Here is a 72089-nt window from a genome sequence, read left to right on the forward strand (position 1 = left end):
CGGCCGATTAAGAATATGCAGTATCTCTTTACTGCAAATCATCTGCACTGTTTCAATCCAGATCAACTTTAAACACAAATCCCACTGACTCCTTGAATTCTTGAGGATTCTCAAAGTGAATCCCTATCAGAGGTGGGTTTCAGCAGGTTCTGACCAGTTCTGGAGAACCGGTAGTGGAAATTTTGACAAGTTCGTAGAACCTGTAAATACCTCTGGCTGGCCCCACCCCCATCTATTCTCTGCCTCCCGAGTCCCAGCTGATTGGGAGGAAATGGGGATTTTGCAGTAACCTTCCCCTGGAGTAGGGAAGGAATAGAGATTTTACAGTATCCTTCACCTGGAGCGGGGTGGGAATGGAGATTTTATAATATCCTTCCCCTGGAGTGAGGAGGGAATGAAGATTTTAGGCATCCCCACGCCCACCAAGCCACACCCACAGAACCAGTAGTAAACAAAATTGAAACCCACCACCGATCCCTAACACATTTAAATCCCTGCCTCTAACAAAGGCAATACTCCTGATTGCATGGTGGAGACTTCTAATAGGATGTTTGGATTAGCCAGGTGCAAAAGCAGGCCTCAGTCCTTTTATGTTTGGGACGGTTTGCTTAACTACTGCTTTTAGTCAAGTCGGGGTGCACTTGTCCAAATTGAAACGCAGGCGTCGGTTTCCTCCCCCCGTCTCCCCAAGGTTTTTCTTTTCCACCTTTGGCTTGTATTCTTCATGTACTTTCAAAATGTAATCAACCTGAGCAGGAAGATGATTGATGATCCTCCGCTCCCTTCCCCCATCTCACACATACACACACACACGCTCTCCTTAGCCAGAAGGGCAGTTTTGATAGGATTGGGAATAGCGGGACCGAAATAAGTCCTTTTCGTCTCTCCACATAAATCATATGTTCTCGGGTTGTACTTTCCCTCGGCCATTTCCTTGCTTTCTGCCAGGGAAAAGGCAAACGCAAACAATCCTCTCCATAAAGTCGTTTTAAAAAAAAAAAATCCTACATACACACACACCCCAGGAAGGGAACACTGGGAGGGGATCCCTTGCGTTGTCTCCGCAGCAGAGCAGCCCGCCCGAAAGTTTACACGGCTGGCCTTAACCAATGGCGGGTTGCGGCGGCGAGCCAGGCCTGTGGGGTGGTGTGTGTTTTTTTTTCCCCTCTTTTTTTTCTCCCTTTTTTGCCCCCGCCTTTGCCAGTGAACTCATGAGTGAAATATGACATTCCGGCCGTAAAGAAAAGAGGGCGAGGAGGAAAGAACGAGGGAGGAACGGAGGGGGAAAATTTAAACCTGCAGGCGACGAACTCCGGGCTTGAACCCTTCCCGGGCTCAGAAAGGGCGGGGTTGCGCCGAGCTTTTCTCAAGTTTTCGCCTACTGCAAAGAAGCCTTTGAGGAGCTCGGAGTCGGGGCCGATTGCGTTCCTGCCCTCGAGAAGACACCGCGAAAGATCGCAGCGGCCCAACGTTCTCTAGCCTCGCCGCGATGGGGGAGGACGGAGTGCAAGCGGAGAAGAGCAGCGCGTACGTTTCCCCCAACTCCGATGGGCCTCTGGATGCCAGCAATCCCAGCCCGGTGCCCTCGGGCAGCCGCAGCCCCAGCTTGCAGCCGCCAGCGCCGGGCGAGGCGATTCGGGACAGCTCGCAAGTCAACGCCATCACGGTGCTGACTCTCCTGGACAAGCTGGTGAACATGCTGGACTCGGTGCAGGAGAAGCAGCAGAAGATGGAGCAGCGGCAGATCGACCTGGAGGGCTCGGTCAAGGGCATCCAGAGCGACCTGAGCAAGCTGTGCAAGAACCACACGTCCACCAGCAACACGGTGGCCAAGCTGCTGGAGAAGTCGCGCAAGGTCAGCGCCAACACGCGCGAGGTGCGCGATCGCATGGACCGCCAGTGCGCCCAGGTGAAGCGCTTGGAGCACAACCACGCGCAGCTCTTGCGCCGCAACCACTTCAAGGTGCTCATCTTCCAGGTCGGTATGCGCGAGAAGCGGGGTGGGTGGGTCGGTTCGTGGAAGATTGAAGGTTTTGGGAGTGGTGGGTTTGGGACAGGCCCAAAGACATTCTCCTTCCTTTTGAAAAAGTAGACTTGTTGGGAATTAAATGCGGCGCAAAGTGGAGAAGGCGAGATATTCTCTTCTTCCTTGAAGGAAAAGTGGGCTATAAACTTAAGTACAAGTAGTCCTTGACTTAAATTTGAGCCCAAAATTTACTGTGAAACATTGGTTAAGTGAATTTTGCCCCATTTTACAACCTTTCTTGCCACAGTTAAGTGAATCACTACAGTTTCTAATTTAGTAACTTGGTTGTTAAGTGAATCTAGCTTTCCCATTGATTTTGCTTGCAAAAGGTGATTTACATGACCCCGGTCGTAAATATGAGTCAGTTGCCAAGTGTCTGAATTTTTATCAGGTGACCATGGGGATGCTGCAGTGGTCGTAAGTGTGAGAAATGGTGATAAGTCACTTTTTTCAGGGATGTTGTAACTTTGAACGGTCAGTAAGCAAATGTAAGTCAAGGATTACCTGTACTGCAATCAGTACAGCTCTCACATTCCCCCCTCATTGCATATTAATACTTCTTTCATTTTTAGTATGTTTTGAATATTATTTTCCCCTTGCTGACAACTTTACACATGGAACATGCACAAAATATCTAATAAATTGGTACAACTTGAAGCCTTGCTGAAATTCATTATCCCTAAACTGAAAAAAAATAATGAATCAACATAAATCTAGGCTCCCAAATTCCATCAAGAGCTGCATTTATAGGCTCTGGAAAAAATTATTAGTTACTGCAGCAGCCCCACCCAACCTAGTTGTTGGCAAATACTTCCGGCTGGATTCTCCCTTTAAAATGATTCCTTTTTCCACATCCAGCAACATCAACCGCAGGCAGCAACAACTGCCTGGTGTATTGAAGCCAAAGTATGTCTGTCTGGGCTCAGTGGAGTTTACTCCCAAGTTACTTTGCTGGGGATTGATATTTGACTAGCATCTTCTCAGTTGCATAAGAAAATGAATCACTGCCCCTGCATTTGTTTTCTAGTAAAAGTAAAATTATTATTATTATTATTATTATTATTATTATTACTACTACTACTACTACTACGACTACTACTACTACTACTACTTTGTATTTTTCCTCCATGGCAATGCAATCTGTATAGCTTTTCATCACATGGGTAACACAAAGTAAAGATAGATTTACTTCCTAAAGTACCTGCCCCACCTTCCATAGAAATAAGATCAATAATGAAATCCAAGCTTTCAAACTGTGCTAGGTTGCAGTTTTTACATGGAAAATAAGGCCCAATTTAAAAGATTGGCAATGTTTTCTTTCTCATTTTTTAAAGATTTTCTTCCTTAACTCATGATCGGAGTTTAAATTTCATGCCTCCTTGTTTAACTGTTGACATTAAATTGTACATTTGGGACTTAAAGCACACAGAAAGTTGTTCTTAGGAGAGAAATATTTGACGTCTTTGTTGTCCTGAGCAAACAATTCTAACACTTTCCGTTCTTCTAAATTGTTATTTTAAAAATGTTTTGCAATAGTATTTCTATGCATTATCCTTCGTTCTGCAACTTCTGTGTCTGTTGATGAAACCCAAAGTCTCCATCAAATATATCTGAAGTAAAACATCTTGGAGGTGTGTCTGCAATTTAATGTTGCTAATTATGTTAAGCAACATTGTTTGATTAATTGAACAGTAAATAAAGGCACTACAGGTGTGCCCTCTCCTTCTCCTTATGCCATCTTTCTTCTTATATTGTGATCCTGACCAGGGTGAAATTTTTAAGGAGTGTTTGATCCTTTGCATGTTAAAAATATCTACTAAATCTAAATATCTAAGGCAGAGTGGGCCTTATTCCCTTTTTTTAGCCATCGGAAACACAATTTCATAGGCCAAAGAAAATTGCTACTATTTAGGGCAATCCAATATATAAACCAGGATTGAGTGACTGGTGGGCTTTCAGGTAGGCATAAGTTACAATGCTCAGCATCCCTCAGTATTGGACTAAGGTATTGATTAGGGTTGCCTAGGGTGGCCAAAACACTATAAGTAAGGGAGGAAGGATACAGGTTTTATTATAATAATGGTGGGTGAGAGCAAAGCAGGCTGAGAAACATTTTTGAAAAGCTTGGGGACCTCATCTAAACTTTTGATGGGTTATAGATGGTGCCTCTTTTATTTAACTTAGAGAATGAAAATGCCCCAAAAGCTTTGTTCCCATCTCTTTACCTGCTTGATTATTCATCCTTGGACAAGAGCATCCTTAAATTTAAAAAAAAGGCAAATTATAATCTCATAATTAAGGAACACGTACAATGTGTTTATATTAAAATCTTCTGGGCAGAATGATATTGAGATCTGTGTAGCATCTCTACGTTTACACCAATGTCTTTTTCCATTCCATGTAAAGAAGCCAACTGATGTAACAAATTGCATGTTTCAGTCCCAATGAAGTAATAGGACAGCACTTGAGGGCAGCAGACAGGGGTTGTGGTTAGCCCTTATGACACCCATGATCTTCAGTTGCCAGTCATCAAGCAATCTGCCTGATCCTTGCTCACTACTTGTTTCAATTCATTTGGTGATTTGTGTTGCATAAACAGAGCAGTGCTTTTTCATCTACTGTATATACTGGAGTCAAACTCTATGAGAGACGCCTCTTTTCCTGGCAAGGGCTTTCTCTCTCCCAGCATCTGGCATGTTTAATAAAGCAAGTTAGACAAAATGTAGTCAGGAGACAACAAGCAAATGTGGTATGAAGAACAGCTGCAGGGATGGGATTGGCCAGGTGAGATCTCGGGCAGAACAGCTGGAACAAGGCCAATATCATTCCAGTGTCCATCACTCCCACTTGCCTCCAGAGGTTGCAGGTGCTCCAGCGCTGTGGAGATTTTTAAGAACGTGAATTGTAGGGTGGTGCATGCATTCAAAATGTTTCAGTTGAGTACTTCACAGAAGAATGAGCAGAGCACAGTACCACTGCTATCTATTCAAGAGGTCCCATGTTTTCCCAGGTTCTGCAAGAGGTTCTGAAAAAACTGCAGTTGTTTTTGAGACCTTCAAGTACCTGCAACTTGTTTTTTCAGAGCCACATGAAAGCCTGAAAAAGTGGGGCTGGTTGGATGAAGAGAGCAATTACAGGGTCCAGAGCAATTCTTCTCGATGCCTTTGGAAGTGAGGACAAATAAGCATCTATATGCCAGCCCCAGCTCTTCTTTAGAATAGGATAGAAAGTTCAATATATTTCGCTCCTTCTGTCAGAAGTCATGCTGGAAATTGTAAATCAATCCAAATGGTTGATTATGGATTTTCAAGCCAAGAAACTTTTTTTTAATTGTTTGGAAAGTAGCCAACTGCTTGAAACAAAGCAATTAATTAATTGAAGTCATTAAAATGGGAAGACAAGCCATTTTACAGCTGTTCTTTTGTGTAATCTTTCCAGAAAAAGCAGGGATGGTAATTTCCAAATCTAGTTATATGGTACTTAAATGATAAGCAGCTTTCCTTCAACTCATGCATGGGGCACCAATTCTCATTTCAACCCAAAAAGGAGGGTGACTCACACTTTCTTTTCTGATTATCCAGCACCAACACTCCAAGCAGGTTGCCAGAGAGATTGCAATGGGTGTCTTGCTCTTAGTATGTTGGAGGGGCATGCTTAGGATTCTTGACATTCTCCTAGCAGTGAGAAGTACCAGAGGGAAAATACTATCAAGAGTATACTTGGAACATATTGACCTGAAGTCAATGGGCTTACTTCCAAAGAAGAATGCATATGGTTTGGTGATTACATCCAGCATTACACATTTAAGAAACAGAATAAACCACAAAGGTCATTTTCATGGATGAAGAGCAATTTTGTCCCAAAGCATAATATACGCCACTATCTGTTCTATGTATACCCCAATGAATTATAAATTTGAAAAGCTACACAGTTTATAGGAATTATCTTTGAAATAGTCAAGATTAGTAGTCCTTCAGATAATATGTTTGTGGGTGTCCTTCTGTCATAAGATTATTTAAACAGAACTTTATCCAACTAGCACTAAGACGTTACCTAATTGGGTAATGAAATGTTTGCAAGAAAACAACCAAACTCAGACAGCACAAATAATTTCACAGTACTTTATTCAATTTGGCACTCTCCAACAATTTGGTGTTAAAACTACAGCTCTCAAAATTTCTAGCTTGTGGTTCTTCATTGACCAAGAACATAAGAGTTGTATTTTTAATGCATCTGAAGGACATCAGGTATAGGATTCAAAAGAGAGGACAGCAGTCCCTTAATGTCTCTATTTTGGGACAGTTGTTTCATTAGTCACCAAAATAATCTATTACTGTCTATGTGTTGATCCCCTCCAGCATCTCAAACTATCAAACTATTGCTGAAGAAACTACAGTACAGTGGAATATGTCAGATGCCCATTTTACAGAATCAATAAACCATGTGTTGAGTTCCCATTTCTTATGTTGGTATCTATGCTTTATTTGTTCATTCAGTGTATTTTTATCCCACTCTAAAAAACCAAAGAGAAGGAAAGAACGGAGGAAAAAAGCAAACATAGGAATGAGCGTATAAAGTTAAATCATAATCATTTTAATAACTAGCTAGATAGAATTAACTCAATCACAGGGATAACACTTGAATGAGTTTGCCTACCAGAGATTAGATACAATTATTTTATTTTTCCAGGTTTATCTGCTGCAACCTAATGGAATGCTAACTTTTCTGTGTACATTTTTACCACTGTATACATTAGGTAGCCTATCCAACTCCAGCTGTTTTGAAGGGGAAAAAAACTAAGCAGAATGATCATACATGGATAAATTATACGTGGTCACTGAGAGTCTATAAACTTGGTTTAACAAGATTTTACTACATTGCTAATCTCCAATAGTAGTTTTGAAGTTACCTGTAATGTTTGTTGTTATATTTATATAGTATTTTAAAATTGGTATAATTATTTATTTTTTCCATGGTCTTTACCATACCCATTAATTTTTAAGATGTTAAGAAGCATTCCAGATAAAACTAAAGCAGTGGTTTTCAAACATTTTTGTCTCAGGACATCTTTACATTTTTAAAAATATGGAGGACTTCAGAGAGCTGTGATTGGTGTGGGTTATACATATTGATATTTGCTATGTTAGAAATTAAAAGTGATACATTTTAAAATACTTATTTAATTTTGCAGACCCCCAAAAAAAGGTCTCAAGGACCCCCAAGGGTCCCAAATCACACTTTGAGAACCACCGAACGAAAAGATAAGAAGATCCAATGTTCTATTCTGACAAAAAGTCTATTAGATACACATAGGAATCCCAGAAGCAGGTCCTTAATGCACAAATACCGTCCTGCTCATATTTGCCAGCAATCAGAATTGAGAAAGCTGACTGTTCTTGAAATTGAAGGTTTCATGCCAGTACTAAAGCTGCCAAAAGAAAGGTGTCCATGTATACCTTTTCCATGCCAGGTATAATTTTATGCAGATCTGTTTGATCTTCCTTATTCTCCCCACCTCCCCAAAAGGTAAACAACCTGTTCATTGCAATGCGTCCTCATATAGGTAGTTCTTGCTGAACAATGATAATTGGGACTAGAGATTCTGTAAAGCACAATGACACACTGGTCATGCTGCATAACAACTGTAATTCCAGTAGTCCCAAATTACCATCATTAGGCAAACCACAGCAGATTGTTAAGTCTCATATGACCACAGATTCTGACTTCCTGCTGGCTTCCCCATTGACTTTGCTTGTGGGAAGCTGGGAGGGAAGATCTCAAAAAGCAATTACATGACCATGGGGCACCACAACAACCAGAACTTCAAGGAATGGTCATAAATAACATCAGTGCCATTGCAAGTTCTGACAGCCACTGAACTTGTGGGCATTAATCAAGGACCACTAAGAGAATTGCTCCAGCCCTCTGGATTTGGTTGCCCTTTTGTGTGATTTCTTGGCCACATATCAGGAAATGGGAAGAATAACTTCATTGTCCACAATTACTTAATAAGTCTACTGGATTCACTTTTTTTTCTGGAAAACAACATTCTCACCATGTGAGAATTAGTCAGCAAGGAAATGTATAAACAATCACTTTTCACCTCCATCCTATATCAGAATTTTACCAGGCTTCCATAAAAATAAAACTCCACGTGCAACTCCTGATCAGTCCAATTGTACCAACAGCATGAACATTGAAAGACATGTTTGTGCTGAAAACGCTTCTTCCTCTACCCGGTGGATGTTGTTCAGTTTCTACATGGCTGCTCACACACAACAGCCACTCAACACAGTTTGTGTTAGAATGTAATCACATGGATACACATTTTCTAGCTCAGAGCTATGTCAGAATCTGAATTTGTTTCCTCGTATGGCATTTTCTTCTAGAATGCCTAGCTTTTAGAGGAAGTGCCTATGCCAAGTTGCTTTATTGAACATGCAGAGTATAACTTCATCAGATAAACAGCGTTTTGTTTTATCTGCCCCTGTGGGCAGAAAAGAGAGAGTATGCTGGGAGATTCCTTTGAGCTGTTTTAAATTCATTTAATTCTGGAGTAGGATTTAGTACACGGGGAATATCTTGCTTTAGTTTTAAAAAGATTGTGCCTTTTTCTCTAAAAGGCTTTCCGGAAGCATGTACTCCATAACTCTAGAAGATGGGAGGGGTTGGGAGATTTTGAAAAGGCTCTTTTCCTGCCATCACATAGCTACCTTCCGCTGCAACATAGAAGGTAGCTATGTGATGCTTAAAGGAGTTTAAAGGCATTGAGGAAGTTGCTACAGGTGCATTCAGGTATGGCCCACAGCACCTTTACTCATAATAATAATAATAACAACAACAGAGTTGGAAGGGACCTTGGAGATCTTCTAGTCCAACCCCCTGCAACAACAACAACAAAAACAACAACAGAGTTGGAAAGGACCTTGGAGGTCTTCTAGTCCAACCCCCTGCAACAACAACAACAACAACAACAGAGTTGGAAAGGACCTTGGAGGTCTTCTAGTCCAACCCCCTGCCCAGGCAGGAAACCCTACACCACGTCAGACAAATGGTTATCCAACATTTTCTAAAAAATTTCCAGTGTTGGAGCATTCACAACTTCTGCAGACAAGTTGTTCCACTTATTAATTGTTCTAACTGTCAGGAAATTTCTCCTTAGTTCTAAGTTGCTTCTCTCCTTGATTAATTTCTACCCGTTGCTTCTTGACCTACCCTCAGGTGCTTTGGAGACTTGCTTGACTCCCTCTTCTTTGTGGCAACCCCTGAGATATTGGAACACTGCTATCATGTCTCCTCTAGTCCTTCTTTTCATTAAACTAGACATATCCAGTTCCTGCAACCGTTCTTCATATGTTTTAGCCTCCAGTCCCCTTCAAATACAAACTTTTGTGTGGCCTTAATATCTTGGCATATTGTGCAAGTGGATGGGTGGGTGGCAGGCAAGAAACTTTAATGTAAAGCACTGTCCATCCGGTTTTACTTTAAAACATTGGCAATCTTGTTTCCCAAACACAATGAGAGGCACAGTGCTTTTGATCTCCAATAGGTGTGCAGCTTTACTGCACTTTTTGGGTGTGGCTAAAGGGCCACCTCGGTTCCTGAAAGTATTTCAGGGATAGCCACTTTAAAAGCAGTTTGAAAAGAGGATGGAAATTTAAAAATGAAGCCTTTTAATTAATTTTATTATTATAAATTAGTTCATCATAGTTTATATTATTTATAAACCATGATTAATTATTTTATATTTTTTAATTTGTTTATTAGATCAATTTGTATGGTGACCTGTCTCATAAATGTGGCTCTGGCCAGCTTGATCGATTACATCCCATCAAGTCTTAGCGACCAACCACATATTAAAAACGATACAAATATAATAATCGCAGAGGCATAAACATTCAAGTTAGTTAATAACTGACTAGGTTTATTTCATAATTTAACTAACTATCGCAACAGTTTGCTATTAGTTAATTTAATAAGTAATTATGATTTATTAATACTGATCCACACCATCTCACAATTGAGTTACAGCTTTAAAATCAATTTAGAAAATTACGATAAAAATAAAAATCCTTCCTGTATGTACTCTTTTGTGTAAATACTAGTGCTCATGGAAACACCTGAGACTCTTAGAGAAAGGAAGCAGCAGACAGAACTGTTGCCATGGCGATATCTTGATAATTGGCAACCGAAACTGGAAGGCTCTAGCAGGCTGAGGCTGACCCACAGTAGACTACTGGACCTCAGTTTACAAAGATGCTTTGTAGAATAAAGTTGAAGATCTGCAGCTCTAGAGTAGGACTAGAGGTAGATGAAAACCTTTAGTCTTTGCTGCCATCTAATGACTGTTTGGATTTTTGCAGCTTCACTCTGGTACCTATACTGAAATATATGTGGCCTGCAGAGTCATGGGTCTTTCAACCTAATTAGAAAAGTCCTAGAGTACATAGGCATTAAATTCAGAACTTTGATAACTTTGATCTATCCCTGGAAACATGGATCTGGTGTTGGAGAAGCAGAGGGGAAAAAGAAAGAGAAAAAGAGCAGCCCAACCAGCAGCTCAGAAAAAAAAAGAGTTTTCCCATTTCTGCTGTAAAGTAAACGAATGGACTTATGCCCAGGCAATTTTTTAGAAATCTTTTGAGAAACTCCGCTATGCTAAAAGATCTGCTTATAAAAGCCAACTTGGTTGGTTTTTTTTTAAATAGGATCAGCGGTTCGCATACCATCCCCTTTTTTAGCAGTAGTCTGGATTGTGCAGAATCTAAATTTGAATCGAGTTTACGAGACATTCCACTTAGTTCTGAAAAGGGGAGGGGATTTGGAAGGTTTTATGCAGATACGATGTGTGCATAGCTTACATTTGTTTTCCCGTTTAACAATTCATGTCCTCTTAGATGACAATCCTTTAAATATATCAAGTGGGCCTCGTGGAAAACGTTTGGTGTGCTGACATGCTAATTTCTTGTCCATTCACCCTGGAAGGAAGAGCCTCTGCCTTGCTTTTCATTGTTCTCCTCACTCTGTTTTCTCATCTAAACCCAAAGAAAGAGGATAATCTCTTTATTTATTTTTCATTTTTTTGCTGGGCTTTTCCTAAGGGCAAACGTAAATTTTCAGCTATTCTATATGAACTTTTTAAAAAGAATAGGAAGAACCAGCCAGAATGTTCACGGTTTCCTACTTCTTTGTTTTGTTTTAAATTCAGAAAACAGGGATCTATTTTAATGATTGATAGGAGAGTTAAGGAAAATTATTTGAATCAAAATTTCTGACGAGTAGACAGTCACTTATCTGGAATGGTATGATCTCTTGCTTGAGCAGGAGATTGGACTAGAAGACATCCAAGTCCTTTCCAACTCTGTTACTCTATTATCTGCTGTTACTTGATTTTGCTTTAGGTTGTAGCCATTGGTGGGATTCAGATAATTTAACAACCGATTCTCCCAGGATCAGATTGGCTGTCGTGGGAGGCGTGGCCCATCCCTGTCCTCCAGCTCCGCCGCACACGCGGATGAACCTCCCACGACGGCCAACCTGACCCTGGTTGAACCAGTTGTTTACATTACACACACACAAAGTGGATCCTGGGTGCTGCAATGGAGAAACAGGCAATGGAGCAGCTGGCACAAGGGAAGGAGGAGGAACAGGGAGAAGAAAGAAGGAAAGTGGCCTTCTTCCATCGCAACAGTCACTCCATTGCCCATTTCTCCATTGCAGCGCAGTGCCCAGGATCCACTTTGATAGCGAGGTGGGCGGGTAATTTAACTACCATTCCCTTGAACCGGTGCAAAACGGCTGAACCCCACCACTCGATTTGTAGCCTAGCCTAACCTCCTTGGTTTTCCTGTGTATTGATGAGCAATTGGATGTACCGTAGGTCTGAATATATATCTGGAATAAAAGGCGCAGAGTAAAATTCTTATCATTTGGCCAATTCAGAGAGTGCCTTTGGCTGGTTGCATGATATGCGTGAGACTGTATGAAAGTTCAGCATTTGGGCTAAGCCTTATATGATAAGAAATACAGACTCACACCCCAGCTATTGCAGCCACTTTTGGGCATCCCGTGACTCGTAGTTTGAAACCTTTCTGGAAGGTGAAATGGCTCCAGCATGGTGATGGAGATGCAAGAAAGAAGATCCTGTTGCTGCTCCCTTTCTTCTAAGCCTCTTCTGGATGAAGGGATATCCTTGCATTGCTACTGCCTCAGGGCATTTTGTGAGATTAGGGTCAGGACAAACCCATATAGTCAAGTAGGGGCCCAAGTGGCTAAGCACCTTTTTGAAAGTTTTAACTTCGCTCCTATATGAGTACAGCTTTCCCATATCAGAATTGTTGTGGCATTTGAGCATGCACAGGAGTGTGTTAGCATACGGTAGATAAGCCTTTTTTGGACATCTCATGATACGTGCCAAAATTACGGGAGTGACTGATCTATTTGGTTCCCAGAGTTTACAATTTTCTCTTCTTAGTCTGTCCAAAGAACAGCCCTGCCACACCCCAGAAAAAAATGATAAACATTGCTATAATGTTCCAGGCCCTTCCCCTTCCTCTTCCCCTTCCTGTTCCCTTTGTCTAAAGGTCTTCCCCAGACCAAAACTCTTGCAATGATCTCTGTTACTCCATTACATAAATCTAGTTTGAAAAGGCTATTAAGTTATTTAGACCATTGTCTGATATAAAGGGGGGGGGAAACCTAAGGGGAGGTGGAGAAGAAAGACTGAAAGCAAGCACATCTAGTAGGTTGCAGTTTCATTTCGGAGTCCTTTTGAAATAACTGAGAAATAACTGACACATTTTCTCCTCTCTAAACAGTTCTAAACTCTGCTGGCGCGGACAAAGAACCTGTGTCTGCTTAGTGTGCGGTTTCAGTTTGGCTCTTGATTTTTTTTCAAAAGCTCATTAAATGTGAGACTGTGTGTTCCTCCAAGGCCCTTGTTTAGCAACAAATGGATGTGGAAATAAATATGCATACATTTCATGCTTATAAGGAGCCACTCCTCTAGTTAGTTCATGTGGTTAGAATTTACTGCTGGTGGTCGGTGAAATGTTGAGATTATGAGATATACAGAGGAGTGAATTAAAGCTTGTTATTTCTCACTGTTCTGACGCATGCATCTGGAGGTTAAGAGAATTCTAATCTGCCTTTTCCTGGCTATATGCAAGCTTCTGTTATCTTTCCCCATTTACTTATAAGGGGAAAGATCCCTTCATGAGACCACAGAATGAGTGATAAAATGATCCACAGATTTTTGAAACAGCAAGTGCTGCTCCTGAGTCCATGTGCAAAATTTTACTGTGGGGTTTCAGTGAAGGCTCTTAGTGAAATCAGCCCATTGACAAATACTTGAAGTTTATTTTGATATGGTAAGGAAATATGTGAGTCTTCCTCCTATTGACTGCATTCATATCATGTTTTTGGCATTGTTACCTAAATAGCTCATCATTGCTTTCTTCTCAGAAGTTTTCTGGATCTAACCAGTGTCTACAGTGCTGGGATTCCCATGTAGTCAGCTCTCCAAATTTTGAACAGAGCCAATCCTGTTTAGTCTCAAAGATCAGTCAGGATTGCTAGGTGCCCCCACTTCACGTTTTTCTTTTGGATTAATGTAACTCATTCTGAGAGATCTTCAGAGGCAGCATATTAAAGGTAGCTCTTATGGCTCCTTTAATATAGGATGTAGAAGACTGTCACAATCACTTACTTTTAGCTCTTCTGAATGGGATATTAAACATAAGCTGCGAAAGGAGAACCCCTGAAGTCTAAGCCTTCAGAATGAGGTGAGGAGATAGTCAAACCCTTATGGCAGGCGGGAGGGGTTGGATATGGTGACGGGACATTGTCCTAACCTGCTGCTGGACTCCCTCCCTGGGCTAGCTCAACCTAGGCTGAAGCTTACCAGAGCCACTTCCTACAGTTCTCTTCCTCTTGCTTCTTCTTCAGTTTAAGCTTGGCAGTTTTCCTATTGTACAGTGGGCACCCTACTTTGCAGTTCCCAGGTTTTATGCTAGCGAACAGCTGGCTGTTTCCAATTTTTGCTTCTAGAGTTGCTCTTGCCCTTGCTTTCCTTCCCTCTCTAATGACTGAATAGGATGACTCACCATGTCTAGCGGTGGGATTAGTTCTCTCTACATATTTTTATACATGGACAAGAAAGGTTGTCAATTTACTGAAGGCAAAAACTCTTGTTATGCTGTGAAACTTTATACCATGAAAAAGACATGTTCTTCATGCATTGGTCACTTATCTTAAACACCTAGATCTCAATCACCATCACCCTAAAAACACACTAAAAAAAGTTTTTTGCATTTAATTTGTTTGCACAGATAGATAGGTGTTGGCATGTGTACACATACTCATGCTTCAAAATCATCCAGTCTTCAGTATAGTTCATGTCCCCATGGTGATCTGTTCCATCTACGGCCCAGGTGTTTCAAGGTAGTCTCTGCTTTACCTTCTTATGATTCTTGACTTGAATTGCCATCAAACAGAAAAGTGCCCTCTGTATAATTGGACACCCAGGCCATTGTATAAACTAGAAAGAGAGAATAAGGATTTCAGAATGATGAAATGAGGGCACAAAGTCCCATTGTAGGGGTTTATTGAATTTCACTGAATCCCATAACCCTCCCTGTGCCCTCACAATAGGACAGGATACAAAACAGTAAATACTTGAGTCCCCTATTGGGGTGTGAAGCTCAGTACATCTAAAAGGCATTTGTGCTGTTGAGGCACCTTTAGGAGATAATGTCTGTTTTAAATAGATAAAACCTCAAAGGCCTTTCATTTTTCTTTTGTTTTGATTTTCTGGATTGTTTCCGCTTATCCTCTTTTTCTTTCGTCTGTGGCTGCGGGAGTTGTTAGAAATGGAAGCAGCTGAGAATTGACTGTTTGCAAAGCCTTTTTAAGCTTTGGCATCATTTCTTCCTGTTTTGAGGGGATCATGTAAGTGGCATGGTTTTTTTTTTCCATTTGGGATGCAGAAGAAACATTATTCTGCTCATCATATATCACACTCAGTGGATGAACAAATTTAGGAGGTGACCCACAATGGGTTGAAAAAGTACACTTTTAATAGGATATGGGGGAACAGAAATTTCCAAGTAAATTAGAGATGGGGCGTCTAACCATAATCAGGACTATTCCAAATATGGCAGTTTTTAAATGTTTGCTTTTGGAGTGAAACAATGCAAAAAGGGAAGAAAATAGCAGAAATTCAATTGTTTCATTGTATTTAGTGCCCCGAATTAGAATGAAACAAGGTTTGACAAAACACCTGCATGCTCAAAAATCAAGACAAAGTGAGTTAGGAAGGTAAAGATGCAGAAAATTATAATGGACTATGAAAGAAATTGATAACATAGCATACAAGACCATTAAATCTTTTCACAGTGCACCAGTTTGCACATATTATTACAGTACTGCAACTGCAGAACTTTTTGACAAATTGGCTTTTTTTTCTCTGGGAGATAGTAAGAAAGAACTTACAAATGTTTTCTGAGCAAAGATTCATTATGGGCAGGAACCATTAAGACCATTAAAACCTCTTTCCCCCACCTTGCTTCTAAAATCAGTACTAATTCAAATGTACTTCCACTACTAAATTAGAAAATGGAAACGTAATGTATTAAATCTGGAAATGGAAAATATATTTTCATCACCTTTCAGTATGTGTAGCTTCCTTCTGATTTAATTATGGCTAATAATTTGGAACATTTAAAAAAAGCCTTTGCTGTGAATCACTCCCTACACACACATCTGCCTTTATATATTATTTATGTAAATGTATCCTAAGTAGTCACTAATATTTAACTCAACTAATTGGAATAACCTTTGTTTTCAGTCTGAATAAATAGGCAATTCATATTCTATTTTTTTCATTTAAAGGTTGTTGCGGTTTTTTATTTTTAAATCCTCATTTGAAATCAGTTTGTTTTTAGTTTGCAAAATTTGCTCCCAAGGAACATGCCTTTTGATTAAGGGCAGAATGCTCTCTTATAAAATACCTACAGCTTGAGCAGAACAGCCATCGTATCGTGCTCTCTCTCTCTCTCCAGGGCCATTTTATATAAATAGGAAGGGTTTTTAGAGGATGCTTATCCTTGGTCATTTTTGATCCTGCAGCAGTGGTGGGTTGCTACCAGTTTGCCCCAGGTCGGGCAAACTGGTAGTGACGGCAGTGGGAGGTTCCCCCCGCACACCCGGATGCTTCTGCAGCATGCGCAGAAGTGTCGTGTGCGCACACAAACATGCACCCCCAAGCAAACTGGTAGCGACAGGTTTTGAAACTCACCCCTGCCCTGCAGTATGCTGTTTGCTCGTCCTGTGGGAATTGCATGAAACTCCAGGAGAAGGCTCGTATCAGAGAGATGAATGACCCTCAAGACTAACATCTACTATTAGCCTATTCATATCAGATGTTTGCTGTGCCATGTTTTAAATAGATAGCTTAATACTGATGACAATCATAACAGGTTATGGAAGAAACCATAGTTGGTTTTACGTCCATACAAATGCCTTACACAATGTAAGCCGCCCTGAGTCTTCGGAGAAGGGCGGGATATAAATTCAAATAAATTTTTTTTAAAAAAATTACTTTTCCAGGGATTTTCCAGGGATTCAGAGGTACAAACTATATTGTGGTATTCCAATCTTTTGTAAGTGAGAATGCGTTGATACTAAATTTTACTTGCTTGTGTAATGGTTTGCTGAATCAGACTTTCTGCTAAACAATATTAAAGAAAAGATACACCATGTTCTTTTTATTTAGTTATCCATTTATTAATTATATTTTTAAATCACTGCAATTGTGCAACTAAGTAAAATATCCATAATACAATAACCATAAAAATAATCATAACGGTATCAAAGTATCTTAAAATTAAAGCACACAGAAAATTCCACTGCAGTATCTTAAATCGTTTTTTAAAAACCCTTATTTCATATAAGATGTAGTATACAAGAAGAATTGAAATTCACATTCTGTAATTTGTTCAGCTAATTCTAATAGTAGTTTTCTAGTTCGACCAACAATTGTTTTCCGGGATCACAAGCAACATATGATTTACGTTTGAATTGGAATTTATTCAGTTGCTTGCTCATTTTAATGGCAGAACTCATCAAAAAGCAGAGAAGGGAGACATTTTAAGAGTGACAGCCATTTTGATTTTTCTTAAATTCAAAACCACCTCAGGGCAAAACACAATGGCAAAATGTAGGAGGCAGATAAATCAGAGTCCACATTCTAAGATGGGTGTAATAACTGGCAGAATCCTGAAGGAATAAGGAGGATCCTTGATTCTTTTCCCTTCCCTACTTTTCCCTCTTTTATACTGATACCATTGTAGGAAGAAGTTTAAAAAAAGAACCAATATTATTTCTTACTTTCCCAAATTGCAGGGCAGATGAAGGAACGTGGAAGAGATGCCAAATTGTACAGATGCTTGGATGAGGCATGTGAAAGCAGGAGAAAATCCTGCTAATTGCTTGTTTCCCCAAATCTGTCCCAAAGTGAAACAGGTTTTCTCAAACAGCAAGAAAAAAGGCAATCATTTTGCCGTTCCATAATTTAAGTAAGGAAATAAAGTGAAAGAGAAAACCCCATGTTTTCCCTTCTCTAAACATAAAACAAATGAGTGCCCGGGGTTCCGTTTCACAAGAAGATCAGGTGTTCACGGCTGGAGAGCTGACAGGAAAATTAAAAATATGCTTTTAGCACTTATTTTTGAGTCGCATAGTTAACAAACATAATTCACGGCCACAGTATGTTTTAAAATGGGGTTGAAGATTTTGTGGAAGACATTTCCCTTAACAGCTGTTCCTAATGACTGCCAAGTGAAATAACTATGCTCAGACCCCGTAGACTTCCAAATATTAAACGATAGGTGGAAACCAAAGATACATATTATTTGGATCCCAAGTGGGAAAGGTGGTTTGGAATCAGGATCAACATGATTGTTGTACCTGGCTGCGACACCCCAGAGAAATACTATGAAGTCCCAGGAAAATACGTGTGTGTGTGTGTGTGTGTGTGTGTGACTTCGAGGCATTACAGAGGTAATAGGTTGTGTCAGTGGTGAGTTCCACTTACCTTTGCTACCAGTTCGCAACTGTAACTGTGTGTGCGCATGCAGCACTTCTGCACATGCACAGAACCTTCTCTGCATGCGCAGACCATCCGTGATGACGTCCGGGTGGATGAGCGGAGCCTCCCGTTGCCGCCACTACCGGTTCGCAGGAACCGGGGCAAACCAGTAGAAACCCACCACTGGGCTGCATCCCCTTGTCACCTCCTCTTGAGCACACACACATTTTCCTGAGATTGCAGGATAAGCTCCAGCTTTACAATAAATTCCCCCAAAAAACTGTAAATTCCCCCCAAAAACTCTTCTGCCCTGGTCCTGTTAAACCTCTCAGCGGCTTTTGATACCATGGTATCCTGCTGCACCGGTTGGGGAGTTTGGGAGTGGGAGGCACCGTTTATCGGTGGTTCTTCTCCTATCTCTCAGACCGGTCACAGACGATGTTGGCAGGGGGGGCAGAGATCGACTGCGAGGCGCCTCACGTGGGGTGCCGCAGGGGTCGATTCTCTTGCCTCTTCTGTTCAACATCTACATGAAGCCACTAGGTGAGATCATCAGTGGTTTTGGGGTGAGTTACCAACTGTACGCTGATGACACGCAGCTGTACTTTTCCACTCCAGGCCACCCCAACGAAGCTGTCGATGTGCTGTCCCGGTGCCTGGAAGCCGTATGGGTCTGGATGGGGAGAAACAGGCTCATGCTCAACCCCTCCAAGACGGAGTGGCTGTGGATGCCGGCGTCCCGGTACAGTCAGCTGCAACTGCGGCTGACTGTTGGGGGCGAGTCATTGGCCCCTATGGAAAGGGTGCGCAACTTAGGCGTTCTCCTGGATGGACGGTTGTCTTTTGAAGAACATTTGACGACCGTCTCCAGGAGAGCTTTTTATCAGGTACGCCTGATTCGCCAGTTGCGCGCCTTCCTTGACCGGGACACCTTATGCACAGTCACTCATGCTCTTGTTACATCTTGCCTGGACTACTGCAATGCTCTCTACATGGGGCTCCCCTTGAAGAGCACCCGAAGGCTCCAGTTGGTTCAGAATGCAGCTGCGCGGGTGATAGAGGGAGCCATTCGTGGCTCCCATGTAACACCACTCCTGCGCAAGCTGCACTGGCTGCCTGTGGTCTTTCGGGTGCACTTCAAGGTGTTGGTTACCACCTTCAAAGTCCTCCATGGCTTAGGACCGGGTTACTTACGGGACCACCTACTGCCACCGTTTGCCTCTCACCGACCCGTGCGCTCCCACAGAGAGGGACTCCTCAGGGTACCGTCAGCCAAGCAATGTCGGTTGGCGGCCCCCAGAGGAAGGGCCTTCTCTGTGGGGGCTCCCACCCTCTGGAACGAACTTCCCCCTGGACTTCGTCAACTTCCTGACCTTCGGACCTTTCGCCGTGAGCTGAAGACGCTTTTATTTATTCGCGCAGGACTGGCATAGATTTTTAGAAGTTTATTATCTGGTTTTAAATTTTAATGTGGGTTTTATTGTTTTAAATGTATTTTAAATCTGTGGCCATATTTAATAAGTTTTTAAATTATTGTTTTATTCTGTATTTATCCATTGTGGTTTTATTTGGCTGTAAACCACCCTGAGTCCTTCGGGAGAAGGGCGGTATAAAAATCTAATAAATAAATAAATAATAAATAAATAAATAAATATGTCAGACAGTTCAACACATTCCAGAAAGATCTGGAACTTACAAAGAAAATTTTTCCAGGCATGGTTCCTTTCAGATGTCCTAGCTCTAAAGCCCCATCACACTCAGTTGAATTGTTATTCATCTTCTCTAGAAGTCTTCTCTTAGTTCTTCAGTGATTTCAAGAGGCATTCTTCACACATGGGCATACTAGACATACGCTCAACTCACCTGGGATGACAAGCAAGGAGCCCAGGTTTAACTATAGTAATTGAGTGAGCTTCCTAGAATAATTTTCTCAAAATTCCTTACAATCCACTACAACTATGACTGGGGGAAGAGCGGGGATTCCTCAGGAGAGGTGTTATAGCTCTGAATTCATGAATATAAATATAAATCGACAAACAACTACAGTGCTATGCTTTGGGTCCTCTGTTTGTTTATTAACCCTTGCTTCTGAAAGCAGAATTAATATTCCTGTTTCCCAGCAAGTTGCTTAAGGAACAAGCAGATTATGGGAAAAGCAGCTCCCCAGAACAATAGGTGTTGTTTCTTTACTTGGGGGGAAGGGATGGAAAATGGCGCTTCATGAAAGAAATTCCAAAACTTTTACAGTGTATCGCATATATTTGAAATTCTGACCTGGCATTTTCGCTGGCTTTATCTGAAAAGGCTCAACTGCTTAACCAAGCACAAGATGCCATAAATTCAAGATGCTCACCCTGAGATAGCTGAGGCAGTGACCTTTCTTCGTAGAAACCATTTTTGGCAAAGGAACGGGTACTATCTGACAGGCAAATGCAACATTTTAACTTGCTGCATTTTGCGATTAGTTTCTCCCAGGGAACAGAATAAAGTAATTGCAACATTTTGCTTGGCATACCTATCTTGTTCTAGGTCAAAAGATACCCTCTCTCCCTGTTCTTTCCCTAACAACATGAAGGGGAAGTTTTATCTGGTGAGCATTATCTGGTTGGAAATGAACAGAAGCCAAGAGAGTGACCGAAGTGTATAGGAATGAGAAGATAATGCAGGTAGCAACTTCAAATATAGCCCTGAACTTGCTGGACAATTCTAGGCTCCAAAGCTGTGCAAGCCTCATTGATGGTTTCTATAACGTTCCATATGGAACTAGGTTTACATAAAGGCAGATGAGCAAGATGAGAACTTTGCTCTTTTGTAGCCCATTTATGTGGTGGAGTTTTAGCATATTTTTCTTTCCTGGTATTTCCTTCCTTGGACTGCAAAAATTATACAGATAGTCCTCCACTTACAATAGTTCATTTAGTGACTGTTCAAAGTTACAATGACACTGAAAAAGTGACTTATGACCATTTTCCACTTATGGCCGTTGCAGCGTTCCTGTGGTCACATGATTTACAGTCAGCTGCTTGGCAACAGATTTACATTTATGATGGTTGCAGTGTCCCAGGGTCACGCGATTTCCTTCTGATAAGCAAAAGTCAATAAGGAAACCAGATTCAGTTAACAACCGTGTTACTAATTTAACAGCTGCAGTGATTCACTTAACAAATGGGGCAAGGAAAATTGTAAAATGGGGCAAAACTCACTTAACAAATTTCTCACTTAGCAACATAAATTTTTGGGCTCAATTGTGGTTGTAAATTGAAGACTTACCTTTAGTTGTTTTTCATGCCACACTAGCAAAGCATTACTACTATTTCTGCTATCTTTTGCTGAATAACAGAGTTGGAAGGGACCTTTGAGGTCTTCTAGTCCAACCCCCTACTCAAGCAGGGAACCCTATACCATTTCAGACAAATGGTTGTCCAATCTCTTTTATTAAAAGCCACCAGTGATAGAGCAACCACAACTTCTGGAGGCAAGTCATTCCACTGATTGATTGTTTTTTAAGGAAATTTCTCCTTAGTTCTAGGTTGTTCTCTCTTGATTGGTTTCCATCCATTGCTTCTTGTCCTGCCTTCAGGGGCCTTGGGGAAAGTACATTTCCTCTTCACATTTGTCATCTATTTCCATTTATAGCTTCATTTCTCCTTAAAAGTAGCAGGATTTTCTCCAAATCAGTATCATGGTTTTAATATATCTGGTCCTTGGTAAAAGCCAGCTCTTTTTTGAACCTCCCTTGTGGCAGGGAGATTCAAAATACTGAATACTTTGTTATTTTATTTTATTTTAATAAAAAATGCACTTGCCCTGCTTGAATTCCTAAGTGGAAGAGGAGAGCCATTATACACCTTTTATTTCCTATATTCTACAACCTTCGCCACAAAGCGAAGGTTGAGACTGACGATAATTACCCAAAATAGCTGGGTCCAGGAAGGCTTCTTGAGGAGAGGTCTCACCACCGCCTCTTCAAGGCGGCGGGAAAACCCTTCCATCAAAGAAGCATTTATAATCCCTGAGCCAGCCTCGTGTCACTTCCTGAGCAGCCAGCACTAACCAGGAAGGGCACGGGTCCAGCAAACATGTAGTTGCATGTAACCTCCCCAGCAACCTGTCCATGTCCTCGGGAGCCACAGAATCAAACTCATCCCAAATAATCTCAACAAGATGTGTCTCTGTCATCTCAGCTGGATCATCGCAATCTTGGTCCAAACTATCAAGCTGAACGATTTTATCGTATAGATAACCGTTAAACTCCTCAGCTCGTCCCTGTAAGGGGTCATCCCGTCCCTCTTGATGGAGGAGGGAATGGGTCACCCGAAACAGGGCGGCCGGGCGGTTATCTGCCAATGCAATGAGGGTGGAAACGTAGGAACGCTTCACCTCCTTCATTGCCACTAGGTAGGTCCTAGTAAAGGACCTCACTAGTGTCCGATCAGCCTCGGAAAACCAGGGAGCCGGTCAGAGGTCGCAAAGGCACGACACGGTCCAAAGCCCCAGCCGCGCCCGCTCCCAGGCCGCAACCAGTTCTTCAGTCGTGCCGTGGTAAGATCCTCAGGAACGCCCAAGCTCCGTCCGAACCTCTCCGGGTCCATCAGGCGCCTGGGATGGAACCAACTCATTTGCTCCGTCTCCCTGCGGTGGTGAGCGGCGGTCCGAAAGTCTAGGCGAAGAAGAAAATGATCTGACCATGACACTGGTTCTTTAACTATATCTCCTAAATCCAGATCATTTACCCACTGACCAGAGATAAAATCCCCAATGTGTGTAGGGCCATCAGTTACTTGAATCAGGTCCAAGGCCGTCATGGAGGCCTGGAACTCCTGAACCACCGTTGATGACAAGTTGTTGATGGCAGGTTGAAATCCCCAAGACCAAAAGTCTGGGAATCTCAACCGCCACGCCAGCAAGCACCTCTAGTAGCTCAGGTAGGGCTGTAGTCACGCAGCAAGGAGCCCAGGTTTAACTATAGTAATTGAGTGAGCTTCCTAGAATAATTTTCTCAAAATTCCTTACAATCCACTACAACTATGACTGGGGGAAGAGCGGGGATTCCTCAGGAGAGGTGTTTATATAGCTCTGAATTCATGAATATAAATATAAATCGACAAACAACTACAGTGCTATGCTTTGGGTCCTCTGTTTGTTTATTAACCCTTGCTTCTGAAAGCAGAACTAAATATTCCTGTTTCCCAGCAAGTTGCTTAAGGAACAAGCAGATTATGGGAAAAGCAGCTCCCCAGAACAATAGGTGTTGTTTCTTTACTTGGGGGGAAGGGATGGAAAATGGCGCTTCATGAAAGAAATTCCAAAACTTTTACAGTGTATCGCATATATTTGAAATTCTGACCTGGCATTTTCGCTGGCTTTATCTGAAAAGACTCAACTGCTTAACCAAGCACAAGATGCCATAAATTCAAGATGCTCACCCTGAGATAGCTGAGGCAGTGACCTTTCTTCGTAGAAACCATTTTTGGCAAAGGAACGGGTACTATCTGACAGGCAAATGCAACATTTTGCTTGGCATACCTATCTTGTTCTAGGTCAAAAGATACCCTCTCTCCCTGTTCTTTCCTAACAACATGAAGGGAAGTTTTATCTGGTGAGCATTATTTTTGGAAGTTGTTCAACAAGGATATATGGATGATGGATAGATATATAGAAGATGGCTTCCAGGTGTATAGACTGTGCTATTCTGGGAGGGCAATTTCAGTCCTTGATGGCTTTCACCCATCAATACAACAAGTTGATGCAGCCCATGCTAGATAGAAGGTTGTAATCCAAAATAACTAAAGCGCCAGAATTGGAGAAAGTTCCATGCGTAATATTGATGTTCTGATAGGTCAATGTTTTGTCTTTGTAAAAATCAGATGCATAAGTTATAATTAGTTTCAAGGTCAAATTCATATGGTGTTTATCTTTCTTCCTCTTTAAATTATTGGGGATAGACTCTTTAAGTTCTAATAATAAATAAATATGTTTTGAGCTCACGACGGAAGGTCCAAGATCAGGCACTTGACGAGGCCAGGGGAAGTTCGTTCCAGGCGTCACTGCCCCCACAGAAGGCCCTACTCCTGGGGCCGCCAGCCGACACTGTTTGGCGGACGGCACCTGAGAGACCCTCTCTGTGAGGCGTCTGGTCGGTGGGAGGCAAAGGTAACAGCAGGCGGTCTCGTAAGTACCGGGTCCTAAGCCATGGAGCGCTTTAAAGATAGTTACCAAAATCTTGAAGCGCACCCGAAGACCACAGGAAGCCAGTGCAAGCTACGGAGCAGCGATGTCACGTGGAGCCACGAGCGGCTCCCGTTACTACTCGCGCAGCCGCATTCTGGACTAGCTGCAGCCTCCGGGTGCACCTCAAGGGCAGCCCCATGTAGAGAGCATTGCAATAATCCAGCCTAGGCGTAACCAGGCGTGGTGACCGTGCATAAGGCATCCCGGTCAAGGAAGGGGCGCAACTGGCGAACCAAGCGAACTTGGTAAAGGCCCTCCTGGCGGCGGCCGCCAGGTGTTCATCAAAAGACAGCCGTCCATCCAGGAGGGCGCCCAAGTTGCGAACCACCTCCTTTGGGGCCACTAACTGCTTCAACAGTCAGCTGCTTGACAACAGATTTACATTTATGATGGTTGCAGTGTCCCAGGGTCACGCGATTTCCTTCTGATAAGCAAAAGTCAATAAGGAAACCAGATTCAGTTAACAACCGTGTTACTAATTTAACAGCTGCAGTGATTCACTTAACAAATGGGGCAAGAAAAATTGTAAAATGGGGCAAAACTCACTTAACAAATTTCTCACTTAGCAACATAAATTTTTGGGCTCAATTGTGGTTGTAAATTGAAGACTTACCTTTAGTTGTTTTTCATGCCACACTAGCAAAGCATTACTACTATTTCTGCTATCTTTTGCTGAATAACAGAGTTGGAAGGGACCTTTGAGGTCTTCTAGTCCAATCCCCTACTCAAGCAGGGAACCCTATACCATTTCAGACAAATGGTTGTCCAATCTCTTTTATTAAAAGCCACCAGTGATAGAGCAACCACAACTTCTGGAGGCAAGTCATTCCACTGATTGATTGTTTTTTAAGGAAATTTCTCCTTAGTTCTAGGTTGTTCTCTCTTGATTGGTTTCCATCCATTGCTTCTTGTCCTGCCTTCAGGGGCCTTGGGGAAAGTATATTTCCTCGTCACATTTGTCATCTATTTCCATTTATAGCTTCATTTCTCCTTAAAAGTAGCAGGATTTTCTCCAAATCAGTATCATGGTTTTAATATATCTGGTCCTTGGTAAAAGCCAGCTCTCTTGAACCTCCCTTGTGGCAGGGAGATTCAAAATACTGAATACTTTGTTATTTTATTTTATTTTAATAAAAAATGCAATTGCCCTGCTTGAATTCCTAAGTGGAAGAGGAGAGCCATTATACACCTTTTATTTCCTATATTTTTTTTGTCACAACTCCTCCCAAACATATCAAGGGTCAAAATAGCTTCCTCCCATTTCGATTCTGTATCATCTTTCATTTTCAATATTTTATGAGTTTTATCTGTACTGCAGAATTATTTTATTTTTTGGTGGGGCTTTGCTTCTATAATATTGAATTTAAAGCAAAATAGATAAAGTTAAACTGTCCTGTGGACAACTTTATTAGATGGGTCTTTTCCCCCATAAACATTCATTCTCAAAGCCAAGGATATTCTCATAGAAATATTGTGTCTTTGGAGTGAATGCTAACTCCACTCAAGATGCTAGTTTAAAAAAGATCCCCATAAACTCATCTCTTTATGTATAAGAACACTATTAAAATATTGAGGAAATTTGAGGATGCTGATTAATGAAAGCTTGCAGTTTAACCATCATTATTCAGTGATTGCACAAGTTTTATATTTGTATTTTTTTCTGTTTTGGATTGTTCCACATGCCCTACCCATATTCACATCTTGGCACAAGTATCCATGACCCTCCGAATATATGTACAGCAGCATTCTAAGTAGTTCATGTCCTAATGTCAAGGTTCCATTATTGTTAAGCCTAAATTGATTCCATTGTTTTCTGCCGCAAAATTTTTCAACGTTGGTTGGCTAATTTATAATCTTCAAGGAGCTGATAGCAACAGAGTGTTACTCAGCTTTTTTTCCCTCTTGAAACTATAAAGAAAAAAAGCAGGAAACAAAGAATAAATTAATGTGCCCAGTTTTATTGTGTCAAGTGTGGCAAAAATTAGAATAGAATGCAAATGTTTCAAGGTCAAATTCATATGGTGTTTATCTTTCTTCCTCTTTAAATTATTGGGGATAGACTCTTTAAGTTCTAATAATAAATAAAGGAAAACTTGTTTATGGCCATTGATTAGCCGCATATAGAAATGCAAAATACAAAAAAGCACCATCAATAATAATATGACAAATGGATGGGAGGAGAGAAATAGCATTGGCCTATCCCTATGATTTCTCCCAACCCTAAGGCCACAAACTGGTACCTGTCTGCAGCCTGTTAGGAACTGGGCCATGCAAGTGAATGAAGCTTTATCTGTGCCTGCACGGGATCTAGGTAGCATAAGAAACCATTCCCCCCACGCAGCCATCGCCAGTCTGAGGAAAAATTGTTTTCCCCAAAACCAGTCCCTGGTACAAAAAAGGTTGGGGACCGCTGTACTAGAGATCTACACATATTCAAAAATGATGTTGATATTCAGCATTATTTTTGGAAGTTGTTCAACAAGGATATATGGATGATGGATAGATATATAGAAGATGGCTTCCAGGTGTATAGACTGTGCTATTCTGGGAGGGCAATTTCAGTCCTTGATGGCTTTCACCCATCAATACAACAAGTTGATGCAGCCCATGCTAGATAGAAGGTTGTAATCCAAAATAACTAAAGCGCCAGAATTGGAGAAAGTTCCATGCGTAATATTGATGTTCTGATAGGTCAATGTTTTGTCTTTGTAAAAATCAGATGCATAAGTTATAATTAGTTTCAAGGTCAAAGTTCTGTTTGCAACCTTTTTTGAACAATGCAGGCATGGGAAGGGAAAAGCAGTTAATCTGAAAAAGTACATAAGGAAATTCACTTGCCACAAACCCATATATCTCAAAGTAAAGGTTATACTTCTCAGGTCAAAAAAAATGCACTTATTTTAGCAAGTTCAAAGTTCTGACACTCAATTTGGCAAGTCAGTACTACATCTGTTGCAGTAGCAAAAATCAAGAGCAATTTGTACCATTCTGAATTATTTCTTTGGAGAGTAAAGCCATGATAGACAAGTAATCCTGAATCCATATCAGAAGAATAAGTTGGATCCAGTACTGAGAGAATAAATTTTGTCCAGGGGAAACAATGTTCCCAAGTGTTTAAGTCATGTCCACCAACCACATCTGTTCATTTCATATCCTGAGCTAAGCAAGGAATTTGGGGTAACTGTTTAACATTTATATTGACATATTGTTGATTGAAGTTCAACCTAACAGGAGAGGATTTCTGTTCCAGAAGAGAAGGGATGATAGGGAAATTGGAAGTGATCCTGCATCCTGTTTTTAATGATGTTAAGATATTGGCACGATTACAGCTGCACTATTCTCTAATAGCAATGTTGACTAAAATGTATTTTATTCTAATAGTAGATGACAGCTCATAAACTCATTACTTTTACGCAGTATAAAAGAACAATTCCATAGGAAGTAAGTGATTGTTACTGGTTGAATATACTGTGGCACAAAAACAACTTCCTTTACCTCATTATCCCAAAGAAAGAAATATTGATGTTATTCAGGGCTGTGCCTTGTTTATCAAGTCTGTGTCTTGTGAAGCTTGAATAAACACATATCAACTCTTTACAGGAAGAAAATGAAATCCCTGCCAGCGTATTTGTGAAAGAGCCTGTTCCCAGTATTACTGATGGGAAGGAAGAGTCTGTCGATGAGAACAAAACCTTGGAAGAAACCTTGCACACTGTAGAGTTATCCTCAGAGGATGAGGTGCCCCACGATGACCTTGCAGAAGACAGCATGGATGAGAAAATAGAGGAGTCCAGAGCTGAGAAGATCAAGAGATCGAGCCTTAAAAAGGTCGACAGCCTGAAGAAAGCATTTTCCCGCCAAAATATTGAAAAAAAGATGAACAAGATCGGCACCAAGATTGTCTCTCCTGAACGGAGAGAGAAGATCAAGAAGTCTTTTACCCCTAACCATCAGAAGTCCTCATCAAAAAGTTCATCTTTCAAGGTCTCTCCTCTGACATTCAACGTGAAGAAAGTCCGTGATGGAGACACATCTATAGAAGTAGAAGATAAGCCAGTGGAAGCAACTGGCAGTGAGCATGCAGCCAGTGAAGAAACCACCCTCACTTCAGATGTGGTCTTTTCTGCTTCTCCAGTGGAAGAAGGAAAAGCCTTTGCTGATTCCTTGGAAAAAGAGTCGGGAAGTGAAGGAGAGGTGATGATCAACAACAACATTGAGCTTGCAATTGTTGAAGAAGATGATGACTATAGAGCTTCATTAGAAATCAGACAAGAACTTTATGAGGAAAGAAACAAGCCGACCAGTGAAGAAATGGAATATTCTGAAGAATCCAATCAAGCAGCTGTCCTCCACGTAAACCAAACATCATAAATTGCCTGTGTCCTTTCTACAAATGATATTTTTAATTATATCAGTCACCAGAATATGTCTGGTATACTATAAATGTGGGGTCTCATAGCGCATCACAGTGGAATTGTTGGTTTTAAAACGTAGATTTCCTTACAAAACTGTTTTGTTCACTCAGTTAGCATCGACTCCCATAGTCAAAAGTAGGGCTGTTCTCCAAATAACACAAAAGCAGATTTCTTCGCATTTCATGAGCCTCTTTCCATCGCCGCTTCAACCCTCTTCCTACTTTCTAATGTTTCTTCACTTTACTTAGAATGTGTTTAAAAGAAGCGTTCAAGACAATTAGGCCATTTGGCCATTTAAAATGCCTTTTAAATTTTAGTTAAGAATATAAGCAGTGCCCTGCTAGATCAGACCAGTGATGAAATCCAATTTTTTTTTACTGCCGGTTCTGTGGGTGTGGCTTGGTGGGCATAGCTTGGTGGGCATGGCAGGGGAAGGATAATGCAAAATCCCCATTTCCTCCCCACTCCTGGGGGAAGGATATTGCAAAATCTCCATTCCCACCCCACTCTGGGGCCAGCCAGAGGTGGTATTTGCTGGTTTTCCAAACTACTCAAAATTTCTGTTACCGGTTCTCCAGAATCTGTCAGAACCTGCTGGATTTCACCCCTGGATCAGATCCCTATGCCGCATCTAGTCCAGCAGAATGTTCTCTGGCCATCTTACTATATAAGGAAGCTCATTTGTCTCCCAGCAGATTCAGGGAGGTGACACTGCCATCAATTCCTTGATCCCCAAGACTTCCATGAACTGATCCAACCGTTGTTGTTGTTGTTTTGGGGGGGGGGGGTTAAAGCCAGCCAAGCTGGTAGCCAGCGCCACATCACATGGTACTGAATTCCACAGTGTAATTACGGGTTGTGTTAAAAAAAAAAAAGTCCTTTGGTCAGTGCTGATTCTTCCAATGTATTCAATTTGGTTCTAGTATTTTGGGAAGAGGAAAATAGCTTTTTCTCTTGCCCACTTTATCTATGCCATGCATAATTTCATAGTTAAAGTGTTATTGAAGATTTGCATAGATCCATGACCCTCATCCCCATCTACAATCAGTTCTCAGTGGGGAAGGCATGACTATTAAATGGTGCAAGAATTATCTTATTTTTTCAAATACAGATTCCAAGTTTTCTTCAATTTAAACTGTGGGTGTGCATTGAAAAGACAGTTTCCTGCATTCTGCTTGGCTCATTGTCCCGGAAAAACTGTCTCTTTTGGAGGGAACTGTAAAATCCATTGCAGTATCCTCTTTGCCTGTTAACTTTCTCCTACTAACTGCTTTTTAAGTTACAATCCAATTATAAGCTAAACTCTTTCCCATCTATGCAATTCATTGCCTTTTCCTAACCTATGGAATCCTCAAAGTTTGTAATTTCCATTCTTGATGTGCTGTGACTATCCCAGCACAAAGTAAGAGTGAACTTCATGTGACAAGAGCTGATATGGAAAATGCAGAAGTGAATTACTGAAAAGTACAGCTTTTGACAGTATACTTATACACGTTAGGTGCAGATGCACTGGAAAAGATATTTTTAGCATGTACAATTGATTTGAGAAACAAATTACTGTGAAGAGGCTGTACCTCAACAAAAATGAATATGGGATTTTTGCTTCCTTATCGCTGTTCAGTCCCTTAGTTAATTAATAACTATTGATACGGAACAATTAGGCGGTTGAGTTTTCTGCCTAAAAGTGTCTGCATCAATGTATTTTGTTTTATTGATGTTGAGAATATTCCTTTATCCACCTCAGCTTCTTGCAAAATGAGCTTTAGTCTTGTTTTGTCCTTTCAAATAAAAGGAAATCAAGGTCTTGTGAAACTACAAGTAATCCTCGAGTTACAACAGTTCATTTAGTTACCATTCAAAGTTTACAACAGCGTTGAAAAAAGTGGCTTATGACCCTGTTTCACGCTTACGATCATTGCAGGATCCCATGATCATGAGATCAAAATTCAAATGCTTGTCAACTAATTCTTATTTATGATGGCTGCAGTGTCCTGGGGTCATGTAACCACTTTTTGCAACCTTCTGACAAGCAAAGTCAATGGGGAAGCCAGATTCTCCTAACTGTGTTACTAACTCAACAACTGCAGTGAATCACTTAACAACTGTGGCAAGAAAGGTGTACAATAGAGCAAAACTCACTTAACAACTCTCTCGTTTAGCAACAAAAATTTTGGGTTCAGTAATGGTCGTAGGTCGAGGACTATCTGTACAGTGCAGTCTTATAGCTTGCGTTCTGAAGTCAATCCTACCAAGTCTGTTTGGACTTACTTTCAGATGACTACATGTAGGATTACAGCCGTAGTGTAGTAAGTAGTAATCAAAGGTAATATATGTTAAGATCTATTGTAGATTTTTTTTTCCATGTGTACCTTTCCATCATGGAACAGTATTTCCCCCCACACACACACACAATCGATAAGATACCTGTCTAGACATAAAACTATGAGATCAGTAAGATGCATATCTTGTCTTAGTGTCTAAATTGAAAATAACATGGTATGTTAGGGAGTGTCTGTGCACCGCAGAAACTGATGGTCTACAACTCGCATTAGACCCAGCCAGAATAGTCAGTGATCAGGTTGATAGGAGAATATCGTCTATGTTCTCCCCAACTGACATAGGGCAAAAATATGTTGAGGAACACACAAAGGCAAATAGGATCTCTTACTTCCTTATCTAGTTCCAACATAATATTCAAAACAAGGAGGGGATACTATCTTTCCTAGCCGAGAAAGTTGCAGGTACTATTTTGCTCATTTGCCAAGACTGGCGTGCCGCGTGAGCAAAGTAGCAAGGAGCATTCCTCCTTCCACACATGCACCCTATGGTTGCACCATATCCTAAGTCAGCAAAGATATTCTGTCACAAAAGAATCCCCTCGTGTAGCTCTCCACAGCCTTGGCAAGTTGCTTCCCTTTCAGGAAAGCCCAGTTTTGCTTCCTGAGGCAGACATGCCATCTCTTGAAAGGCCGGATTGTTCCTGTGAGGTAACATGTTGCTTCACAACTACTATGGAAGGCAACATAGGTTATGGGTGGGGTAGCAGATCAAGCAAACTTACAATGGAATGTCTGTATAGGTGCTTAGGATAACTTGCTTGCTTCTGTTCCATGCAGCCTTAAGTTGATCATTAATGTATATAGATATAGATATATGTTTTATGTTAGATTTATTTTAAGAGAGAATACATTTAAAAGAATAAAGAAAAATATTATTTGCTTAATAAAAACAATTACGTTTTAAATGGCCAAAGGGAGATTAAAGGATATATATATATTGTAATCTAAGTAGTTCATAGAAATAGGTGATCAAATAGTGATCTATGCACCAAACTACTGTATTTTAAGAGTGTAGGGTGAAAGATGGCTTGGCATATTGCAAGATGATCAAATGAAAGTTCAAAGAATATATAATAAAATAAGAGAGGGGCTTTGATAATAAGATACGTACTTAAGTAGCCCAAATATATTATCCAGGGAAGATATATTTTTATTCTGGGTGGGTCTGCACAATGTTACAGAGAAGACTGTTTTGAAAAGTGTATCCATGGATTATTTGTAAGTGTATATTACAAAAAAAAAAAAAAACCAGTTCCCATCAACAATATGAATTTTAACTTCCTTGTTTGCTTTGGGTGCTTAAGTGTGCATAGCCACACAGATGAAAACCCAAATGTGGAATATATATAGATCAGCTAGGAATTTAACAATATGAAATAATCCTACTGAACATCGACAGTGCCCATCAGACCGTAATTTTAATAGTCTCTGTTTTATTTTTAACATTCATCAGCTGCACGAAGGATTATTAATATCACCTGGTCATTTCTGTGTGGCTTGAATGTTCCATGTAATGTGTAGAATACGTGCTTGGATCAGACATATGAGAACAGTTCTAAAAGTGGAACAAATCATTCCATTTTTAGCTGGCGATGTCAGACGATTTGATGCCATTTGATGGAATTTCTGTTTGAGTTTTTAAAAAAATATTGACTTGAGTGATAAAAGGCAATGAATGTGATTCTGAATGGATTTCTTCTGTGTAAAACAAATATCAGCTCTGCCTGTGGGTAGTTATGTTTCCTTTCAGGGGGGTTTTGTACGTGAAAATTTTCCACTGGATGGGATGGGGACGTTGCATCCACCACCTTGGGCACCATGCAATACATAGTAGATTTCACAGCCATGTAGAAGCTGGAATTTCCGCATATGAGAGGCATTGTGACCAAACTATTCAGACATGAAAGTGCATTCCTACAGCATGTATTCATTCTATTTGAATTCTTCATTCTTCTTAATCAGAAGTGTAATCCAGCAATATATAAATGCCTGACAATCTTATATCAATATATATATACATATATACATATATAGTATATAATTTCCCTTTTAATATTGATATACTTAACTTTTGCATAAATTGCACTAGAAATGTGTGGGTTTCCACGCAATATATTTAACACTGCAATTTTGTTTCAAAAAGTTTTTTAAGAGACTATATCTATAGTTAGTAAGCAATTCCAGATGGAGTATCTCATACAGTCATTTGATGTGTCTCTGGATGTTGATCAGAGTTTATTTCCAAGGAGGATTTTTTTTTTGACAGTTAATTTTTTTTTAATAATTGCAATATTATGAGAGAGTTACAATCAATAGAAATAACTGCAATATAATCACACATTTGCCTTCATTTGATTTAATATCAGTGCCTGTTACTAACTACAGATGTGTTCAGCTAAATAAAAAGCAAACTGAGTTACATTGCATTTGTCTGAACAAAATTATTGCAAAGCAAGAGAAGAAAAACACCCAATGCAAAATTAGGTATTAAACACATTTTTGCTTTCTATGCTGTTTTTAAAAACAACAAAATGCAAATAATATCAGCTTCTGGTTGTCAAGACAACCCCAATTTCTTAGGGGTTTTGAGGTGTCTAGTGTGCTGCTGTTTTCCAGATGCATATTTTTTTCTGAGATTTGTTATTTTTATTCAACCTTCCCCAGGTCTGTAAGATAGAATGTCAAAAGCACATGGATGGAAGTGACATTATACACTTGTTGGTTTTTTTTCAAAAATCTGTTGATAAGGTGTCTTGTGCAAAGCTCTTAAGCAAACTGAGCAATCGGGGGACAAAATTGTCAGCCTTTTATAAATAGCTGATTGGTTAAACAAAAAGCAAAGCGTAAGAATAAATGAGCAATTTTCTCAATGGAAGGAAGGAAGAAGTGGAATCTCTCAGGAACCTGCATTAGGGATCTTTAATTTGTTTTAAAATTATCTTGCTTTGAGAGTTAGCAGTGAGCTAGCCAAGTTTGTGGACAATGCCAAATGAATCAAGAGTAGTTAAAAACAATTATTGTGAAGAGCTCCTGAAGAATATCTGAACTGGAGGAATGGTCAATTTGGCAATTTTTGAAAAGATGCACAGTGGAGAGAGAAAAAGCCCCCTACTTTCACATATCTACTGATGGGGTCTGAGCAGTACTGATATCCAATTTTTTTTTTTTACTACCAAGTCTGTGGGCGTGGCAGGGGAAGGATATTGCAAAATCTCCATTCCCACCCCACTCTGGGGCCAGCCAGAAGTGGCATTTGCTGGTTCTCCAAACTACTCAAAATTTCTGTTACTGGTTTTCCAAACTGCTCAAAATTTCCACTACCGGTTCTCCAGAACCTGCTGGATTTCACCCCTGGGTCTGAGTTATCTTCTAATATCTCGGAAAGTATTACATGGATTTTGTAAAGAGGTCAGTGAAGATGTTTACTAAGAGGGCTGATTGGCAAAACTGGCCTGTCACAGTGTTTGTACAGGCTGCAAGTATTTTTCAAAGGTGGCAGCCATCACATTGTCCAGACAGAACATCACTATAGCCAAAGTAGAGCACAGGGTTGAACTTTAGACAGATTTCTTAATGTTGAAAGGATAACTAATGCAGTCAGCTGACAAATTCCATGCTCTGTAAATTCCATGCTAAGAAATACTAGGAAATGGATTGAGCCAACAGAGTGGGCATGCTTCTGATCTCCTCTATGAAACAATGCCATTTTAAGGGACCTAAAGAAGGGGCCTCCTCTATTGCAGTGGTTCCCCAATGCAACAGCATTCTCCCTGCTCCCCCCGCCCCCCAAAACATGATCTTGACACTGTTAATGTTTCACAAGGCTTTGAAAACCTGGCTTGTTCTCCAAGCATCGGGCCAATTAGGTTAGCCCATTCCATCAAGTTTAGAGAATGATTGTGATGTCCTCTGATGTGTTACATTTTTCATCTGGGTATTTTTGCATTTGTTTTTAATCCAATATTAGCCATCAAGAATTCCCCAATATGAGTTGAGTGGCTGGAGAGAAGGAGAGAAATTACCAACATCTGGAATGTTCTGATCCAAATTACTTAGCTATATCCGTATTTTTAATGCCTCATACAGTTCTGGTTGTCATATTTGAAGAAAATGTAATGGAACTGGAAAATGTGTATAAAAGCAATTGGCCGGCTCAAACTCTTTATGAAGAAAGGACAGAATATTTGGAACATTTTAGCTTAGAAAAGACGGTTGAGAGTTAGACATGATTAGGGATTATAGAATCATGAGTGGCAGAGAGTAAATGGATTAATGAAGAAATATTTATCCTTGTTTCAAAACATCAGAACTAGTTATCATCTAAGGGAACTTATAGAGAATGAGATAAAAATACTTCATATGATGTATAATTGACCTATGGAATTTGAGTGTAAGGAGGGAAAGAGGGAGGGAAGAGAAGGAAGGAAGGAGTCAGAAGAATGACTTTTAGACAAAAAATAGCAGATAGAAGAGGTGCACTGTCAATTTTGTCTTCAGAGTTTCTTTAGCAGGTTTTTCTCATGAAATTTAAAAGATTAAGGGGAGGGGAGACGGCAAGTAAGAAATGACTTAAGCTTCCTCTAATTCCCCACCCCCGGCTCTATCACTGTTAAAAATATTTCTCTAGTTCCTTTTCACAGAAGAAAAAACAAATCCTCATGAGACAGGTCAGTGCAAGTCTTCTACTCAATCATGATTCTGACAGTGTGCCAATCACTTTTTCTCAGCTTAAACTACTCCGAAGAATTGTTTTGTGGCTAAAATGCAGGGTTCCACTTACCATCCTGCATTCTCTAAAAGCCGTGTTTCTCAACCTTGGCAATTCTAAAATATGTGGACTTCAACTGCATGCTGGCTGGGGAATTCTGGACGTTGACATCCACATATCTTAGAATTGCCAAGATTGAGAAACACGTCTCTAAAGCAAGGCAGTAAGACTCCATTACCCATTTTCCTATTACAATGCAGCATAGCTGAGATTTTAATGCCTTTTCTCCCCTTTGCCTCTTCACTAAGAAAGAAAAAAGAGAGAGAGAAATGATCTTGCTTTAGCAATCACAGCCCTGCTTCTCAAAGGTAACTCTCCGAAGCACTTTGCCAGCTCTGATACATGCGATTGTTCAATCCGCATTTTTTATTATGTTGCACTAGACTTCTAAATACAGTACCTTATGGAGATCTTCAGGCAGAAATGTATTGAAGTGGATGTTCTGTTTATTCTCGCAGACGCATTTGTGTCGTAGAGAGTACCACATAGTCTTTAAAAGACTTAATTTTACTGACAGGGCAAAGCACATATGTTTAACCTTCATGGGATAGCTGTGAGCATCTAGCAGCACTTGCTGGGGAATTGAAAGTCGTGTTTGCATTTCACTCTCAGCTATGCCTGCATTGTTTATGTACTTGCAAGCTTTAAGTCAAACAATGCCGCCTTTGGAGAAATGGCAGCCAACAGACCTATTTTATTGGGCATTTCATAGACACTTGAATGAAACACTCTCTTTCAAGCCTATAATAATTCCTTACATTTCATGAAACAACAATAACCACAAAATGCTACCCGGTGTTCTTCCCATTTAGAATTAAAAATGTCAACGTCAAACTAGAGCCAGGTTGCCAAATTGGTCTCTCAGGTTGGCAGTCCAAAGCAAGATTTCTGTACAAGGGTGGCAGGGGAAATTCTTTCTCTTTCACAGAAAACATGTTCAGTGTTTCTTAAATGGGGAAACAACATTAAGAAACAAGCAATAATCCTTTCTTTCCAAGCTCAGCCTTCTTCCAATGACTACACGTCCCTTGATCATAACCGTATCTGCCGGCATTTTTTTAATTCATCACTTTTTTTCTTTACTGAGTTTTTTTGTTTTCCTTTTTTTTCTTTGCTTTTGTCTTTTTAATATTTCTCTTAGTTTATATTAGTTTTTGATCTGTGTCTGTACACTTTGACAAAATATTAATATATACAAAGAGATGCACATTCTTAAGCCTTCTGATTCCAGCCAGACTTCACCTTATCGTAAAGCTGAGTTATAGCTTATGACTTCAAGATAAGGTAGATACAGATCAATACTGAACTCTTCTCAATCATACAGAATGGGAACGTCACCAAAGGAACTTCTATGTTTTCATTAAGTAGCAAAGAGACGAAAGTAGTGACATACTTTCTGTAGGGAGCAAGGGGTGACTAATCACTAGATTTGGGGAAAGAAGGCAAAAATAAGCCTTTCTGCATTCATTCTTAAGAACTTGAGGCATCTGGACAGATTGATTTTTTTTTCTGATGCACTGGCATTACAGTTACAGTTACAGAATCAATGCAATGGAAAGTAAAGTTTGGTCGGGTGTGAACTCTTACTGGGTTATCAGCACCTTCTCTATAGTATTTTTATAGAGATAAGGAACAAAAAGAGGACATTTTGGACAAGTGCACATCCAACAATGTATTTCCTTGGTATTACCTTTCTCTTGTTTTGTTTTTGTTGCTAGGTATCAAACGAATTAAAGAAAATAATTCAAAGCCCAACAGTGCAGACAGATGCATCAATTGAAGATACCTGCAGAGAGCAGAGCAGCATGAGCAAGCTGAGAATCAAGCAATACATAGTATTAAGTACTGTAGATATAATAAAATAGAAAAAAACATATATGACACTTGTTCAATTCAACTGCCCTTCCCAGTGTGACCAGTATGTATACCAGTATCAGAGGTAAAATCTCTGGTAAGGACACAAAATTAGCTTCAATTAGAGCTCTGCAAAGTCAGCTTTAGTTCTTATTGGCTTCTGTATCACTAAAATCTACCCCTCCCTAATCCTTATGTATATTTCACTAACAGGATAAAAAGTTTAGTTATTTCAGCAAAACATAGCTGATTGTGGTGCAGAAATAAGGTCCCAGTCTGCTCTACTAAAAATCTTGGTCCTGGAACTTTTTTTTTTTTTTAATCCTAGCACTAATTTAATTACAAGAATGGATGAGCAGCAATTGCAGTTTTTAAAAAATACATTTGGATTCCAGTTTCGGGCATACATAGAAACTTCATTTTAGACCTATGACCTGGATGAAAAGGGTGCATAAAATGGAAGGGTGTCATATTTTAAACCAATTTTCTGATAACAATACATCCTGAAGGACGGAAGATTGCCTTGGCTCTTTTCACTAACATCACTACAAAGGCTGCATACATTTTCATCTCCCTCCTTAAATTGCTTACTCAAGTATGAAGAAGGTAGAAGATTTCTGAATAGACCATACTCGGATTATCCTCTTGCCTTCCTGTCTTGCCTTTGGCTTTCTAGAAGCATACGATTGGTCACACTGGCAAAGAAAGGAAAGGCTGTACTGAAGAAGGGATGGTTTGGAGTAGCAGGGGTCTTTTAAAGATTCAACCAGAGGCAGCACAGATCACCGCAAATATCAATGATAGGAGAGTGAATTTTTAAGTTAATGTTTCCTTAACCCATCAAAGTAAAAGATATGAATGCAGTCGCCAAAAAATGCTTTTTTCCCCAGTGCTCATCTGCCCTTTCCCATCCAACAGCACTCAAATTACAGACTAAGGGACAAAATCTTTTACGAAGAAGAAAGATTTTTGGCAATGCATTTATTTCTGTATTAACGCCCAAGACCACTCATAGGATTAGGTCTTGCTCCCAGATAAGTGCCTCTAGAACAGGGTTTCCCAAACTGTGAGGCATATCTGCCTTGGGAAGGTGTAGGTAGAATCCAGGGGAGGTGTGAGGGTCCTTCTAGTTGCAGGTTGTTACAATAAATCTACCTTTTCAAAAGTTTCATTGTATTGTTTTCATTGTTCATTTTTGTTTATTTTGGTGTTTGGATAGTTAGAGGAGTTGTGTACATTAAAGTTTACCCTAAATGAAGGAGTGATGGCATAAAGGTTAGGAAACCCTGCTCTAGAACCTCAGTGTAAACCTCCAGAGAGTGTAGATACCTTAAAGTGTGAGTAATGAAGAGTTTTGCAGGGATATTCATACTGATCCCTCTGTCCATCTACTCCTGTGTACTTACATCATCACTGTTACTTCTGCTGTTGCTGAAATCTGTCCTAGCAAAAGATAAGTTATTGCTCTAAGAGTCACTAGGAATGAATTCACCAAACCTTTCCTCGCTGCTTAAATGGACAGTCTTCCATCTGTCCTTGAATTCCAGGACTTATTCTTGCATGGGACCTGTAATCCTTATGGCCAATTCCTTCCTGCCTCAATTGCCTCTCAACCTCAAGGCAATGGGTGACAAAGCCCAACAGATTTTGTACAGCATGATATTAACTATGGACGGTGTTAGAATAACAAAGAGGTATAAACACCACCAATATGGAAAGTCTTAATGTTGGATCATCAAACTATTCCTGTCAACATTTTAACAGAGAAGGCAAGGAGAAAATCAGAATTCTTGTGATCAGTTACAAAACAGAATGTCCAGGGAGGATCCTGATGTAATACTCTTGATACTGCTGTATTTCAGTTTGATGGGGGGGGGAAAGGCGCTGAAGAGAGAGGTTAGATCTACTCTTGAATCTCCTAAAGTTAGTTCCTCACAGGGATTCCCAAGAAATATGATTTTATTTCCACACTGTGGGTAAATGAATTGCAGTGAAGAAATCTTTACATGTATTTTCTGCATGCTAAATTTAGTCCCCATCTGGTACCTTTCTGGTGTTTTGTTCCAAACAAGTTTTTTTAAAAAAAAAAATGTTCATATCTCTGTCCTATCTTTTCCCTCCAGAAACAAACTATTGGAGGAAAACAATCATTCACGTTATGGGATGTGACCTTTAAGTGCAGCATTTACAGTATCCTGTGTGAGATTAAGCTCTCTCAAGCTATCTTTGTGAACTCAATCCTCCGGGAAGTGGAATCCAACATATTGTCTCCCAAGACAGAGCCAGCTTCTTCGGGAGGCAGCCCTGCTCAATTCCCTTGGGTTGAATAGCCAGTTGTTTCTATCTGAGTTCTCAATCATTGCAGGCAACAACACGGGTCTTCCATAGGAGCTGGCTCAAAGGTTTGGGAAACTCATTAGTACAAACACACACACACACACACACACACACACACACACACACACTTGCCCTCTCCCTAACTTGGTACTTGAAGTTGTAGTGCCAGCCATCCACACTGCCAACTAAGCAGTCCCAGGTGAAGACTCTTTGCTGTTTGAGGCAGCATAACAAACACCAAGCCTGGGTGCATAACAACAATAGTTGGCCAAGTGATTTTGGCACTCGAAGCAGGAAATCCTGCATGCACCTCTTCTTTTCCCTGAAAGTAATTTGTAATACATGGAACAATGACCAGAGTGTTGCCTGGAATGAACCAGTTCTCTCGGGCAGCTTTCACCTTCCTCCAAATGTGCCCTAATGCACAAGCACAGATGAATTACACTCTGGAACATGCTTATGGTCTGAAAGTGCTCTCAGACAAGACTTGTCCTCAGCGAGACACCAGGCAGAAGATCCAAATGGAGATAGGCACTGCTGCTGAGGCACCAGCCAAAGCAGATGAAAACAAGAGTGTGAGCGAAGAGTTTTGAAGGGATATTCATATTGAATCATGTCTTCATGTTCTTCTTTTGTGTCGCTCCTATATCATCACTGTTACTTCCGCTATTGCTAAAATCTGTTCTGGCAAAGAAATGACTGCTAAAATAGTCACGCACATCTTTTAAGAGCTTTTGGGCAGAGAAATATAGGGACTGACCCCAAATTTTGCAGCAGGCAGTCTGCTTTGGAGCCTCATCTCCTTAATGCTAACCTGAAAGTTTGACTTTTAGATCGCATTGAGTGATTTATTTCATACGTATTTATGAGGCTAAAATCCAAATTGGAGCTTAAAAGGTCTTCTAGGAAACGATGAGTTGTCTTAGCTCTGTCTCCTCCCAAGCAAGGATAGGCTTCTTGCGGAAGAGAATTTCCTCTAACTGAAGAAGCTTTTCCTGAGATGTTGCACCCTTGGTGAAATCCACCAGAGAGAGTCACCACCACCACCACATGCAGAAGAAATGGAGTAGCAATCATCCCAACCCAACTGCAATCTGCTCATTAGCTAAGAGTTGAGGGCCTGCTCTTCAACTGGCATTGAAGGTGTTCATCATTGAATGGGTGTTCAAGCATCAACTTTCTGGCAGCCATTTTTACAGCTAGCACCAGTCTTAGTAAAAGAGAAAGGAATCAGAGCCTTTGGAGTCATTGCAAAGATGGCTATTTACTCAGGACAGAGGCAGAGAGGAGAAAGGGAGGGTGAATAGGAGTTTGACTGGAGAGATGGATGGGTTGGTTTGTGAGTCAGACGTTCTCTCTTAACCTAACGCTTTAGCTGCTTCCAATGTCTTTCAAGGTATTCAGCCTCTTGGGGAGTTTTTGTTCATGTTTGCAGTGTCAATATGAAAACTGACAATTGACCAGGATGCTCATTTGGATTAGAGCATTTGCCCCTCCTCAGCTTTCTTTTGCGTTGACACAGAGATTAGTCATTAATATAAATAATGTGCAAACAAGGCTGAAGGGTATGTTAAGCCCTACCTGGAAACACTTTAAATGCACATATAAAAAGTTGTGCTATTTTGTCCACTGCTTGCCAGTTCACGCTATCCCCCCTTTCCCCTGGTGTACCCACTTCAGATAACATAATAACTATTGTCTTCAAAATTTTGTCAGTTATTGGCCCGAGGTTTTCCAGCATTGCTTAGTTCTTTAGTTTAACAAGATGCTACATTCCACTGCTGACACAAAGTTAGTTTGTGCTTTGGCTCAAGTGAAGTTTGGCTATTTATCTTTCTTTTAAATCAAGGATTAATATGTGTGCACGACCGTTGGCAGATTTTCTTTTCCATAGCAACACACCAGGGAACATAAACTATGAGTCACAATTTCTTCCCAGAAGATTTTTTTTTCTAATTATGATTATCTGGGGAATCTCTTAAAATATATTCACTGGTACTTCAGCAACTTTTGACTGAGCAGCGGGGAGACTGGTTTTGTTATGCTGGGCAAGAGGGCTTAATTCAGACCACACCTACTAGGCAGCTGTAGAAAGCTGAAGGCTGAGCCAACGCCTAACCTTCTGCTGCCTAATAAGACTAGCCCAGAAGCTAATTCAAATCAGTCCTGCAGGACATCTCATTAGCGTGGAGGTCCCTGCTAGCTTGCACATAGCAATATGAGGATCCCTTCAGGGAAAATCTGAATTATCCAATTAAACATTTTTGGAAGTTGCATTGATTCAGATTCCAACTAACTGGTTTCCTAGGGAATGCTAGAGCTCTAAGAGCTAAGTTAATATATGAAGAAAGTTTCCCATGCTCCAATGAGTGATCAATGGCTATGAATGAGATAAGAAATGACTGTGTCCATTAGTTGTTCAATATCTTTATTTTGGAATAAATTAAAACCGAACTGAACACATCCCACTTGCTTCCATTTTTCTTTCTGAAAACAAAGGCATCTCCCTCAACTTGATTAAGGAGATACACTGCTGAATGAAAAGGCTCATGTACACCAAACATGTCATTTTTTTCCAACCGGCCACTATTTTGAGAAGAAAATAGCATTTGGAATTGAAGTCCATCCAGTCCCATCTCTTTCTGCAAACAAGGATCCTGCTATCCAGCTGTCCCACTAAACCCCATTAAAACTAATCCATCATACAACCTTCAAACCAGGGGAGAAATCCAGCAGGTTCTGACAGGTTCTGGAGAACCGGTAGTGGAAATTTTGAGCAGTTCAGAGAACCGGCAAATACCACCTCTGGCTGACCCCAGAGTGGGGTGGGAATGGAGATTTTGCAATATCCTTCCCCCTGGAGTGGGGTGGGGATGGAGATTTTGCAGTATCCTTCCCCTGCCACGCCCACTGCCACGCCCACCAAGCCATGCCCAGAGAACCAGTAGTAAAAAAAATTGGATTTCACCACTGCCTCGAACTCTAATTCCACTTCTGTTGCTTATTTTGCATCTATAGAAAAGAATGCTATAGTCCAACAGTTCAGCCAGTAAATTATGCACCAGATTAATCATTTACCCCCTACAAACTCTCTAGAACCCCCAGAAATTATCTTTTTAGCTCGCAGGCTTCTCATCTGCTATATGGAAATAATAGGATAGTGGCCTATCTTACTGTTTGCTATTAGGAAATTTGGTTATATCCGCAACAGACTGATAAAAGCAATCACAAACTCATGGGGTGATAGAACCTGCATTTAAAATATGAATTAATTCAAGATTTGGTTGCGCTGTTATAGTAGCACTGGTCATTCTATATACCTCTAAGCTGATCAAAAGGGATGCGGTGGCTCAGTGGCTAAGATGCTGAGTTTGACGATCGAATGGTCGGCAGTTCAGCGGTTTGAATCCCTAGTGCCGCGTAATAGGCTGAGCTCCCGTTACTTGTCCCAGCTTCTGCCAACCTAGCAGTTCGAAAGTACATAAAAATGCAAGTAGAAAAAATAGGGACCACCTGGGTGGGAAGGTAACAGCGTTCTGTGCGCCTTTAGCATTTAGTCATGCAGGTCACATGACCACGGAGATGTGTTCAGACAGCGCTGGCTTTTCGGCTTTGAAACAGAGATGAGCACCGCCCCCTATAGCAGTGGTTCTCAACCTTTATAGTGCTGCGACCCCTTTAATACAATTCCCCACGATGTGGTGACCCCGAACCGTAAAATTATTTTTGTTTTGAATTTATCGTGCCTGAAGCCGTATTGGCTAGCGATCTGAACTGCTTGCGATTGCCTTGAGGACAGAGGCATTAAAGCGGAGACTCCTCCCCTATTAAGTTTATCGCGCCTGAAGCCAGATTAGGCTAGCGATTGGGAGTGATTGCAGCTGGCTTGAGAGGGAGACATCAGAGCAAAGATTTCTCTCTTTTTTAATTCATCGTGCCTGAAGCCGAATTCGGCTAGCGATTTGAAGAGCCTGCAGCTGGCTTGTGAAGTCAACCATTGGAGCGTGATTCTTCGACTTGCAAGTATACTTCCCATATTTCCGATGGTCTTAGGCGACCCCTGGCAAATCGTCATTCGACCCCCAACGGGGTCCCGACCCACAAGTTGAGAACCGCTGCCCTAGAGTCTGGAATGACTAGTACATATGTGTGAGGGGAACCTTTACCTTACCTTAAGCTGATCAAATTATACTTGAGAGTAAGCAGCTTTGTGTCTCTTAATGATGGTTGCAATAAGTATTTGAAAGCCAATCTGAAGAATATACTAAATGAGAAAGGTATCAGGATGTGAATTATAAACATTCTTCATTTCAGGACCAAGAAAAAAGGAATTAAAGATAATAAAAATGGTTTTAAGAAAGAAAAGTGGATAAGAAATAACATTGCCCTAAGACCAAAGGTTGGCTCAGATCTTAAGAAAAACTACTCTTCTACATCTCTGTTGAACAGATGGTATTTTAGTGATAGAGATTTATTAACTCAACATCCTGGTTTATTTGTTGTGAACACTGGAGAAAGACTACAATCAAGTTGTATTTCTTCAGTCTTGAGCCAGATTGATTATCACAGGATACAAAGTCTCTTTAGTCTTAAAAAAGTAGATACAGCTTGTCTGAAGGACAACCTCTTGGAGGACAGCTAACATTAGGCATACAGAATATCTCCAGATATATCACCATGATCTATAGAATGCTCCAAAAGCTCATTTTGTCTTTTGTCCAAGGGATCTTTCCATTTTCTGTTCCAACTTAATATAATGCTCTGCATATACAATAGCCTTTCCATAAACAACTATACAGCAAATATATCATTACCCTATCCCATTGCCCAAGAATAAGAGTTATTCTTTTTGGGATGTTAAGGTGGTTGTTTTTTTCTATCCTACCTCTGTAGCAAGATGACTGAGACAACAGGGTGAATGGCTAGAAGTCTCCAACATTTTCAGAAACCTTCCGAATCTACATATCCTTGCTCCACTACTGGCCTTGGGGCATTGGATTGGATGTCTCACCCAGCATCATCCTACTAATCCCAAAGTCTAAGAAAGGGCTTCCATAATCTCTTTCGTTTTTCTGGAAATTAATACAAGAAGCAAATTCTATAGGACAACCAATAATAACTAGTGGAATCAGTCCATCCTGCCATCGACTCCTTTGTAGGAACATAGATCTATCTCATAAGAAATAAATAACATCAAGCTTTATTTTCAAAAAAGAAAACAGACCATGTAACAGGGAGAGAGAAGGGGGCAGAAGGAGAAGACATGTGTACACACCCCGATACAAAATGGTATTACAATATTGTTCTTTAAAAAGGGGATCCCAATTCCAATCCCTCAATGGTGAAGAGTTTATGGGATTACCTGAAGATAATCTATATCCTGCAGATTACAGCTAGGTGGTAGAACAATTTGTTTTCTGCCTGTCTCAAGAGTATAGTTAAAAGAGAGCGTGGCTCTGGAGTAAAAGTACATAATTTGCGTTCAAAAAGTCCTACAGTCAGTCTCTGATATCTGACAAAGCATTATGTAGCTTTAAATGAAAGACTTTTGACCAACATCCTAAGGAGCTGCTGTTAAAGCAGTCAGGCTAAATACATGAATGTCTGACCAAGTGTAACAAAGTTTTTCATCAGGACTGTTCTCTGACTCATCGCAGATACTGATCTCAAAGCAAAATAGGGCAATATTTTAAAAAAGGAAATTCAATCTTTCTAAATGGAACTATTTGGGGGAAAATACATTAAGAAACATATTATAAAACTGATTCAGTGGTAAGCCTTCTACAGTACTTCATCAATATATATATGTGTGTGTTGTGCTTTCACCCCGTGTGTTTTGTTTCACCCCGTTTTATCCACATGCATTATTGTTGCCGCTGAGAAGAACTCCGAAAAATATTTTAAATTAATTTTTGTTTTGGTAATGTTAAGATAGGTGGAATGTAAACTCCCAGAATTCCCCAGCCAGTATGGAATGGATTTCCATCCATTGGAATTCTTCCAGGAATTCTGCAAGTTGACATTCACCCATCTTAATATTGCCAGGATTGAAAAACACTGTGCCCATACATCAAATGAAAACCGAATAATCTCCATCTTTTCTGCATTCAAACTCAATCAAGGGACAGGCTGTAGGAGCTGCCTTTTCTGCCTTTTCTGCCTGTTCTGTGGGTGTGGCTTGGTGAGCATGGCTTGGTGGAGATCATGTGACTGAGTGGGTATGGCCAACTCGATGTCACTCACAGCAAGGTGCTGCCCCATCAGACCACGCCCACCAAGCCAGAACCAGTAGAAGAAAAATTTGAATCCCACCACTGATGCCCATGCATGCACATCCTCATTTATGCAAGCAGCAGGCGAGCTGGTGTGCATGTGCACTCCATTTACATAAGCGGTGGGTGCGTGTGCATGCCTCTCGCGCAAATGGAGCTGCATGCTCATGCTTGCCGCCCACTCACGCAAAACCATCCCCCCTCTCCCTCCCTCTGCCTGTCTCCAAAGCTGGAAAGTTTGGAGAACTCTGAGCTAGGGAAATAACAACTAACAAAAATCTTTGTAAAGGTTAAATTTATTTTATTTATTTGTTTGTGTCCTGCCTTTATTATTTTTACAAATAACTGAAGGTTATTTGTAAAAACCCACCATCCTCGTCATATTTTCCCACAACAACAACCCTGTGAGGTGTGTTGGACTGAGAGAAAATGATTGGCCCAAGTCATCCAACTGGACTTGAACTCATGGTCTCCCTTTTTCTAGCCTTGTGCCTTGACCACTAGGCCAAACTGGTGTTTTGCTTTTATTTGGGGGGGGAGGAAAGTAATTCAATTCAGTCATAGATTCCAGTAAAAAACTTAATTTTGGCTATTTACAATTTTTTGCTATGTCACAAAACAGAAAAATGGTGGGGGGAAAGAGAGGGAGGGAGTGAGAATTAAATTGAAGAACAGAGTAGAAATGGGATAAAAGTCACTATAAAGGTCAGCCAAACATATATTTTTTTTAAATCTTTCAGCAATTTGTGGCATGTGTGACATACGATTGCGTGTCTGTGTGAGTCTAACAAATATTTTTCTCTATTTAGAATTTCTATTGGCCTGCTTCTCAAAAGAACAGTCTTTGAAATCTGTTTCAGAGCAGTAGGAGAAATGTAATTCCAAAATAACCTGCCCGTATCCATTTCAGTTAGGAACTGAATCTTTCAATCAAGTATCTCAAAGTCTCAGAGCATTTTGCTGCTGCTGTTGTGTATATTTTTGGCAACACTTCTTTTATCTATTATCTGAAGAATGGCTTTTCTTCAAAAGCCTGCAACAAGTGTGAGTCTAAAGCACAGAAAATATATAATCCTGAACTGACCTGAAGTGCTATTTTATTTGCAAGATTTAGAAATCCCAGGAGTTTTGAATTAATGTCTCTTTCACCATGGGTAACTAAAATAGCAATGTACATAAATTTAATAGTTAAAATCTCAGGTAGCTAAATGATGCACATTTTATTTACTTACATTTTTATTTTTTAATTGTAAGAACACTATTTTTATTAAAAAGGTGACAGATAAAAGTCACAATAAAAGAAATAAATAAGCAAAAGTTCCTAGACAGTATCTAAAAATGCATATTTGGGTAGGAAGAAATTACTGTTGAAAAGATTCCCATTAGAATTCCCAACAAGTATCCTAAATTCAAAACATTGTGCGAAAGTGGACATTCCCCTTCTCACAACTTATCTTTTTCAGAGAACATTTATAACATATTTTCAAATCACCAAATATGTCCATAGCCCCAAAAGTTGGGTAAGTAATTAAAGACGATTGTTCAGTGTTTTGTTATATCCTTCTTACATTTTTGATTTCCTAATTTCATATTTATGAATCACACACCAAACTGTGGAAGAAAGGAACAGGTCACTGAATTTTTCCATTGACTCAAAACCTGGGTGCATATTTTGAATGTGTTTCCTAACAAGTCAAAGCTCACTGTGATAATGGAGGGATAAACAGTTCAGTTTAGAGATCAGATTTCTCTCCTAGAGGCCAAACCTTATCACCTGATCTATGTAGTATATTCTATGTTGATCAATCCTTATTTGTGACTATAGCTAATTTACAAGTTGAGGTTGGGTGGTTTTTATTTTATTTTTTTCTGCCTAACTCAGGCAAAAGACTTTTGCCATATTTATTTAGGCAAAAGACTCCCAGCAACTAGAAACACACCAACCAGCCACACATTTTAAAAAAGAAAAAAGAATTTATTCAATAACAATTTATTCAAAAATAGTCAACCCAAAGGGTCATCATTTAAGAGTAGCAAATAAAAGCCTTTTGTTGTTGTTGTTGTTGTTGTAAGTATGTGTTGGGACAGAAGTCAGTGCCATCCACGTGGAAAAGGATCAACAGTTAAAACTATGGCTTCAGCAGCTGTCAAAGCCCCATTGCTTCAGTGCCTTTACAAAAGGCCTGGGGCAGTGTTGGCGAACCTATGGCACGCGTGCCGGAAGCGGCACACGAAACCATCCCCTGAAGAATGTGCGGCCTCGCTGGCTCCTATTTCGCGTTCCTGTGATCATACGTGTGCCTGTCAGCTGGCCGTTGCATGCACGGGAGCAGCAGAACCTGGAAGAGCGGCATTCCTTCACACATGCGCAGGTTGGCACCTGACCTTTCGGGTTTGCGTTGTACGCATGTGCCAGCTGTTTGTTGGGTGCACTTTCATGCCAGTATCCAGGTGTTCAGGTGCCGGCTCGGGCTCGCGCATGCACGGTGGGCCACCGCTATTCTGGGTATCGGTGCTCCTGCCTGCGCGAAGGCCAGCGGGGCCACGCATACCTTGCGTGATGGTTTCCCATGCCACTTCCAGCACGCAGGCTGGCACGCGGTGACATCAAAGGTTTGCCATCACTGGCCTGGGGCTTTGATTGCGGTTCCATAACTACCCTCTTCCTCATTTAGCTCCCCTTCATGGGTGCTTTTGTGCTTTTTTGTTTGACCTTATGTAACAATTGGCTCTGCGCATGCGCGAGAATGGTAGCGGCTTAGAGGAGCCCGAATCGGCGAGGGCGGCTTTTCCCTGAAATGGAGGCTTCGGGCTGACTCACCTGGCTTCTCCGGTCCCTCGGCGTGTGGTTAGATCTGTCTGGCTGCCGCTGGAGAGGTTTGTGGCCTCTCGGTCATGCGACAGCCGAGAACGGGCCGAGGGACGGAGTGGCGGTCCGGAAGGGGGCGGCCATTTTGGAGGAAGCGAAGATGCGATGGAGGCGAGGGAGGCCTGCTGTTCGTTGCGGGCTTCGGCCTTGGCCTCGGTTCTGGCCTCGGTTCTGGCCCTGCCTTGCCCAGCGGAGTGGAGCGGCCCTGCCTCGCTTTGCGGAGCCCTGCCCAGCGGAGCGGAGCCCTGCCCAGCGGAGATCTGCCCAGCGGCCCAGTGGCGAGCCCTGCCCAGCGGAGCCTTGTCCAGCGGCCCAGCGGCGAGTCCTGCCCAGCGGAGCCCTGCCCAGCGGTCCAGCGGCGAGCCCTGCCTAGCGGAGCCCTTTCCAGCGGCGACCCCGGCGATCTTGGCCAAATTTCAGCGGCGTGAGATCGTCGGTGATTCCGGCCTGGCTCCGACGGCTTCGGGGTGTGGATTTGGCCTGGTTTCGGCTGGCGCGAATCCCGGCCCGTTTTGCCTGTCGGTGGGCTTGCCGGCTCCCTCGGCGCCAGTTCCATCGGCGCCAGTTCCATCGGCGCTGGTTGTGCCCGGCGGGGCTGTGTGGACTGCGAGGTGCCTGTCCAACGGCGCCCTGCATTTGGCAGCCCCACCGAGGAGGGGTGTGGTAACGCCTCGGTGGGAGAGGAGGCCGGAACCATGGCTGAGGTTTGTCCCCTCTTGTGGCCTGTTTAGTCGCAGCTTTCCATCACGTGTCATCGAATGGCCCTTGGTGGCCTGGCTTGCTCCATCGTATTCCCCTTTGTGGCCTTATGGCCTGGCTTGCTCCATTTTATTTCCGCTCCCCCCTATCTCTATCCCGGACCATGGGTCATCTAAACTGGGTGGTCATGCATTTCCATCTGCGGGATGGAGTAGACTGGACTGGATTGGACTAGCCTGGACTGGTCTAGGGACTTGGGCAGACCGCTAGCCACGTCTACCTGATTATGATCTATTGTAGAACTGCTTCCCATAGGCACGCCATGGAGACTGTCGGCCTGTCTGTTCCTGTTCTGTCATCGCTATCCGGTTCCTGCTCCATCTGTCCTTTGACCAACTGGACTCCCGCTAGAAGACTCACCATTTCTATTACTTTGGGATTTTACCACCTTAGCATCCCTCGCCGATTCGCACTTTCCTATGCGCTACACTGCACGTGAACTCTTGCGCCTGCGAGGTGCCCCGCCGCAGGAATGGCCCATATCGCTACCAAGGGCCGGCCTCAATGACGGGTCTTGGGACCCACAGAGGTGGCATGCGAGAAGAAAGAGCCTTTGGGGTTTTAGACAGGGCATTTTAAGGGGTGGAGGGGTAGGGCGGGTGATGGGGTAGCCCGTCGGGAGGAAACCAGTTCCAGCGCATGCTCGTGGCGATTATCAAATGGGTTCGGAGGTTATGGGGGAGGTGTTCCTTTGTGTGAGGGTGAGTCTATTGGCACGGTAAGTGGGAGGGGCAGATATGGCGGAAGGGGGGGATCGTATCGATATAGGGGGTCACGCGTTCGATGTATGCAGGCGATCGCGTGCCCCCATCCCCCTAACTTTACCCGTTCCCCGGATGGTCAGGACCCTCAGAGCCTGGGCCTTCGTCTGATGTTATGCAACGCACGGTCCGTGGCCAATAAGGCCCCCCTAATACATGATCTAATTCAGGGGGGTGCCGCGGATATTATAGGCGTTACGGAGACCTGGTTGGGCAATGAAGGGGGTGTGCCCCTGGTTGAGATGTGCCCACCGGGTTTCCGTGCATTCCATCAGCCGAGGCCCAGGGTAGGGGTGGAGGGTGGCGGTTGTGATTAAAGAGAGTCTAGAGCCGAGGAGACCACTGTACCTCAGATAGCCGGGTGTGAATCCTCTTTGTGAGGTGGGGTCATAGATGTCAGATGGGCTTGCTGGTGGCGTACCTGGCTCCTTGCTGCGTGACAGCTGCCCTGCCCGAGCTCCTAGAGGTGCTTGCGGGGTGGCGGTGGAGACCCCCAGACTTTTAGTCATGGGGGACTTTAACCTGCCATCTGCCGGCTCGTCATCGACGGTAGCTCGGGAGTTCTTGGCTTCCATGACGGCCTTGGCCCTGACTCAAGTAGTGGATGGCCCCACTCACATCGGGGGTGGCACACTGGACCTGATTTTGTCTCTGGTCAGTGGTTGAGAGATCTGGACTTAAAGGAAGTAGTCATTGAACCTTTGTCATGGTCAGATCACTCTCTCCGTCGCCTGGACTTTCTGACCGCTACCCAACACCGCAGGGAGACGGAACCATTACGTTGGTACCGTCCCAGGCGCCTGATGGACCCAGAGAGGTTCGGACGGAGCTTGGGCCATTTCCTGAGGGTCTGGCTCACGGCACGGCAGAGGAACTGGCTGCAGCCTGGGAGCGGGCTGCGGCGGGGCTTTAGACCGTGTCGTGCCTTTGCGGCCTCTGACCCGCGAGATCCCAACCGGCTCCTTGGTTCTCCGAGGAGCTGAGGGGATGAAACGCCGGAGAAGGCGCCTAGAGAGTTCCTGGAGGTCCAGCCGTTCAGAGGCTGATCGGACACTAGTTAGATCCTATACTAGGACCTACCTAGTGGCACTGAGGAAGCGAGGCGTTGCTCGCCTCCTCCCTCATTGCGCCGGCAGATAACCGCCCAGCTGCCCTGTTCGGGTGACCGCTCCCTCCTTCACCAGGGGAGCGGGATGACCCGCTGCAGGGACGTGCTGAGGAGTTTAACGGTTATCTATACGATAAAATCGTTCAGCTGAAGGACGGTCTGGACCAAGATTGCAGTGATTCGGACGGGCGTCTGAGGCGGTCTTGGTGATGTTGTGTGGGATGAGTTTGACCCTGTGACTCCGAGGACATGGACAGGTTGCTGGGTAGATTGAATGCCACCACATGTTTACTGGACCCGTGCCCTCCTGGCTGGTGCTGGCCACTCAGGAGGTGACACGAGGCTGGCTCAGGGATTACAGTGCTTCCTTGTTGGAGGAGTCTTTCCGGCCGCCTTGAAAGAGGCGGTGGTGAGGCCCTCCTCAAGAAGCCTTCCTGGACCCGGCTGTTTTAGGTAATTATCGTCAGTCTCCAACCCCTTTGCGGCGAAGGTTGTAGAGAGTATGGTGGCATATCAGTTCCCCTTCACCTGGAGGAAACTGTCTATCTGGACCTGCTCCAGTCCGGCTTCCGGCCCGGTTACAGCACTGAGACGGCTTTGGTCGCGTTGGTGGATGATCTCTGGAGGGCCAGGGATAGGGGTTATTCCTCTGCCCTGGTCCTATTAGACCTCTCAGCGGCTTTTGATACCATCGACCATGGTATCCTGCTGCGCCGGTTGGGGATTGGGAGTGGGAGGCACCGTTTATCGGTGGTTCTCCTCCTATCTCTCCGACCGGTCGCAGACGGTGTTGACGGGGGCAGAGGTCACCGCGGCGCCTCATTTTGAATGTGTTTCCTAACAAGTCAAAGCTCACTGTGATAATGGAGGGATAAACAGTTCAGTTTAGAGATCAGATCTCTCTCCTAGAGGCCAAACCTTATCACCTGATCTATGTAGTATATTCTATGTTGATCAATCCTTATTTGTGACTATAGCTAATTTACAAGTTGAGGTTGGGTGGTTTTTATTTTATTTTTTTCTGCCTAACTCAGGCAAAAGACTTTTGGCATATTTATTTAGGCAAAAGACTCCCAGCAACTAGAAACACACCAACCAGCCACACATTTTAAAAAAGAAAAAAGAATTTATTCAATAACAATTTATTCAAAAATAGTCAACCCAAAGGGTCATCATTTAAGAGTAGCAAATAAAAGCCTTTTGTTGTTGTTGTTGTAAGTATGTGTTGGGACAGAAGTCAGTGCCATCCATGTGGAAAAGGATCAACAGTTAAAACTATGGCTTCAGCAGCTGTCAAAGTCCCATTGCTTCAGTGCCTTTACAAAAGGCCTGGGGCAGTGTCGGCGAACCTATGGCACGCGTGCCGGAAGCGGCACGCGAAACCATCCCCTGAAGAATGTGCGGCCTCGCTGGCTCCTATTTCGCGTTCCTGTGATCATACGTGTGCCGGTCAGCTGGCCGTTGCATGCACGGGAGCAGCAGAACCTGGAAGAGCGGCATTCCTTCACACATGCGCAGGTTGGCACCTGACCTTTCGGGTTTGCGTTGTACGCATGTGCCAGCTGTTTGTTGGGTGTGCTTTCATGCCAGTATCCAGGTGTTCAGGTGCCGGCTCGGGCTCGCGCATGCACGGTGGGCCACCGCTATTCTGGGTATCGGTGCTCCTGCCTGCGCGAAGGCCAGCGGGGCCACGCATACCTTGCGTGATGGTTTCCCATGCCACTTCCAGCACGCAGGCTGGCACGCGGTGACATCAAAGGTTTGCCATCACTGGCCTGGGGCTTTGATTGCGGTTCCATAACTACCCTCTTCCTCATTTAGCTCCCCTTCATGGGTGCTTTTGTCAAAAGACTTCCATTCTTGATTGTAGAAAAATAACCATAAAAATCTCCACATCCTCAAGAAGCAAAAGCACGTCCTGTTATAAGGGAGACAAATATCTGCTGGCTGTTAGTTAAAGAAAAATTCCAACTGGGGCTCCAGGAAGAGAGCCTTCTCTGTTGTTTCCCCACCCTTTTGAACATTGTCCCCCCATCCCCATAAGTGAGGTGGTCCCCCATTCACCTGGCCTTTTGAAAATATCTAAAGATCTCACTATGCCATCTTGCTTGAGGCCTCACCAAGAAGCACGCAGTCATGGGATTAGTTAGGATCCTGAAAGCCCTCCTCCTACCTTTTAATTAACTTTAAATTCCAGTCTCTATTTTATATTTATCTTTTTAACATTTTTATTTATACACCTAGCAGAGATTGGCAGTTCCTTAATGTGATAAATCTATTTTTAAAAAACCCAAAAAAACAATTAAAAATAATAAAATAGTAAAATAAAATACTTGATTGTGTAACCATACCTTGTCACTACCTACCTGGACATGGTGAATAAAGAAGTTGTATATAACAAAGAAGTTCTCCTCTGTCATTTATTCATCTTTTCACAACTAAGTCAACAAATCCCATTATAAATCTACTCTTAGTGTAATAAGAAATGAGAAGATCTTTGACAGAGTTACCACTTATTCTGCACTGAAGCATAAACACATATAAAATAGAAACTCTACTACTACCTTCACTTGTATCTTTACGGTATATCTGTATAGATATATCTGTATATCTCTGTGTGTGGATCAGCATAAACAGATCTGTGTCCTTTTTCCAAAGCTGAGTAAATGGTCAGTTTTGGTGAAAATTTGTTAGGATTTAAAAAAGCTATTTGCAATAGGAAGCCAAGATTCTCCTGCCTTGTTTCACTACAATCTCACTGGAGGCATATCAGGCACTTCAGTGAAAAGAAGGGCATGCCTGCTTGAGCAACGTCTTCCTTATATTTCCTCTGAAATAGCACATTTATTCTGAAACATGTTGTGCTCTGGTTATGAAGGATATTTCTGTTTTTAATTTGCTTCTATGGGCTCTTGAGATTGTTACACAGTCATCAGCTTTGTGAAGAAATGTCTAATTTACATACAGGTAAACCTCGAGTTACAACTACAATTGAGCCCCAGATTTCTGACATTTGTTAAGTGAGCTTTGCCCCATTTTATGACCTTCCTTGCCACAGTTGTTAAGTGAATCACTGCAGTTGATAAGTTAGTAACCCAGTTGTTAAGTGAATCTGGCTTCCCCGTTGACTTTGCTTGTCAGAAGGTTGCAAAAGAGGAATCACATGACCTTAGGACACAGCAACGGTCATAAATATGAACCACTTGCCAAGCATCTGAATTTTGATCACAGGATTATGGGGATGCTGCAAATGTCATAACTGTGAAAAGTGGTCATAAGTCACATTTTTCCATTGTAACTTTGAATGGTCACTAAACGAACTATTGTAAGTCGAGGTCTAACTGTATATGAAACCACTAGAAGTCAAGGTTTAACTGGTCAGCTGCAATCTATACTTAGAAGTAAGGCCCCTGAACACTTGGCATGGCTAGATAGTCTTAGCAACATCTTATAACTTGCTTCGATGGCACTTTCTCCATGTCTGCCTTGGCCAGCTCTCTGCTCTTCCCCTGCTCTTCTTCTCAGCTGGTAGGAAGTCCTAGATATCCTAGTTGAGCAGACAAGAATCCATTGAAGTTAAATGTGCAAATGTGTTCACCCACAGCCAATTCCCATGTTTATTTTTTTGTAAAATAAACTGCCGTACCTGGATAGAAGAAGAAGCAAAATTGTTCTCTACACTTAAGCAAGAGATCAGACCAGGGGTGAAATCTAGCAGGTTCTGACAGGTTCTGAAGAACTGGTAGTGGAAATTTTGAGCAGTTCGGAGAACTGGCAGCAGAAATTTTGAGTAGTAGCTGGCCCCAGAGTGGGGTGGGAATGGGGATTTTGCAATAGCCTTCCACTGGAGTGGGGTGGGAATGGAGATTTTGCAGTATCCTTCCCCTGCCCTGCCCACCAAGCCACGCCCACAGAACCAGTAGTAAAAAAAAAAAGGATTTCACCACCAAATCAGACCCACTTCTGAGCACCTGGCTCCTTTGAGAAAGGAAAATAAACTTTAAAAGTTGATTAAATTGAATCCAGCAGAGAGAAAGAGAAATAAGGAAAGGAAGGAAGGAAGGAGGAGAGAAAGAGAGAGAGAGAGAGAGAGAAATATGACCTGAGTTTAACTCATAGAATCATCTGTTACAATGTCCTTCCTGTTGAAGACTACTTCAGCTTCAATCACAACAATACACGATCACACAATAGATTTAAGCTTAATGTTAACAGCTCCAATCTTGATTGCAGAAAATATGACTTCAGTAACAGAGTTGTTAATGCCTGGAATGCACTACCTGACTCTGTGATCTCTTCCCAAAATCCCCAAAGCTTTAACCAAAAACTATCTGCTATTGACCTCACCTGTTGTGACCCAGGTTCCTGGACCTGGACTCCTGGACTCGGATGATTCAGAAAGTGAGGGAGAAGACCTGGCAAGCCCTGCTTCTCTTGGGCCCTCTCCCTCCCTGGCACCCACTCAAAGGGAGGAGGAGGGGCCGGCAAGGCCTGATTCTCTTGAGCCTTCTTCTGATATGGCAACGCCCCAAGAACAGTTTTGGAGTGATGCAAGACTGCGCAGACGTGACCGGCGCGCGCAGCAGAAGCAGCGTTGGGATAAAGCCAAGTAATGATTGTCATGCAGTGACATCTGCAGAGACTATAAATAGGAGGTGGGACTTCCTGGTTTTTTGTCTTGGACAAAGCAATGAATTTGCGCGGGCAAACTGTATCAATGGAGGGAAAAATATATTCGTGAGTAATTCTGGCCTTATCTATAATTTCCTCGTTATCTCCAGAAACTTGGCAGGCCCGTGGGTAGACATGGCCAGGACATTTATCTATGTAAATAAATTAGAAGAGAAGGCCTTTGACTGACTCCTTGTTGGGAGTATTGGGGGAGGGAAACAGAACATCACCCCATTCCTAAGAGGTCTGTAAGGGACGTGCATAAGAGCACCAGCGTGTCTACCGTTCCTGTCCCAATGTCTCCTTTGATTGTATCCAATTCGTATGGTTATTTTATACTTATGCTTATATATATGCTTATAATCGTATAGTTATTTCATGCTTATGCTTATATATACTGTTTTGACAAAGAAAGAAAGAAAGAAAGAAAGAAAGAAAGAAAGAAAGAAAGAAAGAAAGAAAGAAAGAAAGAAAGAAAGAAAGAAAGAAAGAAAGAAAGAAACACATGAAATGGGGAGCGGGCAGGGGCTGTCCAACAAATAAACATGGCAATGAATTTTTCGGACACCAACTTTGTCCATCATAATCCAGATTGGTCACCAGAAGCAAAGGGAAGCCTCCTCATTAGCAGGTTTTATTCTTCTTTCCATATTTTATTTTTCTTCTGGCTATTTTTATACTCACACTCTTATTTTTTAAACAACATAATACTGCATGTTTTTTTAATTTAAAAAAAACCCTATTTGTCTCAGCCTAGTTCAAATTATTAGGATTTTCCTTGCAATGTCCAAAGATATTTATTGTTCAAATGAATTTCTCTGCCATATTTACAAAGATATTTCTGGTTTTATTGAGACAAATTGGTTTCCCTCCATTTAAGAAGCTTTTTGAAAACCTGAAGCTAAAATCTAATGCTAAAGGTATTAAACCGTCCCTTATGCCATAACACTGTTGACAGTTGTTTGATGATTCACTTATTATTTATTTGGTTTCTTCTAGGAGCTCAGGTCAGTTTCTGCAAGACACTCTCTTCCCCTACAATGATCCTCTTGTGAGGTAGGCTGAGATGAGAGAGAGTGACTGGGCCAAAGTCACCCAGTAAGTTTCCATGGCTGATGGTGGACAAGAACTTGGAACTCTCTCTGCTTCACGTTCAATAGCTCCACCTCTACCCCATTCCGAATCTTAAAGTGGCCTTGTTTGGCTCTTGGACAGGTACAACACCACATACACATTCACAAGGTGACTGCTTAGTGCATCTTTTTCAGTAACTGATTGCTACTGCAGCTGAGCAACATATGATTTCAAGGACAGTTCAGGTTTTTGTCCTTTTGGGAATCTCTCTCGCTGCCGCTTTCCTCCATGGTACATTCTTGGTCTTGAGATACATCTACCTTGCTCTGCCCTCCCAGATTCCTGGGTTTCTCCTGAATGTTTAAGTATCAACCCTGGAGCCATTCCTGACATTAAGGACTCCTTCTCTCTGCTGTGGGCTGAGGGAAGTGGCTGACAGGAAGAAGGGGCTTCTCAGCAGTAGACTTCAGCTATGAAGGCCTCTCGCTGCAGGGCTCTACTTGATACCAATCCTATATAATCTTTCCAATGAAAGTGACACTCTTTATACTTCTCAGACGTTTCAGTCACAAATTCATTGTTTGAGTTGCTTTCATGCTGCTGTGCTACATTTTCTTTGTGCTGACATATGAATCAACGGCAGGTATTAAAATCAACAACCAATAAATGAATAGTCTCTTGGGCAATATCACAACATTCACAAAAGCATGAAGCATTTGTCATTCAACAGGTACACTGTTTGCAAATCTGGAAATGATGGAAGACCTGAAATGCTTTCAGTCCAAATTCTTGAGAGCTATTTTCTGCTTTCTTTGCTGAGAAATGTACGCCTTGATAGATTTGGAAGCTAGTATGTTTTGGTTTGAGGCAATATTTCACCTTTGGAGGTCTCACTTATACAGCTCTTTCTGCTCAGCCTCTAGCCTGGTTTTCCACGATATGGTTACCTCACTCCAGGAAAAAGGAATTAAGCAAGACACCTGGCATTCTGGGATTTTATCCCAATCACTGACAGACCAGAAGTGAAACGGGTTTGGGGTATTGCATATTGACCAGCAAGCTCAGTTCCTTCCTCTGAGGCATGAGAGGGTTAACAAGCTATCTTCTACCTGTGCAAACCATCTGATGAACTCTCTTTCAGTAGGCATTGTAGAGCTTTCTGTCTAGCCAGATTAAATACATTGCCCTCCCAAGTTATTAGAAGAAAAATGTCATACAATCCCCAGGGCACAGTGAACATGCCTATGTAACATTAGAGAAAAGATGAGCAGTAGACCAGATCTTACCCTGTTGTCCTTTTTATATAGGGCTTCAAAATGATTTAATATAGCTTATTACTGCTACATTCCAAGGTTGGGCAGACACTGAATATGTGAATTTATTACTGGCTGATCAGCTTCCATCTGTACTGAAGGAAATTACATAATTTTGCTCAATTGCCATTTATCTTGTATAAGGTTTATGCAGGGGTGAAATCGAGCAGGTTCTGACAGGTTCTGGAGAACCGGTAGCAGAAATTTTGAGCAGTTTGGAGAACCGGTAGCGGAAATTGTGAGTAGTTTGGAGAACCAGCAAATAACACCTCTGGCTAGCCCCAGAGCGGGGTGGGAATGGAGATTTTGCAATATCCTTCCCCCAGGAGTGGGGTGGGAATGGAGATTTTGCAGTAACCTTCCCCTGCCATGCCCACCAAGCCACACCTACCAAGCCACACCCACAGAACCGGTAGTAAAAAAATTTGGATTTCACCACTGGGCTTATGCCACATTTTTTTTTAAATTTCATTTTGTCACAACAGTATACACAAACATCAACATAAAACAACACATCATATAAGAAAAATATATATATAAGCAAAAGAATGTGATAACTATGTTAATTTGATATAATGAAAGGGAACAATAGGACAGGAACGGTAGGCACATTTGTGCTCTTATGCACACCCCTTATAGTCCTCTTAGGAATGGGGTGAGGTCAATAGTAGAAAGTTTTTGGTTGAAGATTTTGGGATTTTGAGTAGAGACTATAGAGTCAGGTAATGAGTTCCAAGCATTAACAACTCTGTTACAGAAGTCATATTTTCTGCAATCAAGTTTGAAGCGGTTGACATTAAGTTTGAATCTATTGTTTGGTCTTGTATTGTTGCGATTGAAGCTGAAGTAGTCTTTTACAGGAAGGATATTGCAACAGATGATTCTGTGTGTTAAACACAGGTCATGTCGGAGTCGGCGGAGTTCTAAGTTTTCTAATCCCAGGATTTCAAGTCTGGTGGCATAAGGTATTTTGTTGTTTACGGAGGAGCGAAGAACTCTTCTAGTAAAATATTTCTGGACGCGTTCGATTGTATTAATATCAGAGATGTGGTATGGGTTCCAGACGGATTTTTATATGTGTGGCTCTTGGCAAATATATATTTGCCAAGAAAAAACTACAGGGACTTATCCAGTCAGTCTCTGAGAACTGGGCATGATTGAATCAAAGTAAAAAAACCAATTTGAATTGTAGCATATAAAACAGGGTTGTTCAATCTTTTGGTTTACCAGGGTTTCATTGAGTGAAGACGGATTGACTTGGGCCAGTGGTGGGATTCAAATAATTTAAAAACCAGTTCTCTGCCCTAATGATTTCTTCCAACAACCAGTTCATCAAACTGCTCAGAAACTTAACAACCGATTCTCCCAAAGTGGTGCGAACTGGCTGAATCCCATCACTGACTTGGGCCACATATAAAATAATATAGTTAATGAATATAAATAACAAAGTTCCTTTAATTTTTATATATTTGATTGTCTTGTGTAGCCGCATTGCTAGATGTCCAGGGTCACATGTGACCCATGGGCAATGGATTGGACATGCCTGATTTAGAGCATTTCTCCACATATAAAGGATATTGAATCACAGCTCTGAAGTTTATCATGTTACTCTTCATAGTACAGTACTACTTCTCCATTGTAAATAGGAAATGGAGGCTGAAGGAGTGAGATTTGGCCACACAAGAAGTTCATGACTGTGTAGAAAAGGAGCACAGATATGCCAAATCTCATACATTAAGCACTCTAGATCACTTTGTTTTGCATAAGTGGATAATTGGATCAAGAAATTGTGTCATTATCCGCATGCTTCCTACCTTGCTTTCAGTGGTATTTATGCTTGCTTCTTAGCTTTGGAGAACACCTGTAGCATTGAAACGTATGTTTCCTGGGTGGTCTAAGTACCTAGAGAAGGTGTGGGTTCTCTATCCCACAAAGCAGGGTGTGTTTATAATAGTGTTTTCTTACCCCGCTGCCCCCACTCCCCAAATGGTTATGGGAAATGTGTTCCATCATCAATTTCTATTTACAAGAACAACATTCTTCAGCTTCTGCTTTCCAAACAGGCTACAATTCCCAAAGTAGCCATTTATCATAAATTGTAGTCTTTCCCACCTCTGGAGGGTGGGAAAGCTCTACTGGGGGCATTACACAATCAGGTTCTAGCTACTATTGAAAACTAAAGGCTGAATATCACCTGTTCCAATCTATCCAAGAATCGTGTACTGTGAAAACCAATCAAAGGGATTCAACAGATAAGTGAGTCTTTTAAAGTATGTTATTTGGAGCATAAAGGTCTAGAGACAAAGAGAAAAAATTCTATAGATACAGAAATGCTACCCTCAAGATATGAAGATTTAGCACGTTAACCTCAACGATGGGGCACATCCTTTTCTTGCAGTGGGTCTCAAATTCAGTCTCTAATATCTACATTTTAAAAGTATTGAGAATTAAATGATAGAAGACTGGATGAGAAATTCATTCAGTTCACATTTTGATGCAAATTGTTTCAATTCACATTTCTAAAATGCATGACTAAACCTAATATGTTAGAATCTACCACTTTCAAGTCTTTCATTATGTCGTTCACAACTCATAAAATGTACATAGAATGATATAGAATATTAGGGAGGAATGCACACACAGAAAAAGGAGTGCAAAAAAATCCCTATTATACATTATAACAAATATGTGTGTGTGTATGTATACACACCCACACATATATACATACACACAAACACACATACACATATTATTATTATTATTATTATTATTTTATTATTTATTAAATTTTTATACCGCCCTGCTCCTGAAGGACTCAGGGCGGTTTACAGCCATAGTAAAAACGACAGCAATATACACATAAAACCATGAATTAAAAAATCTATTACACAAATGGCCAAATTAAAACATTTAGAATAAAACCCCATAAATTACAAAATATTAAAACATTAAAACCAATTAAAATCCTATGCCAATCCTGCGCGAACAAACAAATAGGTCTTCAGCTCGCGGCGGAAAATCCAAAGATCCGGCAGTTGCCGAAGTCCAGGGGGAAGTTCGTTCCAAAGGGTGGGAGCCCCCACAGAGAAGGCCCTCCCCCTGGGGGCCGCCAGCCGACATTGCTTGGCGGACGGCACCCTAAGGAGTCCCTCTCTGTGCGAGCGTACAGGTCGGTGGGAGGCATTCGGTAACAGCAGGCGGTCCCGTAAGTACCCTGGCCCTAAGCCATGGAGCGCTTTAAAGGTAGTCACCAAAACCTTGAAGTGCACCCGAAAGACCACAGGTAGCCAGTGCAGACTGCGCAGGAGCAGTGTTACATGGGAGCAACGTGTGGCTCCCACTATCACCGACGCAGCTGCATTCTGAACCAACTGGAGCCTCCGGGTACTCTTCAAGGGGAGCCCCATGTAGAGAGCATTGCAGTAGTCCAAGCGAGAGGTAACCAGAGCATGAGTGACCATGCATAAGGCATCCCAGTCAAGGAAGGGGCACAACTGGCGAACCAGACGAACCTGGTAAAAAGCCATCCTGGCGACGGTCGTCAGATGATCTTCGAAAGACAACCGCCCATCCAGGAGGACGCCCAAGTTGCGCACCCTTTCCACTGGGGCCAATGATTCGCCCCCAACAGTCAGCCGCGGCTGCAGCTGACTGTACCAGGGTGCCGGCATCCACAGCCACTCCGTCTTGGAGGGATTGAGTTTGAGCCTGTTTCTCCCCATCCAGACCCGTACAGCTTCCAGACACCGGGACAGCACTTCGATGGCTTTGTTGGGATGGCCTGGGGTGGAAAAGTACAGCTGCGTATCGTCAGCATACAGTTGGTACCTCACCCCAAAGTTATTGATGATCTCACCCAGAGGCTTCATATAGATGTTGAACAGGAGAGGCGAGAGAATCGACCCCTGTGGCACCCCACGTGAGGGGCCTCGCGGTCGATCTCTGCCCTCCTGCCAACACCATCTGCGACCGGTCAGAGTAATAGGAGGAGAACCACCGATAAATGGTGCCTCCCACTCCCAAACTCCCTAACCGGTGCAGCAGGATACCATGGTCGATGGTATCAAAAGCCGCTGAGAGATCTAATAGGACCAGGGCAGAGGAGCAACCCCTGTCCCTGGCCCTCCGGAGATCATCAACCAACACGACCAAAGCTGTCTCCGTACTGTACCCGGGTCGGAAGCCAGACTGGAACGGGTCTAGATAGACAGATTCATCCAGGTATTGGGGTAATTGACATGTCACCACACTCTCAACAACCTTCGCCAGAAAGCGAAGGTTGGAGACAGGACGATAATTTCCTAAAACAGCCGGGTCCAGGAAGGGCTTCTTGAGGAGGGGCCTCACCAGCGCCTCTTTCAAGGCGGCGGGGAAAACCCCCTCCATCAAAGAAGCATTGATAATCCCCTGGAGCCAGCCTCGTGTCACCTCCTGTGTGGCCAGCACCAACCAGGAGGGGCACGGGTCCAATAAACATGTGATGGCATTCAACCGCCCCAACAACCTGTCCATGTCCTCGGGAGTCACAGGGTCAAATCCATCCCAAATAGTCTCAACAAGACGTGTCTCCAGCCTCTCACCTGGATCTACCCAATGTTGATCCAATCCGTCCCGAAGCTGAACGATTTTATCATATAGATAACCACTAAACTCCTCGGCACGGCCCTGCAAGGGGTCATCCCGCACCTCCTGATGAAGGAGGGAGCGGGTCACCCGAAACAGGGCCACCGGGCGGTTATCTGCCGACGCAATGAGGGAGGAAACGTAAGAACGCTTCGCTTCCCTCAGTGCCACTAGGTAAGTCCTACTATAGGACCTTACTAGTGTCCGGTCAGCCTCGGAACGGCTGGATCTCCAGGCACTCTCTAGGCGTCTTCTCCGGCATTTCATCTCCCTCAGCCCCTCGGAAAACCAAGGAGCTGGTTGAGATCTGCACTGGATCAGAGGCCGCAAAGGCGCGACACAGTCTAAAGCACCAGTTGCGGCCCGTTCCCAGGCCGCAACTAGCTCCTCAGGCGTGCCGTGGGCCAGATCCTCAGGAAGTGGCCCAAGCTCCATCAGGAACCTCTCCGGGTCCATCAGGCGCCTGGGACGGAACCAGCGTGTTGGTCCCGTCTCCCTGCGGTGTTGAGTGGCAGTCCGAAAGTCTAGACGAAGGAGAAAATGATCTGACCATGACAATGGCTCGGTAATTAAATCTCGTAAATCCAGATCATTTAACCACTGTCCAGAGATAAAAATCAGATCCAGTGTGCCTCCCCCAATGTGAGTAGGGCCATCAACTATTTGTGTCAGGTCCAGGGCCGTCATGGAGGCCATGAAGTCCCGAGCCGCCATTGATGACAAGCCGGTTGATGGTAAGTTAAAGTCCCCCATGACTTACCATCAACCGGCTTGTCATCAATGGCGGCTCGGGAGTTCATGGCCTCCATGACGGCCCTGGACCTGACACAAATAGTTGATGGCCCTACTCACATTGGGGGAGGCACACTGGATCTGATTTTTATCTCTGGACAGTGGTTAAATGATCTGGATTTACGAGATTTAATTACCGAGCCTGGGTAAGTCTGGGGGTCTCCACCACCACCCCGGCAAGCACCTCCAGCAGCTCGGGCAGGGCTGTAGTCACATAGCAAGGAGCCAGATACAACAAGCCCACCTGCACCCTATGACCCCACTTCACAAAGAGGGATTCACAACCGGCTATCTGAGGTACAGTGGTCTCCCTCGGTTCTAGATTTTCCTTAATCACAACCGCCACTCCCCCACCCCTACCTTGGGCCCTCGGTTGATGGAATGCTCGGAAACCCGGTGGGCACATTTCGACAAAGGGAATTCCCCCTTCTGTGCCCAACCAGGTCTCCGTAATGCCCATAAGGTCCGAGGAGCCCCCCTACATAAGATCGCAAAGCAGGGGGGCTTTATTGACCATGGACCGTGCATTGCACAGCATCAACTGGAGGCCCAAGCTCTGAGGATCCTGGCCGCCCAGGGAACGGAAAAAGTCTGAGGGGCCGGAGCGCATGATCGCTTTTAAACAGCGAGCACGTGCCCCCAAAGATCGATACAGCCCCTCACTTCCGCCATATCTGCCCCTCCCACTAACCAAACAGATGGAACCACTCTCATATACACACATATGCACAAAAACATGAATTCTTTGACAAATAACGTATATGAATTTTCATTCACACAATTTTTGAAGAAAATCATGAAAGGATGCAGAAACGAAGATTAGACCTAATAGTGAAAAATGACTAAGGGGGTTAACCCCAAATTTACTAAACCATGCATAGTTATGGAGGCCCTCTGCATAACAACTGTCTATCTAGAGGAAGCAATTCTGGGATAGAAGGATGAGTATTCTGAACTGGTTAGTACAAGCTGTCTTAGCAGATGACAGCATCTGACCAAACTTGTCTGTGCTTGAAAGCTAGGTTGGTTGGCATAAGTGTCCTCCAAAATAAGAATGACAAAATGTACATTGCAACATCATGTATTTATCTATTTAGATTTATTTGATTTTTATCCCATCTTTATTTTGGCCAATTCAATGTGGCATATGTGCTTAATTCTCTTCTGCCACCTATTTTCTCCAAAATAATAGCACTGTAAAGTGAGTTGCACTGAGAGAGCGCGACTGATCCAAAATCATCCCAACTGGCCTTCATGGCTAAAGGAGATTGTCCCACTACATTAGTTGCTACTCCAGGATATAAGAGGTGGGATTTGTACTGTGATATCATGATGTAGCAGAGGTGGGTTTCACCAGGTTCTGACCAGTTTTGGAGAACCAGTAGTAAAAATTCTGATTGGCCCCACCCCCATCTATTCTCTGCCTCCCAAGTCCCAGGTAATTGGGAGGAAATGGAGATTTTGTAGTATCCTTCCCCTGGAGTGGGGTGGGAATGGAGATTTTACAGTATCCTTCCCCTGCCATGCCCACTAAGCCACGCCCACCAAGTCATGCCCGTAGAACCAGTAGTAAAAAAATTTGAAACCCACCACTGTTGTAGTATAAAATATAGAGGATGACCTTAGTGGAAAGAAGGAAGATCCATTGTCAAGGCAAAAAACAGATAAATGTGCCTTAAAGAGAGTCATAAAAAGTTTTATGAAAATATTGGCCATTCTAATAAAGGTAGTTTTAGACCTAAGTGGTATCTGTCTTTTGGACTAGTCTATCTTGTAGGGCTGACATTTTGATGATAACTCACTGCAGATGCTCCTGAGGGTTGGTCCTGGTTCATATTTGAATAGGAGATCTCTGGGGAATGCCAGATTACATTGGAAATTCAAAAACATCTTAGAAGAAGTCCATTAAAAATCAAGAAGCAACACCAAGATTTGCAGGTCTTCACCTTGGTATAAAATAAGTTCCTGCAGCCAATCCTTGGTTCCTTGAAAACACAGGAAGTTTAGATTCAGGTCCCAAGTCATCTTACTATCTTTTAAATCCCTAGCCTAGCCCAAGGCTTCCACTATTTGACCCCAGGTTATGTTCCTGCACTGGGTTTCTTTCTGTCTAAAGCATAACTCCCAAAAGCTGAAGAAGTTCTAGTTTTTCAGACTTAGTCATCTGGATACTAGCAATAATTATGCAGGTTCCAAAAATAAACCAAATATCCAGCTTCATTAGGTACTAGAGCAGTTGATGAACAAGTGCACGCAAGCATAAATTCAGAAATAGCAATCAGAAGCATATTACAAATTAGTCCAGCCACATGGGATTGCGCAGCCATGAAAAGAGGCACAGGGACTGTGAAGTCTTCTTTGCAAGCAACCATCATATTGTGTTTGTTCACAGCAGCAAGCCCGGGCAAAGCTCCCGCCTACGTGGCTTATGTCACTTGCTGCCAATGTCATGAATGCCAGGAACAATACATGGACAGAATCTGCAGTCATTTCTATAGTTCAGGAAAATCACACAAGTCAGCTCTCATTAAGAGCTCAGACAGTGGACAGATATTTTGATAGCAATAAGCAAAGTCTATTAGATGTGAAAGTCGCCTCTGTCAAAAACATGTCAGGGATTGAACTCAGGAGTTTGAAACAGTACCTATTGAGCTCAGCCATCCTTTTTCTAGTGGCAACAATCCTGATTTTGATCTGATTTAGTCAGGTTCTGGATTAGTAAGTGTGAAAAACTTTTACAGGGAGGAAAAAAAACTGCTTTGTCAGCCTGCATTGAGCTGAGTAGTTTTAACCTGCCTATCAGATTTTTTCTCTTTTTTGCATATTTATTTCATTAACCCTTTGAACCCTACTCATTTTCAGAGGAATTCAAAACAATTGTGCTTCTTTTCATGAACAAATCCAATCAGGAGCCATGAGGATCCTTTTGCATCAGTCTTTCCTGGCCAATAGCCTGTTTCTTCAGTAGCCAGTCAAGTGCTAAGGGTGGGCAGGGCCTGAGTTTCCATGGGAACACATTGTGAGATTATTCAGTTCTGGACCAAATCATCGGCCTGCAAAAACGCAATGATTTGTAAGGGGCCAGTAACAGTCAGGAATGCTGAAGTAATTTGACAGTGTCTCCATTACAAAGTCACCTGAAAGATTTGCAGATCAGAAGGTGGTCTGTTCCCAAAGCTAGTCCCATTCCAAATTCTAAGGTGGTCCTTTCCATATTTCTCAAAACATATTTCAGAAACCATTTTTCAAGCAACATGATGCTACTACAGGAGTTGCCATAAAGATGAAAGTGGGATTTTTAATTCTCTTGAGGAACAGTATGCTCACAGTGCTCTTCTTCGTTATTATTTTTTTTAAAAGCCCAAACTCAAAGCAATAAGCTGAGGAGGAGGACGAGGACGAGGAGAGGGAGGGGAGGAGGAGGAGGAAAAGAAGAAGAAGAAGAAGAAGAAGAAGAAGAAGAAGAAGAGGAGGAGGAGGAGGAGGAGGAGGAGGAGGAGGAGGAGGAGGAGGAGGAGGAGGAGGAGTTCCCATTGCTAAAGGCAACTATTTGAGCATGATGTCACCAGGCAACAGCCAGTCCATCACACTCTAGCAAGGGCAGATGGGAACTAGGCCTGTGCTCCAACCTCTGAAAAGAGACAAAACAGAACAAACATGCACAAAGCTAGTACATGAAATAAGACAATCTATCGGCCTATAAATTTTCACAGCAGGTGGCAGCATCAAAGTGAACCCATCCAATCTCAGAAATGCTAAACAAGACCAGGCATGGTTTGTACTCAGAAGAGAGAAATTCCTGGGCTTTAGATTCAGTGGAAAAGTGTGGAAAAGACACTGCCAAGTTTCTCCATCTGTGGCCAAGAAAGCTGCACCAGGCAGTGTCCAGTAGTCCAGCTCAACTCGAGGGAGACTTACTGTTAATATAGCTTGGGCAGTTTGTCTGGTGATAGATGCTCCAGCACTCAGCAAAATTGCAACTGGGTGATTAACACCCTGAGACAAAAGGGAAATCCATGTATAGAGAAAGCTGCCTTGTAAACAAAATACTGTCTATTAACCAACCAATGGAATGGTCTGATCCACGGGTGCAGATAAATGACTGCAGGATCCTGGAAGAATGGACTCAGGAAGTGGCTCACAGTTGCTACATGCTCTGTGCAGAAAAGCGGGGAGGGGCTTTGACTGCCTTTGACTTTTGGGGGGCCCTCCAGTTGCTGAAGGATTGCACTTTGGTTGTTCTCTGTGAAAGTTGTCTGTTCTTTTTAAAGGAGAATCTTGACTCTCACCTGCTCAAAATTGTTCTTAAAGAAAGTGCCAAAACAAAACCTCTGGGTTTGTTTTTCTGCCACCCTCTCTCCTTTTTTGCAGGAGTATAGAGGACGATCACAATGAACACCAGGAAGATACATAACAAAGCAACAATCAGATGTAGGTAGTCCTCAAATTACAACCATTCATTTAGTGGTCATTTAAAGTTACAACAGCACTGAAAAAAGTCAATCAATCAAACCACGGCTGGAAAGGACCTTGGAGATCTTCTAGTCCAACCCTCTGCTCAAGCAGAAGACTCTGTATCATTTCAGACAAGTGACTGTCTTGTTAAAAACCCTCAGTGATGAAGTAACCCACGACTTTTGACAGCAAGCTAGTTCACTGGTTAATTGCTCTCACTGTTAGGAAATTTCTCCTTAGTTTTAGGTTGCTTCTCTCCTTGATTAGGTTCCATCCATTGTTTCTTGTCCTGCCCTCTAGTGCTTTGGAAAATAAGCTGACCCCCCTCCTCTTTGTGGCAACCTCCCAAATATTAGAATACTGCTTTCATGTCCTCTCTAGTCCTTCTTTTCGCTAGACTAACCAAACCCAAATCTGCAGCCAAGACTTACTTACATGAGCGATTTACGACCACGACTGATTGACTTACAACCGCAACTGACTTATGACCACTTGTCACACTTAGAACTGCCATGGTATCCTCACAATCAAAGTTCAGATTCTTGGTAACTAGCATGTATGTACAATGGTTGCAGCATCCTTGAGTCACGTGATCACTATTTTCAAACCCTCAGCTAGTTTCCAACAAGCAAAGTCAGGGGAGGGGGAGCCAGATTCACTTAAATACCACATGATTCACTCAACAACCATTGAAAAATATCACAAAATTGGATGTGACTCAACAACTAGCTTGCTTAGCAAGGACAGTTCTGGACACAAATGCCCATACATTGTCTGTTCTACCCAGTAGTGGGATTAAAATCCTGGTGCTACCGGTTCGCTATTGGTAGTGCACAGGTGCACATGCTTGCTTCACGGGCGTGCGGCACTTCTGTGCATGAGGAGAGCATTTTTGATGACATCTGGGTGAGTGGGTGGAGCCTCCCGCCACTGCTACTACTAGTTCGCCTGAACCAGGGAGAACCGGGAGCAACCCACTACTGGTTCTACCTTACAGTGATGACATTCTTAGAATTAAACTAATTGGCCAGAAATGTCTTCTTGCTGCTGTAAGTAATCCAGAATGGGAAAGTGGTCCACTTGAATGCACCATCCCACAGATTTTCTTTGGCTAGATTTTGTATGTTTGTGCCTTCATGTCAGGTATTGAATCCTAGTGACCGACTAGACAAGCCCCTGCAATTTTATTGGCAAAGTTTTAGGAAGTGGTTTGCCCTTGCCTCCGTGTTCCTAGGGCTAAGAAAGAGTGGCTGACCCAAGTCACCCACCTGGCTTTAATACATAAAGCAGGACTAGAACTCACAATCTCCTGCTTTCTGGTCTTATGCCAATTTATCACAACTAAAAAAAAAAGTCAACAGGGTAACATGGGGTGACAGAATCGATGTTTTACTTAGGGCACTAGAGCAGGGGTCTCCAACCTTGGCAACTTTAAGCTTGGAGGACTTGCAACTTTAAGTTGAAGTCCTCCAACCTTAAAGTTGCCAAGGTTGGAGACCCCTGCACTAGAGAGATCACTTCATGTGCATGTTTCCTCTTGGTACTGCCAGTTCAAACAAGCTCTGCGGTAGGCTTTTCCTGACCTTGGCAGGAAGCTCAGCTTTAAAGTACTGGGCTTTCTGGTGGAAGGATAAAAGAAACCATATTATCTTTTAGCTCTCTTGCTTTATTTTAGTCCACAACTGGCTACTGCAGGTAAACAAAAGCAGGAATGGAATAAGTATGATACTTCACTGCCATTGTAATTAAAGATCCATTGGCAAGTGTGACTGGACTTTAACATAATTGCTGGAAATCAATGGCGGCACCACCCTTGCTGGATTTGTGCCCCGAAAGAGTGATGGTAATTCATTGCCTCGAATGGCATGCCGTTAAGGAATTTAAGGAATCCTTCGCAATTCTCACTGGTGCTGTGTCAAACTCATAAAACTGGAAGCCTGCAGAACCGACAAGCAGATCCCTGAAGGGACGGGACAAGCAGCGCATATTGAAACAGACAGTTAATTTGTAGCTGCAAAGAAATAATGATATTGTCAAAAAAACTGCTCCAAAAAAATCAAATTCTTCTCGGACGTGTGAAACCCACTGGATACATATGCATACAGTACGGGCTTTGACATCAGAGAAGGAAATTGGCTAGATGTTCGCTCCGTAGGGCAACACTGCCATCTGCTGCATGCGGTACCACGTAATGCATTTATGCTCTCTTTATTGAGGAGGAGAAAGAAATGTACTTTGCAAAATCCAAAAAAATGCTAATTTTTTATTATAGACCTAACCAGTGGTGGCATTCCAATAATTTAACAACCGGTTCTCTGCCCTAATGATTTCTTCCAACAACCAGTTTGCCAAACTGCTGAGAAAGTTAACAACCAGTTCTCCCGAAGTGGTGCGAACTGGCTGAATCCCACCACTGGACCTAACTAACAATATCAACAATCCATACATTTCTCTCACTGTGATCTGTGTTGTGTTGAGCAAGTGATGTGCTTGCAAATGAACCAGCATTTGCAAGCACATCACATCACAATCAGCAAATGAACCAGCAAACATGTGGAAAACTCTTAAAAATATCACCGGCTATGGAAAACCTCCTTCCCAGGCTGAAGGTAATCAACAACTGGCAGATGACCTGAATGAGTTTTACTGCAGGTTTGAAAGGAAACTACAGCCATCTATCTCCACAACCCCCATCTCAGACACACCAACAACAGCCAAGCCTCCTACAACTGACCCCATTTCATTGGGTTCACAACCCCTAGTGATCACAGAAAAGGAAGTGCAGGACCTATTTCACAGACAAAAGCCAGGAAAAGCTCCAGGCCCAGATAAGATAACTCCTTCTTGCTTAAAAGTCTGTGCTGACCAATTGGCCCCCATCTTCACCCATATTTTCAATAAATCACTAGATTTATTTATGTTAGATTTATTTATGTTCCTTCTTGCTTCAAACGCTCTACCATCATCCCAGTGCCGAAGAAGCCCACCATCAAGGAACTGAATGACTACAGACCAGTTGCTTTATCATCTGTAGTCATGAAAACCTTTGAAAGGCTAGTGCTTTCCTACTTGAAAACTATCACGGATCCGCTGTTAGACCCTTGCAATTTGCATACCGAGCAAATAGATCAACAGATGATGCTGTTAATATGGCTCTGCACTACATCCCACAACATCTTGAGTCTCCAAGGACCTATGCAAGGGTCCTTTTTGTAGACTTTAGTTCAGCATTCAATACCATCATTCCAGACATTCTTCTAACTAAGCTAAACCAGCTACAGGTACCGGAACAGACTTGTAAGTGGATCACAAGCTTCCTAACAAACAGGAAGCAG

The 72089-nt window shown here is 42.4% G+C and overlaps 1 protein-coding gene across 1 annotated transcript; it reads left to right on the forward strand.

Moving 5' to 3' along the window:
- The first annotated feature begins 1075 nt into the window (after positions 1–1075).
- CAVIN2 (caveolae associated protein 2) lies at positions 1076–33519 on the forward strand. The gene is made up of 2 exons (XM_058188416.1): positions 1076–1978; positions 27945–33519. Exons 1-2 carry the CDS (start codon positions 1490–1492, stop codon positions 28713–28715), a joined length of 1260 nt encoding a protein of 419 aa, XP_058044399.1. The 5' UTR covers positions 1076–1489; the 3' UTR covers positions 28716–33519.
- The last annotated feature ends 38570 nt before the right edge of the window (positions 33520–72089 follow it).

Source organism: Ahaetulla prasina, chromosome 1 (assembly GCF_028640845.1).
Source record: "Ahaetulla prasina isolate Xishuangbanna chromosome 1, ASM2864084v1, whole genome shotgun sequence".
In the NCBI taxonomy this organism is placed as follows: domain Eukaryota; kingdom Metazoa; phylum Chordata; class Lepidosauria; order Squamata; family Colubridae; genus Ahaetulla; species Ahaetulla prasina.

What these genes read in the sequence shown, in the direction of transcription:
- CAVIN2 (XM_058188416.1), top strand. Translation starts at nt 1,490, where the DNA reads ATGGGGGAGGACGGAGTGCAAGCGGAGAAGAGCAGCGCGTACGTTTCC. An exon ending in TCAAGGTGCTCATCTTCCAG is followed by an intron (nt 1,979 to 27,944) that starts GTCGGTATGCGC and finishes AACTCTTTACAG; the next exon opens with GAAGAAAATGAAATCCCTGC.